A 70,913-nucleotide genomic window follows, 5' to 3' on the forward strand; every position below is an offset into this window, starting at 1 on the left:
TACTACCGCATAAGGCAGCGGTACTACCGCTGAGACCAGCGGTACTACCGTGGAGATTGGAGGGCAGGGGAGATACGGACATGGGCGGTACTGCCGCGGTGGTAGGGCGGTACTACCGCTTAAGAGCGGTACTGCCGCTGTGAAGTACCGCACAATCCGACACGAAAAAAGACCCCTCGAGTCGACGCGGTAGGGGCCTGGTACCGTAGTGGTACTACTGCTGAGGACCCACCAGCGGTACTACCGCTGCGGAGCGGTACTGCCGCTTGTGACCCCTAAGCGGTACTACCGCTGGGTACCGCGGTACTACCGCTGGGACCAGACTCAGCCCAAAGAGAGAGGAAAGAAAACTCCAATGAAGCAGAAAGGCTCTGAGGGTGTAAAGAGGATGTGTACGTGTTGATTCCACCCTAGCCTTACCAAAGCGGACCCCCTCTTGATAGTACGGTGACTCCTACGAAACTAATCCACCAAAAGAAGCGAAAGAGCTACACCGTCTTGAATGACACTCCGAGGGGAAAGAAATCGTCTCGTGCCAAATGATGAATCTCTGAAATGCTCAAAGCACACGATTAGTCCGCAAGCATGTTGCCATCAGTCACCAAAACTACATGTAGAGAGATATGCCTTAACATTAGCTTCCTCACTAATTGGTGTAGGAATCACTGGAACTGATTTCTGTGATGAACTACTTTCCAATAAGGGAGCAGGTACAGTTACCTCATCAAGTTCTACTTTCCTCCCACTCACTTCTTTCGAGAGAAACTCCTTCTATAGAAAGGATCCATTCTTAGCAATAAAGATCTTGCCTTCGGATCTGTGATAGAAGGTGTACCCAACATTTTGGGTATCCTATGAAGATGCACTTCTCTGATTTGGGTTCGAGCTTATCAGGGTGAAACTTTTTCACATAAGCATCGCAACCCCAAACTTTAAGAAACGACAGCTTAGGTTTCTTGCCAAACCATAGTTCATACGGTGTCGTCTCAACAGATTTAGATGGTGCCCTTTTTAACGTGAATGCAGCTGTCTCTAATGCATAACCCCAAAACGATAGTGGTAAATCGGTAAGAGACATCATAGATCACACCATATCTACTAAAGTGCGGTTACGACATTCGGACGCACCATTATGCTGTGGTGTTCCAGGTGGCGTGAGTTGCGAAACTATTCCGCATTGTTTCAAATGAATACCAAACTCGTAACTCAAATATTCGTCTCCGCAATCAGATCGTAGAAACTCTATTTTCTTGTTACGATGATTTTCTACTTCACTCTGAAATTCTTTGAACTTTTTCAAATGTTTCAGACTTATGTTTCATCAAATAGATATACCCATATCTGCTCAAATCATCTGTGAAGGTCAGAAAATAACGATACCCGCCACGAGCCTCAACACTTATCGGACCGCATACATCAGTATGTATTATTTCCAATAAGTCAGTTGCTCGCTCCATTGTTCCGAAGAACGGAGTCTTAGTCATCTTGCCCACGAGGCATGGTTCGCATGCATCAAGTAATTCATAATCAAGTGATTCCAAAAGCCCATCAGCATGGAGTTTCTTCATGTGCTTTGCACCAATATGACCTAAACGGTAGTGCCACAAATAAGGTGCACTATCATTATTAACTTTGCATCTTTTGGCTTCAATATTATGAATATGTGTATCACTACGATCGAGATTCAATAAACTATTTATATTGAGTGTATGACCATAGAAGGTTTTATTCATGTAAATAGAACAACAATTATTCTTTGACTTAAATAAATAACCGTATTGCAATACACATGATCCAATCATATTCATGCTCAAAGCAAACACCAAATAACATTTATTTTAGGTTCAATACTAATCCCGAAGGTAAAGGGAGTGTGCGATGGTGATCTTATCAACCTTGGAATCACTTCCAACACCCATCATCACCTTGCCCTTAACTAGTCTTTGTTTATTTTGCAACTCCCGTTTCAAGTTACCACTCTTAGCAACTGAACCAGTATCAAATACCGAGGGGTTGCTATAAACACTAGTAAAGTACGAATCAATAACATGCATATCAAATATACCTTTGTTCACTTTGCCATCCTTCTTATCCGCCAAGTATCTACGGCAGTTCCACTTCCAGTGACCATTTCCTTTGCAGTAGAAGCACTCAGTTTCAGGCTTTGGGCTTCTTCATGGGAGTGGCAACTTGCTTGCCATTCTTCTTGAAGTTCCCTTTCTTTCCCTTGCCCTTTTACTTGAAACTAGTGGTCTTGTCAACCATCAACATTTGATGCTTTTCTTGATTTCTACCTTCGTCGATTTCAGCATCACGAAGAGCTCGGAAATCATTTCCGTCATCCCTTGCATATTATAGTTCATCACGAAGTTCCAGTAACTTGGTGATAGTGACTAGAGAACTCTGTCAATCACTATTTTATCTGGAAGATTAACTCCCACTTGATTCAAGTGATTGTAGTACCCAGACAATCTGAGCACATGCTCACTGGTTGAGCTATTCTCCTCCATCTTGTAGGCAAAGTACTGTCAGAGGTCTCATACCTCTCGACACGGGCATGAGTATGAAATACCAATTTCAACTCCTGGAACATCTTATATGCTCTATGGCGTTCAAAACATTTTTGAAGTCCCGGTTCTAAGCCGTAAAGCATGGTGCACTAAACTATCAAGTAGTCATCATACCGAGCTTTGTCAAACGTTCATAACGTCTGCATCTGCTCCTGCAATAGGTCTGTCACCTAGCAGTGGATCAAGGACATAATTCTTCTGTGCAGCACTGAGGATAATCCTCAGATCACGGACCAAGTCCGCATCATTGCTACTATCATCTTTCAAATATTTTTCTCTAGGAACATATAAAAAATAAACGGGGAGCTACATCGCGAGCTATTGATCTACAACATAGTTATGCAAATACTATCAGGACTAAGTTCATGATAAATTAAAGTTCAATTAATCATATTACTTAACAACTCCCACTTAGATAGACATCCCTCGAGTCATCTAAATGATCATGTGATCTAAATCAACTAAACCATGTCCGATCATCACGTGAGATGGAGTAGTTTTCAATGGTGAACATCACTATGTTGATCATATCTACTATATGATTCAGGTTCGACCTTTCGGTCTCCAGTGTTCGGAGGCCATATCTGCATATGCTAGGCTCGTCAAGTTTAACCCGAGTATTCTGCGTGTGCAAAACTGGCTTGCACCCGTTATATGTGAACGTAGAGCTTATCACACCTGATCATCACGTGGTGTCTCAGCACGAAGAACTGTCGCAATGGTGCATACTCAGGGAGAACACTTATACCTTGAAATTTTAGTAAGCGATCATCTTATAAAGCTACCGCCGAACTAAGCAAAATAAGATGCATAAAAGATAAACATCACATGCAATCAAAATATGTGACATGATATGGCCATCATCATCTTGTGCCTTTGATCTCCATCTCCAAAGTACTGTCATGATTTCTATCGTCGCCAGCATGACACCATGATCTCTGTCATCTTGATCTCTATCAACGTGTTGTCATATGGTCGTCTCGCCAACTATTGCTTTTGCAACTATTTCTATCGCATAACGATAAAGTAAAGCAATTGCATGGCGCTTGCATCTTATGCAATAAAGAGACAACCATAAGGCTCCTGCCAGTTGCCGATAACTTCAACAAAACATGATCATCTCATACAACAATTTATATATCATCACGTCTTGACCATATCACATCACAGCAAGCCCTACAAAAACAAGTTAGATGTCCTCTACTTTGTTGTTGTAAGTTTTACGTGGCTGCTACGGGCTTAGCAAGAACCGTTCTTACCTACGCATCAAAACCACAACGATTTTTTGTCAAGTGTGCTGTTTTAACCTTCAATAAGGACCGGGCGTAATCATACTCGATTCAACTAAAGTTGGAGAAACTGACACCCGCCAGCCACCTGTGTGCGAAGCACGTCGGTAGAACCAGTCTCGCGTAAGCGTACGCATAATGTCGGTCCGGGCCGCTTCATCCAGCAATACCGCTGAATCAAAGTATGACATGCTGGTAAGTAGTATGACTATTATCGCCCACAACTCATTTGTGTTCTACTCGTGCATATAACATCTACGTATAGACCTGACTCTGATACCACTGTTGGGGAATGCAGTAATTTCAAAAATTTCCTACGCACACGCAAGATCCATCTAGGTGATGCATAGCAACGAGAGGGGAGAGTGTTGTCCACGTACCCTCGTAGACCAAAAGTGGAAGCGTTTAATCAATGCGGTTGATGTAGTCGTACGTCTTCATGATCCGACCGATCCAAGTACCGAACGTACCGCACCTTCGTGTTCAGCACATGTTCAGCTCGATGACGTCCCACGAACTCTTGATCCAGTTGAGGTCGAGGGAGAGTTCCGTCAGCACGACGGCGTGGCGACGGTGATGATGAAGTTACCGGCGCAGGGCTTCGCCCAAGCACTACAACGATATGACCGAGGTGTGTAACTGTGGAGGGGGGCACCGCACACGGCTAAGATAAATCTTGGAGTGCCTCCTGCCCATGTATATAAAGGAGGGAGGAAGAGGAGGCCGGCCCTAGAGGGGGCGCGCCAAGGTGTGGGGAATCCTACTAGGACTCCCTAGTCCAAGTAGGATTCCCCTCCTCTTTCCTATTCGGAGTAGGAGAGAAGGAAAGAGAGGGAGAGGGAGAAGGAAAGGGGGGTCGCGCCCCCGCCCCTTGTCCAATTCGGTTTGGGCAGGGGGAGGCGCGCGCCACCTCTTGGCCCTTCTCCCCTCTCTCCACTAAAGCCCAATAAGGCCCATTACTTCTCCCGGGGAATTCCCGTAACTCCCCAGTACTCCGAAAAATACCCGAATCACTCGGAACCTTTCTGATGTCTGAATATAGCCTTCCAATATATCGATCTTTATGTCTCGACCATTTCGAGACTCCTCGTCATGTCCGTGATCTCATCCGGGACTCCGAATAGCCTTTGGTTCATCACATCACATAACTCATAATACAAATAGTCATCGAACGTTAAGCGTGCGGACCCTACGGGTTCGAGAACTATGTAGACATGACCGAGACACATCTCCGGTCAATAACCAATAGCGGAACCTGGATGCTCATATTGCCTCCTACATATTCTACGAAGATCTTTATCGGTCAAACCGCATAACAACATACGTTGTTCCCTTTGTCATCGGTATGTTACTTGCCCGAGATTCGATCGTCGGTATCCTCATACCTAGTTCAATCTTGTTCTCAGCAAGTCTCTTTACTCGTTCTGTAATGCATCATCCCGCAACTAACTCATTAGTCACAATGCTTGCAAGGCTTATAGTGATGTGCATTACCGAGATGGCCCAGAGATACCTCTCCAACAATCGGAGTGACAAATCCTAATCTTGATCTATGCCAACTCAACAAACACCATCGGAGACACCTGCAGAGCATCTTTATAATCACCCAGTTACGTTGTGATGTTTGATAGCACACTAAGTGTTCATCTAGTATTCGGGAGTTGCATAATCTCATAGTCATAGGAACATGTATAAGTCATGAAGAAAGCAATAACAATAAACAAAACGATCATAGTGCTAAGCTAACGGATGGGTCTTGTCCATCACATCATTCTCTAATGATGTGATCCCGTTCATAAAATGACAACACATGTCTATGGCTAGGAAACTTAACCATCTTTGATTAACGAGCTAGTCAAGTAGAGGCATACTAGGGACACTATGTTTTGTCTATGTATTCACACATGTATCAAGTTTCCTGTTAATACAATTCTAGCATGGATAATAAACATTTATCATGATATAAGGAAATATAAATAACAACTTTATTATTGCCTCTAGGGCATATTTCCTTCAAGACATGTGTTGTCATTTGATGAACGGGATCACATCATTAGAGAACAATGTGATGGACAAGACCCATCCGTTAGCTTAGCACTATGATCGTTTAGTTTGTTGCTATTGATTTCATCATGACTTATACATGTTCCTCTGACTATGAGATTATGCAACTCCCGAATACCGGAGGAACACTTAGTGTGCTATCAAACGTCACAACGTAACTGGGTGATTATAAAGATGCTCTACAGGTGTCTCCGATGGTGTTTGTTGAGTTGGCATAGATCGATATTAGGATTTGTCACTCCAATTGTCGGAGAGGTATCTCTGGGCCCTCACGGTAATGCACATCACTATAAGCCTTGCAAGCAATGTGACTAATGAGTTAGTTGCGGGATGATGCACTACGGAACGAGTAAAGAGACTTGCCGGTAACGAGATTGAACTAGGTATAGTGATACCGACGATCGAATCTCAGGCAAGTAACATACCGATGACAAAGGGAACAATGTATGTTGTTATGCGGTTTGACCGATAAAGATCTTCGTAGAATATGTGGGAGCCAATATGAGCATCCAGGTTCCGCTATTGGTTATTGATCGGAGATGAGTCTCGATCATGTATACATAGTTCTCGAACCCGTAGGGTCCGCACGCTTAACGTTCAATGAAGATCGGTATATGAGTTTATGTGTTCTGATGAACCGAAGGTTGTTCGGAGTCCCGGATGTGATCACAGACATGACGAGGAGTCTCGAAATGGTAGAGACATAAAGATTGATATATTGGAAGGTTATGTTTGGACACCGAAAAGGTTTCGGATAGGTTCGGGCATTTTCCGGAGTACCGGGGGTTACCGGAACCCCCCAGGGGGTTAATGGGCCTTTATGGGCTTTAGTGGAATAGAGGAGGAGGCGGCCAGGTGGAGGCGCACGCCCCCCAAGCCCAATCCGAATTGGGGGGGCTTCCTTCTCTCCCTCTTCCTCTTTCCTTCCCCTCCTAGTTGGACTAGGAAAGGGAGGAACCTACTCCTAGTAGGAGTAGGATTCCCCCCCTTGGAGCGCGCCCCTTGAGGCCGGCCAGCCTCCTCCTCCACTCCTTTATATACGGGGGAGGGGGGCGCCCCATAGACACACAAGTTGATTTCTTAGCCGTGTGTGGTGCCCCCCTCCACAGATTTCCACCTCGGTCATATTGTCGTAGTGCTTAGGCGAAGCCCTGCGTTGGTAACTTCATCATCACCTTCACCACGCCGTCGTGCTGACGAAACTCTCCCTCGGCCTCAGCTGGATCTAGAGTTCGAGGGACGTCACCGAGCTGAACGTGTGCAAATCACGAAGGTGCCGTGCGTTCGGTACTTGATCGGTTGGATCGCGAAGACGTTCGACTACATCAACCGCGTTACTAAACGCTTCCGCTTTCGGTCTACGAGGGTACATGGACACACTCTCCCCGCTCGTTGCTATGCTTCTCCTAGATATATATTGCGTGATCGTAGGATTTTTTTGGAAATACTATTGAAAGTGCAAGTATCACTTAGATTATATTTTGGTGTGATGACAATGTGGTTAGTGGAACTAATGTTGGTTGCTAAAGTTTATCTCAGGACTTTGGTTCCAAGGTGTCCATTGATGGAGGTGTGCGACCCCCCAGTCCAAAAAGATCAAAGGCGTGGTTACCGGCGACTCGAAGGTTTTTCGTTTTGGTTTGATTTGAGTCGTAGGTAAAACCGCACTATCAAGAGGGGTCTTCGTGGATTTAGTGTCGTGTGGGAATGCCTCCAAGACAGATACACCAGCCCTCCTACACCTCCTCAGATATTCCACTTATTGTGTGCTTTGCCGTGGTGTCCTGTGATGTTTCATCAGAAATCTTCTGGACACCCCGTGTGCACGGGGTCTCTGACCCCCGTGCGCACGGGGTAGTCAGAATATTTCGGGACACCCCGTGCGCACGGGGGTACCTCGAAACTCACTGGACACCCCGTGCGCACGGGGCTGACTTGGCCCGTGCGCACGGGGTCCAACGGGCAGAAATCCCCTCCCGGCCAAGAACACTATATAAGCCCCCTTCTTCCTCCTCCATCCCTCAACCCTAATGTCTTGTTGAGCTCCTCCATTGCTACACCCCATTTTGCTCACTACTCTCAATCCCTCCACCCAATCTTGTTGAAACTTTGGGGATTGGGAGAGCAAGACCCGATCTACACTTTGACCAAACCAAATCGCGTTCCCCGCAACATTCATCCACCATGACTTGTTACTCTTGGAGCTTGGGCTCCTAGGCGGTTAGAGGTTCCTCCGGAAGCTTCCTTGCTTGTGGTGTGCTCCGGAGAAGTTTGTAAAGGTGTGGTGGTCGCCTTCAAGACCAACCCCGAGTGATTCGAGGCTCATCCGTTGGGGGTGACTCGAAGGAGATTACGGTGAGCCTTCGGTGGCGTTCCGCAAGCTTTGGCTCCGGCACCGCTCCAAACGGAGAGTAGCTCTTCCCCAAGGAAGAGTGAACTTCGGGATAAAATCCGCGTCCTCGTCTCACTTGTGGTTAATCCTTTCCCGCACTTTACTTAGCCTTGTATGCTTGTTGGCTTGCTAATTAGTTTGTTGCCTAGCATATTTAGCTTAGAGCTTGCTTGTCATATAGGTTGTGTTCACCTAGTTGCATATCTAGTGAACCCTTTTTATCCGCTAAGCCTTAAAATTGACAAGAAAGAGTAAAATTTGTAGTCTCCTATTCACCCCCCCTCTAGTCGACCGTATCGATCCTTTCAATTGGTATCAGAGCCTCGTGCTCTAATATAAGGTTTTACAACCTTAGAGGATATGGTCGATCTAGGGAATGAGGGAGGTGACGCACCACTTGCGGAGGATGGTCAAAACCTACCCCCCGCCGCGGCCGACGCACTTGTTGCTCCGGCCGTTGCTCCCGTCGCCCCCATTAACCCGGGGGCCCCGTTGACCGCGGCCGATATTCTTTCAATGTTTGCGGACCTCAAAACTGCTATGTTGAAAGAAGTTCGCTCCTCGGTCAAGGAGGAAATTGATGCTCGCTTAAAGCCCTCGACATCCGCCTCAAACTCATTTGATCCAAATGCGGTTCATGATGCGGATGATTCGAGAGAACCTCTTGCATCCCCGGCTCGCACTCAAGTTCCCAAGTACAATGCCGTGGAACCCTTTTACTCACCACAACCCTTGCAGCACCCTCGCATTAATCCTGTGGGGCCTCCGCCCCCTTTGAAAGCTAACGCGTTTGCTAAGTGGAAGCTAGATATGGAGTCTCATATTCGCAGTGCATCTACACAACTATGGTGGATTGTGGTCAACGGTTTCAACCCCAAGGATCCCATGAATCTCACTCCAAGAGAAGCGGTTGATGATCAACTCAATGCTACCGCCCACAACATGTTGCGCACCGCGGTGACCGATGACTATAGTGACTCCATTGCTCTACTCAAGACCGCCAAGGAAATTTGGGATTGCCTTGAGGAGGCCCTCGAAGGTGATGAAGCAATTCGAAGATCTCGGTTGGCTTTGCTCAAGCAAGAAGTCAACCTATTTGTGAGAAATGAGGGTGAGTCCGCGGAAGAGGTATATCGAAGGTTGAAGTCTCTTGTGCTCAATTTGAGAACCTTTGGGTGCACTTGGGCAAATGATGATTTCATTAAGGACAAGTTCATTGATGCTATGGTTCTCACGGAACATACCATGGTGATGATGATACATCAACGCCCGGACTATCAAAAGTTGACCGCGGCACAAGTTGTATCCACTTTCTCAACTCATGTTCTTTTGGAGACCAAGTCCAAGAAGACCTTTGCCATAGCTCAAGCCACCAAGAACTCAAATCTTGCATTGAAGGCCAAGAAAGTAGTTGCCCAACCCTCAAGGGATGAAGAAGTTGTTGAAGAGACTTGTGAGGAAGATGTTGACACCTCATGCCCGGCAAATGACTTTGCGGAAGACTTGGCTCTCTTGGTCAAGAAATATTCCGGGACCATGGCAAACAAAGGGAAGAATCTGCAAGGAAGATCGTTTGGACGAAGAAAATGCTACAATTGTGATAGCCCAAGACATTTTGTGCACGATTGTCCTTATGAGAGACGTGAAGACAAGTCCGAGAAGCTTGTGCTCAAGAAGAAGAAGTTCACCAAGTTTTCCAAGAGGAAAGATGACAAGGCTCTTGTTCATGAGGAGTACATGTCCGGAGATGAAGATGACGGTGATGATGATCATGTGGGCACGGCCGCCATTGCCATGCATGCCACTACCTCCTCCTCCACCACCGGCCTCTTCGACTCTCCCAACGAGGACAAGCCGTTCACTCATCATTGCCTCATGGCCAAAGAGGTAAAAACAAAGTCCAAATCTCTAAAACCCTTCATCCACACTCCCAATGTTTCATGTGAGATAGTGGAGGATGAGTGTGATGATGGTGTGGATAATGATGAGGAATCCTTGATGGCTTTCATGAAAACTCTTCATGGTGAAGCTCGTGCTCGTTTTAGCGATCTCCTTAAATCACTCGCCGAACGCGATGATTTTATTGAGAACGTTGAAAACCTCCTCATAGAGGAAAAAGAGAGAGTCGAACTCCTTGAGCACGAGCTACATGAAGAGAGTGTCATGAGAGCATCACTTGAGGAAGCCTTGTCTTCTCATAAAATTGACTTCGTTAAAACCGATGATGCGTTGCAACTTGCTCTTGAGAACAAAGATGCCCTTAAAGTAAGGGTTGAAAAGCTTCTAGTTGATCACACGAGACTTGTTGAGGAACATGAGCTCCTTGTGACTAGTTCCAAGGTTGTCAAAGGTGACCTCATTGCCCTCACCGAGTCTTATGCTCAACTTAAAGCTACAACCATTAAGGCTCTTACTTCCGTCCCTCATATTGATTTAAATGATGAATCTTGTACGGCTAACTTTGCTCATGATTGCACCTCTCTCCAAGAGGAGAATAAGAAGTTAAAAGCCCAAATTGAGAAAGGGCTTGTGTCGTGCATTCAAGGGGAGAAAAACCTCAATGACCTCTTGAGCAACCAAAAGGAGTGTGTTGCCAAGGAGGGAATTGGGTTTGACCCCTCTTCTAAGAAGAAGAAGACCAAGAAGAAGAGCCACAAGAAGAAGATCGGTCCTACTCCTCCTCCCCAACAAAAGATAGCATTTGTTCATGAAGGACACAAGGAGAAGGAGAAGGAAAAAGGGAATGTTGGGGATGGCAAGGTCACTAGGGACAAGGCCATTCCCAAAGAGTTTGCCGGCAAGAACAACCCATCTTATGTCCTCATGAGAGGAGATGATGGTTATACCTTTGCTAAATTTGTTGGCACTAACTATGATGATTATGCTTGGACTATTTGGGTTCCTAAGACCCTTGTTGCTAACTCTCTAGGACCCATTGCAAAATGGGGACCTAAAATCAAAGCTTGATTCTTGTAGGACTATACCTCCGGTGGAACACAATGGGTGATCGATAGTGGTTGCACCAATCATATGACCGGAGAGAGGGAGATGCTTGTGGAGTTCATTGATTCGCTCAAGGCCACTTCAAACATCTCTTTTGGTGACAATAGCAAGGGCAAGGTATTGGGTTTGGGCAAGGTGGTAATCTCTAGTGATGCATCACTTAAGAATGTCATGCTTGTTCAATCCCTTCACTACAATTTACTTTCTACGATTCAATTGGCACGTGCCGGTTATGATTCTCATTTCGGTGAATTTCATGTGACCGTCTTTAAGAGAAGCAATCTCAAAGTGGTCTTTGTTGGGCATGTTGAAGACAACCTTTACGTGGTTGATTTCTCAAATGAGAAAACTTATCTTGCAACATGTCTAATGGCCAAGGCCGACGTGGGGTGGCTTTGGCACCGTCGGCTAGCACACGTTGGCATGAGAAATTTACAAGCTCTCTTAAAGGGGGAGCACATCCTTGGACTAACCAATGTGTCTTTTGCCAAAGATCGTCCTTGTAGTGCTTGCATTGCCGGAAAACTTCATGAAAAAGCTCATAAGGTGACGACTATCATTACCACTTTGAGGCCTCTCGAGCTCATTCACTTGGATCTCTTTGGGCCTCCATCTTATGATAGTTTGGGAGGGAGGAGGTATTGCCTTGTCATTGTCGATGACTATACAAGATATACATGGGTGTTCTTTCTCAAGACTAAAGATGAAACTCAAGACACCTTCATCAACTTTGCCAAAGAAGCTCAACGTCAACATAATTGTGAGATCAAGGCAATTCGAAGTGACAACGGCACCGAGTTCAAAAATTACACTATGAACGAGTTCTTGAGCGATGAGGGGATCAAGCATCAATATGCCGCGCCATACACTCCCGAACAAAATGGTGTTGCGGAAAGGAAGAACCGGACTCTCATTGAGATGGCAAGGACCATGCTTGACGAGTACAAGTCTCCATACAAGCTTTGGGCCGAAGCCATCAACACCGCGTGCCATGCTACAAACCGGCTTTATCTTCGTAAGCTCAAGAACAAGACTCCCTACGAACTCCTAATCGGGAGAAAGCCTAACGTCAAATACTTTCGAGTATTCGGTTGTAAGTGTTTCATTCTAAATAAGAAATCCCGTTTAGCTAAGTTTGCGCCTAAAACTTATGAGGGCATATTTGTTGGATATGCATCAAACTCTCATGCTTACCGTGTTCTCAACAAATCCACCGGATGTATTGAGGAAACGGTAAATGTGGAGTTTGATGAAGATAACGGTTCCCGTGCGGAGCAAATTGTTCCTAGTGTTGTAGGTGATGAGGCTCCTTCACAAGCTATAAGGACTATGGGGATAGGCCACATTCGTCCACAAGAAACACCCCAAGTCCAAGTAGAAGAAGAAGGAGTAAGAGCCCCTCTTGTGGATTCTCCACAAGGGAAGTCATCACCGCCACCACAAGGTCAAGATGCTATGGGAAATCATGAACCTATCCAAGAACAAGATCAAGTCCCTCATGTTCCCGAGCAAGATCAAGGGCAAGCTCAACCAAATGGCGAAGAACCAATCCGTGAGGCCCAAGGTCAAGCTCTTGATCAAGATCAAGATCAATCCCAACCTCAAGTGTCTTCCACATCATCACATCCAAGTGATCAAGAACTAGAGGTTGTGAAGAGAAGGGTGTCTCCAAGGCTAAAGCATTCCCAAGGCCAAGCTTCTTCCACAAGTTCAAAACCAAGTGAAGAAGAGCTTACCCTCAAAGTGCAAAAAGCGGCCGCCAAGTTAAAGCATCTTCAACATCTCACCGACAACATTTATGGAAGCATCAACAAAGGGGTAACTACTCGTAGACGTTTGGCAAACTTTTGTGAACATCACTCGTTTGTCTCTTGTGTTGAGCCCCTTAAGGTTGAAGATGCACTTGACGACCCGGATTGGGTAAATGCCATGCATGAAGAACTCAACAACTTCACCCGCAACAAAGTATGGACTCTTGTGAAGAGACCCAAAGAACATCATAATGTCATTGGAACAAAGTGGATCTTTAAGAACAAACAAGATGAGCATGGACAAGTCACTAGAAACAAGGCAAGGTTAGTGGCACAAGGGTTCACCCAAGTTGAAGGTTTGGACTTCGGTGAAACCTTTGCCCCCGTTGCCCGTCTTGAGTCCATTCGTATCTTGCTTGCATATGCTTCACATCATGATTTTAAATTGTATCAAATGGATGTGAAGAGTGCATTTCTTAATGGTCCTCTTAAGGAGTTGGTGTATGTCAAACAACCTCCCGGTTTCGAAGATCCCGATCACCCCTCTCACGTTTATGAACTCCATAAGGCGCTCTATGGACTTAAACAAGCACCTCGTGCTTGGTATGATCACCTTACGGCGTTCTTAAGCGAGAAGGGGTTCCAGATCGGGTTAATAGATTCCACTCTCTTCACGAAGAGGGTAAAAGGAGAATTGTTTGTGTGCCAAATATATGTTGATGATATTATTTTTGGTTCCACTAACCATGCTATTAACGTTGAGTTTGAGAATCTTATGACCAAGGAATTTGCTATGAGCATGATGGGAGAGTTGAAGTTTTTCCTCGGATTTCAAGTGAAGCAATTGAGAGGAGGAACCTTCATCAACCAAGCACTTTATATTCAAGACATGCTCAAGAGGTTCAAAATGCAAGATGTCAAGCCCATGAAGACGCCCATGCCCACAAATGGCCAACTTAATCTTGATCCCAATGGTAAAGATGTGGATCAAAAGGTATATCGCTCTATGATCGGTTCTTTGCTTTACCTTTGTGCATCTAGGCCGGATATTATGTTGAGTGTGTGTATGTGTGCAAGATTTCAATCCGCTCCCAAGGAGAGCCATTTTTCGGCAGTGAAAAGAATCCTTCGATATTTGGTTCATACCCCAAACTTGGGCCTTTGGTATCCCAAAGGAGCAACTTTCAAGTTATTGGGATATTCGGATTCGGATTGGGCCGGAGACAAGGTAGACCGCAAGTCCACTTCCGGGTCATGTCAATTCCTAGGGAGGTCATTGGTAAGTTGGTCTTCAAAGAAGCAGAATTGTGTGTCCCTTTCAACCGCCGAGGCCGAGTACATTGCCGCAGGAAGTTGTTGTGCACAATTATTATGGATGAGGCAAACTTTGATGGATTATGGTGTCAAATGTGACAAAGTGCCTCTATTTTGTGACAATGAAAGTGCAATCAAGATCGCCGACAATCCAGTGCAACATAGCCGAACCAAACATATTGAGATTCGTCATCACTTCATTCGAGATCATGTGGCCAAGGGAGACATTGATTTATTCCATGTCAACACCGAGAAGCAACTTGCCGACATTTTCACCAAGCCACTTGATGAAGCAAGATTCCGCGAGTTAAGGCATGAGCTGAATATCGTGGATATAAGTAACTTGGATTGAGGTTCTTGCATACACACACATACTCTACTAGTATCTTGTTTTAGATGTAGGCACCTAAGTAGGGGGAGCTAGCTCAACTAATGAGCTATCTTATCCTACTAGTGCATAAATTGAACAAAATCTTTCACATTAGCCATTTGAAGATGGCATTTGTGCTTCAAAGATGAGTATTGGTCTTGGGCCCAAGGTTCATATCTTCGCGGTGCCATACCAAACAAACTCAAACATGGTGGCTTCGGCCACCGCCCTCCGTTGGAGGTTGGATCTTTTTTTTCTTTTTTGTGTGGTTCTTCTTGTCCTTGTGTTCGTGTTTCGGTGTGTGTGTGTTTCTCGATTCTCTTCCAGTGCAAGTGCTACACATACTCCTTTCTAGTAGTGTTGGATTTCTTCTGCGACGTGTTCAGAAGTGAGGCGGAAATGCTCTTTGGGGTCTTGGTAAGAATTTGCATTCAGCCATAACCCAACAAGCTTCTTCCTGTCAAAATCCTCTGGATACCCCGTGCCCACGGCCCTTGTACCGTGCGCACGGGCCCCGTGCCACGGGCCTTTAGCCGTGCGCACGGGGTCTGCGGTTTCTGGCCCTGAAGAGGTGGGACGTGGGGGGGGGTTTGGGTTCTTTCCCACCCAGTCGCCCCCTCCACGCCCCAGATCGCCTCCAGGCCGCCGCCGTCGCCTCCTTGTCGCCGGTGCTCCTCCGTGCGCCGTGGGACTTCGCTGCTCCGTGGAGATCTCCCGGGATGGGGTCCTCCTCTGGTATCCCCCTCCCCTTGTCCTTCTTTTTCCTCCTTGGATCCTTATTAGTCTAGGGTTTCCTCCTCTACTAGTCTAGGCCAGTCGTTCCCTTGTGATAGACTAGAATCGGATGGGCATTACTGTGGCGGTTCTCCCTGCCGCACTCACTCCCGGATCTCGATCTGGAAGTGGTTGCCGCTGGGCGAACCCCGTGTCCACGGGCCTTGTACCGTGCGCACGGGACCCCCGTGTCCACGGTGGTCAGACCCCCGTGTGCACGGGGTACACAGTGGTGCCAGTCCTGTTTCTTCTCTGTCTTCCATTCCTCGCCAGCTTCTCGAGCACTTGTACTTATTTGTGTCTCTCGTGTTTGTTGTGTTTTGTTGCTGTTGTGTTTCAGACTCTGCTGACAAGAGGTCCGAGCTCCGTCGCAAGCGCACCAAGGCAGGTTCCAGGGAATTCACTTTGGCTCTTCGTCAGCCGTCCGAAAGAATTGGTCAGGGCTCTGAGCTGGGCCGTGTTCGCCGTGCCGCCTCCAAGCAGCCAGTGATTGAAGCCTCCGAGGATTCAGAAGAGGAGTATGATTCGCAGGAAGATGCTCACTATGAGAACCCCGCAGATGCAGAGATAGAAGATGAGGATGATTCTGCTGATGATGTTGATGAGGAGGAAGGAGAGGAACATGTGCTCCCAGGAGGTCGGAATGTCAAGAATCTACCTCTCTCTAAGTGGACCAAGCCAGAGCTTTGGGCTCGCAGGCAGGATTTCCCCTATGTGCCAAACACTGATGCAGGGGTTGACCCAAGATTCAAGAGTGATTTTCAACACCGTGTGTTCTCTGAGCTGATCATGACCAAGAAAAACAAGTTTGCCCCCCACAAGCAAATCAATGTGGAGGCTCTTCGGGACAATGATCATATCTATCCCGGTGTGTATAATGCTCTTGGGAGGCTTGGCTTGATCCCGTTCGTCGCCTTCCACCATCCGTACAGTGAAGATCTTGTGATGCAGTTCTTTGCCACCGTATACTTCCACAGTGATGAGGCTCGCACTATGACTTGGATGTCTGGCACATATGAGTGTGAGGCCTCCATGGCCAAGTTCTCTGACATCATTCCGTATCGGTTCTTTGCTGAGGAGCATCCTGAGTATGGCCGTGCTCGGGAGACAGGTAGAGACAAGGATGAGATTGCTTTTGCTTACAAGCCAGACAAGGCCTTCACCACCGGTTCTATCAAACATTTGAAGCCAACCTATGATACTATGCGTCACATTCTTAGGTACACGCTTAATCCTAAGACCGGGGACTCTCACAATCTGAGGAGCTCCATGTTGGACATCTTTGTCTACCTTCATGACAAGAAGAAAGTGGATGTTCTGGACTTCATGTTCTTTGAGATCAGGCAGTGTGTTCAGGAGAACAAGTCATGCATCTATGCTCCGTTCATCCAAGCTTTGATTGAGTCTGTCTGTCCCGCCAGGTACATTGCCAAGTACCGCACCTCCTTTCCGAAGCGTGATGCCAACTGGCTTCCGGCTGCTCCTCCACCATATGTGCCTCCCAAGAAGGGGCGCAACCCCAGGCCTGAGGATCGTGCTACCTACACTGAGGGATGTTCATCCTATGTGCGGATTCCGCGTAGCAAAGGGAAGCAGGTTGCTACTGATGCCAGTTTCACCAGAGAGGAGAAGAAGTCTCTTCTGAAGACCGTGAGCAACATGTTCAAAATGTGTCAGTCCATTCAGCGCCGTCAGGTCAAGGAGATCAACAAGGGCAAGCTGGTGAGGCGTCAGAAGAAGGCTGAGCGTGCTGCAGCTGGTGAGGAGGTTGGTCCAGGGTCCGAGGACAACGACAGTGTGGCCACAGCTCGTTCTTTTCCCTTGGAGGGATGGCACTTTGATGATGATGATGATGCTTCGAGCGCACCTCCTCTTGTCTAGAGTCTCGTTAGCATCGCCTTTTCCCTTTTTGTTGTCTTGATGACAAAGGGGGAGAAGTGTTCTATTAGGGGCGTTTGCAGTTGGTTTCAGTTGGGTGAGATCTCAAGGCCTCGTTTGTTTTGGTTGTGTTTATTTGGCTTGAGATACTCTTATTTACTTGCTTTCGCGGTGTGGTCGTGAGCTACCTAGTCTATGTGAGAGACTATCTACTTTATGGAATTTATCTATGCTTATGTTGATATATCTTGTGGAGTATGATCAAGCTTCTATAGGTTAGTCTCACGTTTTCTGCTCACCACACTTGCATGTGATCTAGGCACCGTGTTGGGTATTATTATGTTGATCGCATGCCTTGACAATGTGGATCTAGGGGGAGCCTCATATGTGTGTGCTTGATGCATAATCAAGCATTTTTTTCCTTGCACATATATAGGGGGAGCTCCTTTGATCAACTATTGTCGCATGGCTGTTTACTTAAGTTGTATCCTGTATGCCATGTCCTAACCATATTGTCATCAATGCACCAAAAAGGGGGAGATTGAAAGTGCAAGTATCACTTAGATTATATTTTGGTGTGATGACAATGTGGTTAGTGGAACTAATGTTGGTTGCTAAAGTTTATCTCAGGACTTTGGTTCCAAGGTGTCCATTGATGGAGGTGTGCGACCCCCCAGTCCAAAAAGATCAAAGGCGTGGTTACCGGCGACTCGAAGGTTTTTCGTTTTGGTTCGATTTGAGTCGTAGGTAAAACCGCACTATCAAGAGGGGTCTTCGTGGATTTAGTGTCGTGTGGGAATGCCTCCAAGACAGATACACCAGCCCTCCTACACCTCCTCAGATATTCCACTTATTGTGTGCTTTGCCGTGGTGTCCTGTGATGTTTCATCAGAAATCTTCTGGACACCCCGTGTGCACGGGGTCTCTGACCCCCGTGCGCACGGGGTAGTCAGAATATTTCGGGACACCCCGTGCGCACGGGGTCTCTGACCCCCGTGCGCACGGGGTACCTCGAAACTCACTGGACACCCCGTGCGCACGGGGCTGACTTGGCCCGTGCGCACGGGGTCCAACGGGCAGAAATCCCCTCCCGGCCAAGAACACTATATAAGCCCCCTTCTTCCTCCTCCATCCCTCAACCCTAATGTCTTGTTGAGCTCCTCCATTGCTACACCCCATTTTGCTCACTACTCTCAATCCCTCCACCCAATCTTGTTGAAACTTTGGGGATTGGGAGAGCAAGACCCGATCTACACTTTGACCAAACCAAATCGCGTTCCCCGCAACATTCATCCACCATGACTTGTTACTCTTGGAGCTTGGGCTCCTAGGCGGTTAGAGGTTCCTCCGGAAGCTTCCTTGCTTGTGGTGTGCTCCGGAGAAGTTTGTAAAGGTGTGGTGGTCGCCTTCAAGACCAACCCCGAGTGATTCGAGGCTCATCCGTTGGGGGTGACTCGAAGGAGATTACGGTGAGCCTTCGGTGGCGTTCCGCAAGCTTTGGCTCCGGCACCGCTCCAAACGGAGAGTAGCTCTTCCCCAAGGAAGAGTGAACTTCGGGATAAAATCCGCGTCCTCGTCTCACTTGTGGTTAATCCTTTCCCGCACTTTACTTAGCCTTGTATGCTTGTTGGCTTGCTAATTAGTTTGTTGCCTAGCATATTTAGCTTAGAGCTTGCTTGTCATATAGGTTGTGTTCACCTAGTTGCATATCTAGTGAACCCTTTTTATCCGCTAAGCCTTAAAATTGACAAGAAAGAGTAAAATTTGTAGTCTCCTATTCACCCCCCCCCCCTCTAGTCGACCGTATCGATCCTTTCAACTACGTTCCCCAACAGCCGTCATAGACTGATGCGGGCTCCGGCGTTGAGTCGTCGTTGGAGCCCGCCTTCATCGTGGGGTCGTCGCCGGAGACCTCTAGGGAGCTGGCGGGCATGTCGGCCTCTATCCGCCTGGCACGACGGCTCTATCAGGCGGCCGCAAAGGCAGCCACCTCGAGCTCCTGTTTTGCTGACAGGCTCCCCTACAATGCATTCCCGCTCGTAGTCATGTCGGATATGGTGCACCAGAGAAGGGTGTGGATCGAGCATAGAGTGGTGTGGTTTGAGCCAGGAGTGGCCACCTTTAAATAGTGGATGTCGGTGAGCCCAATTGTCCGGATGTGTCAATGCGCGGGGGGCGGAGTTAGTTTCTTGGCATGTGTGTCTATTTAATGGCGACCGGCGGACAGACGGGCATCCCGTTTGAATGCGGTACATACCCGTCTCGTCCCGTCCCGTCCAATAACGCATCTCCGGCATTGAATATGTGCGGACACCGGGGACGCGACGTGGGCGGCGCTCTTGGCCGGCAAGCCGCTTCAATACCAGCACCAATGAAAAGGTCACATCTGCTTTGGGTCGGCGTCAATGCAGAGTTTCCGCTCTAGAGCAGCATAAATGCGGGCAACTGCTTCAAGTGAAAAATAGCGTGAATGAGGAAGAGGGTTTTTCATGTGCCATGGTTGTAGACACATGCGTGGCATCGGTCCGGACACGAGCAAAACGTCTCTCCCCCGGTTTGCGGGAAAAAAGACGCCGGACCGGCCATCCGCGACGGATGTGGGCGAATTATCACTGGGTGGGTTACCATCTACTACCGTGCATGAACAAATCCACTGACATATCATAAAAGAACAAAGTACAAGTCACGTAAAAACCGACATGACAAAACTGAAAAGATATCAGAACATCTCTGAGCTTGACACCAACGCCCGTCACCTGCCTCCGGCACCACCACAGTAGCCACCGAAGAAAAGAATGACGAATCACCTTCTCACCCGAGCTCGACGCGGCTCCATCGCTGATATGCAGCTTTGCGGACCTCCAAGGTGGCTCACCAAAAGTGAAGCCCTTACTGTTGAACGAATCAGACCGGGGCAACACCCCGGACACGCCATCGAACTCCAGATCTAGCACCCCACCACGACTAAAACGCCGAAGGAGGAAACCATATCTGCCATCCATGAACCACGAGCCCAGCACATGCTCCGTCTTCCAGATGTCGTCGATACAGACCACAATCTGCATCGCTCCTGGACTATCTCCCAAGCTCCGCGCCGACTCTAGAGCAAACATCGTCGCAACGGCGGAGCCCGAGGACACAGGTCCACCACGAGGATGCCGTCGCCGCCACGCCATTCTTGCTTGAACAGACTGGTTTCCAAATCCACCCCCAACCATAGGACCGATGGCCTCGTCAAGAAAGGATCCGAAGAATCTTTATTCAGCGTTGTCATCGTCGCCGCCGAAGCAAAGACGATGAACAACCTAAAAACCTAGACTACGAGAGTAAAAACGATCCACACGCGTGGATCCGGCGCCCCCCCCCCCCCCCCCTCCCCACCACCGACGACCGAGGTCGCCGGCGGAGGGGAGCCGCCGGAGAGCGGCGTTGGAAGATCGGCCTTCCCTGGCGGCGGCTAGGGTTCCAGCCGCCAGGGACGAGAGGAAAACGATCTACCCGTCGACTTCATAACACTTTATCACAGTACCAAGTCAGAAGACATACGGTTCAATGTGCAGAGGGTGCGGTCTGCCTAATCTAACCGGTTTTTTTAGTGGCCCGGGTTATTTATTATTCTGAGAAGAATATGCTGCGAGCGCGTGGAAGGAAAAGACGACTCCTCCCTAAAGTACAACAGTTGTTGGCACTTGGCAGCGGCACCAAAAGCCCCCTAAAAGCCGAAGGAGACCTCGACTGGAAGGCACCGGCGGGCGCAAGAACTCCAACGAACAAACCACGCGGGGCGGCCGGTCAAATCTACGCCACCACGCGTGCGAGGCCCTCGCCGCAGTTCGATTCGACTCCCCCCTCCCCCGATTCTCACCGCGGAAGGTATCGTCTCGGCCCCAAACCCTCGATCGTTCCTCCGCTTTCCCCCAATTTCGGTCCGGCGGTTGGTTGCGCCCTCCCTTTCAGTTTCGATCCTCTGGTCCACTAACAATTCAACTAGATTAGATTAGATCAGAAAGAAATTGCTCGTTCCTTCGTTCGGATTGAACTTCCGCGCCGACGCGTTAATCTAACGGTGCCGTGCGATTTTTCTTTGCGTTTCGGTAGCGAAAATGAGCGACAATCTGATGGAGAAAGTGAACGCCCTCGGCGAGCGCCTCAAGATCACCGGGTCGGAGGTGGGCAAGCAGATGCAGGCCGGCATGAGCTCCATGAGCTTCAAGATGAAGGAGCTCTTCCAGGCGCAGACCCCGGCGGACAAGATCGTCGAGGACGCCACCGCCGAGAACCTCGAGGGGCCCGACTGGGCCGCCAACCTCGAAATCTGCGACCTGATCAACACCGAGAAGGTGAACAGCGTCGACCTGATCCGCGGGATCAAGAAGCGGATCATGCTCAAGGAGGCCAGGGTTCAGTTCCTCGCCCTCTTCCTCCTCGAGACCATCGTCAAGAACTGCGAGAAGGCCTTCTCCGAGGTTGCGGCCGAGAGGATTCTCGATGAGATGGTCAGGCTGATTGATGACCCCCAGACGGTGGTCAATAACAGGAACAAGGCCCTTACGCTCATTGAGGCATGGGGAGAGTCTGGTGATGAGCTCCGCTACTTGCCGGTCTATGAGCAAACCTACAAGGTAAAATTGATGTCCCCTTTATTTCGTTCCTCCATCACTAGAGAAGTCAGCAGTACAAATTGGTGTATTATGTTTAGATTTGTTAATTTTGTCCCGTGGCAGTGAGGTTAATTTTCCAACCTGTTCATAAAAAAATCAGCCATGATAATCTCCTTGAAATAGGCTTTCGCCCCGATTTATAAATAAAGCCACGATAATCTCTGCTGCCCCATTATGTAAGCAAGGAAGGGAATCCAATTTAGGACCAACCTGCTGAAGGTTATTTTAGCCGTTAGCAAAGGGGTACGTCGCTTCATGGAACCACTCAGGCCTCTCTTTAGTAATTTCATACTTCTGTGATTAGGAGCTGGTGGTTAGTACTAGCGGTCATTGCTTTATTCATCAGCCTGTAAATCACTAAGGCCGTGTTTGGAATGTCGTTTCGCTTAGCAATACACCTGTAAACAATACACCTCTCCGTCCGTCGTTTCGTTTCCAGCCGGAAATCGCTACTGGCCCAGTAAATTACACCTGTAAATTAAATATCGGTGTATTCAAATACACCCAATCCAAGCGCGCCCTAAGTATCTTCAGTACCAGCATTGCTGTTTATTCAGTTTTGCTAAATAATATAATAATTCAAAAGTTGTTTCAGTGTCCAGTTTGATGGTAATATAATAAACCCATATGATTTATCCTTGCAGTACGAATTTGTCATGCTTTGGTAACCAAGGCAATGGTTAGTGCCTTGGTGGTTGCAAGTACATTGTGCTAATCTATTTTTTTTACAGAGCCTGAAATCAAGAGGAATTCGGTTTCCTGGACGTGACAATGAGAGCCTGGCTCCCATATTTACTCCACCACGCTCTGTTGCTGAAGCTGAAGTTGCTGCAAATTTCTCCCAGCAGATATTCGAAGATGTACATGTGCATACATATACTGCTGAAGAAACAAAGGAAGCTTTCGATGTGGCCCGTAACAGCATGGAACTTCTTTCAACTGTTCTTTCATCCTCCCCTCAGCAGGATGCTTTGCAGGTAACTGGCTTTTGTATAACTTTATCCCAAGCTCGATAGATTCTTTTGACTGTACTATACTGTACACTCAGATTTAGTTTGTCTGCCTATTATGACATAGATAACTGTTTCTATGTGTGAGATCGGTTTCCTCAAGCAGCTTTTGCAGTGAACAATTTCTTTCTGTACTTGTTGCTGTTTTGTGCTGCTGATAGAGATCAGGCTAGTACTGTCACTTGGTTTGTCTCAACGTACAGCTTTTTCGGACAGAGGGAGTATGATATTTTGGATAAGATATGATTGTGTACTTTAGTAATCATGAGGTGATGTGCATGTGCAGTTCATTGTTATTCTTAAAATCTGTTCCAGGTGTTTTGCTCATTTTACTACAACAGGTGCTCATTTTACTCTGTTGTCCTGATGGAGTGGGTCTGTAACATACTCTCTCCATTTCTAAATATAAGTCTTTTTAGAGATTCCAATATGGACTACATTTTGCTCCGTATGTAGTCCATATTGGAATCTCTAAAAAGAGTTATTTAGGAACGGAGGGAGTACTACCTAAACTGGATTGCTTATTTGCCAGTCACTTAGAAAATCTAATTATTGTTGGTTACTGCTTTATTGAGCACGAATGATGCCCTGATACTGATGACATTAACAGCAAGAAACAGTCAAAGCCAGGCATCATTAAAAATACTCACTCTTTGTATTTTGTGCAAATGGAAGTAGTTACTAATCTAACATGCTTTGTCATTGTAACATTTCAAACTTTAAAGTACATTTTATTGGACATGGTTTTAAACTGATGAGAAGCTAGTGATGATTGATTCTCTTATCTGGAAGTTGAAAGTGATATTCATGAACTGTGAATGTTATCTGCTATTGTGTTTTGACTGGTTCTGCTACTTCCACAGGATGACTTGACAACCACTCTTGTGCAACAATGCTACCAATCTCAACATACTATCCAGAGATTCATCGAGACGGCTGGAGACAATGAGGCCTTGCTCTTTGAGGCCTTGAGTGTGAACGATGAGGTCCTGAAAGTGCTATCCAAATACGAAGAGATGAAGAAGCCCATGGCGTCGGCGCGTGCAGAACAGCCAGTGGTCATACCAATTGCCACAGAGCATGAAGATTCCGTGACTGTTGGCAATGAGGATGCCCTGGTAAGAAAACCAGCTGCTGCTCGAGCAATGTCGGGCGGCGATGATGATATCCTCGATGATCTTGATGAGATGATATTTGGCAAGAAGGGAGGAAGCAGTTCCCAGGACGTGTCCAAAAGGCAGGACCCAAAGAAGGATGACCTAATCAACTTCTAAATACCGTCCCAGCAAGTTCCAGAGTTCCTCTAGGGATACACAGCATGTCTGCTGCTTTTATACTGCTGAACGATGTCTGTATTCATCCAGTAGAAGACTGCACTGCACGTACATTCAGTTAGGGATTTGGGTCGCTTGTTTATTTGCATACGATGATACCTTGTCCTCCAGAGTTTGTTCAGTTGATAAGTTGCTGCATACTTCTCGTCTTCTGGTTTCATGGTTATATGCGTCAGATGCTGAATTTTACTCCCTCCATCCCAAAATAAGTGTCTCAACTTTAGGACAACTTTGTACTAAAAGTTAGTACAAAGTTGAGACACTTATTGGGACGGAGGGAGTATTATTTCTTACAGAATGCTTCATATTCTGTCATTGTCCGTAGTTATTCGTCACATGTTGAATGCTGCTTCAATTTAAGCTTTTGGCGCAAACAAGTTGATATCAAAATGAACCAATTCTGATACATCTACTCAATGGAGAGAGTATATAGCATACAAAAACATGGTACAGGCAAAAAACAATCTTTCAAATGACAAAGGCGGCCAAACATATACTCCCTCCGTTCCAAAATTGAATCAAAACCACGGCACTTACTTTGGAACGAAGGGAGTATATCTTGGAGTTGCCGGCCGTCAAAAAATGACATCTTGGATGTAGTCTAGTAGTAGTTGTTCAGGCAGTGACAGGGGAGGCGAGTTTGGCTCTGAGCTCTTTCCTCAGTATCTTCCCTGACGCCGACTTGGGGATCGCGTGGGTGAAGTACACCTTGTGCAGCCTCTTGTAAAACACCACCTGAAAATGGGCAAACTAACTGTGTTCAGAGATGGCCGATCGATTCAGCAACCAAGGTTCTGTAGCTGCTCTCGTGTGTGACTACCTGCTTGGATACGAACTCCTTGATGGCCTCCTCGGCGATGTCGGAATCGGCGGCGCGCACCACGAACGCCACCGGGACCTCACCGGCGGCGTCATCCTTTTGCCTGCCATTCATTTACAAGCTTCCGGTTAATTACCCCGACCAGGTCGATCTTGTTCCTGATGCTGAACAAGTGATGTTGCACTAGAAGATATTCAAGGAGTGAGATGAGACGATGGTTTTCTTACGGTACGACGGCCGCGTCGGCGATGGAGGGATGCGCGATGAGCAGAGCCTCCAGCTCGGCCGGCGGCACCTGGAAGCCCTTGAACTTGATGAGCTCCTTGACGCGGTCGACGATGAAGACCTCGTCGTCGTCGTCGACGTAGCCGACGTCGCCGGTGTGGAGCCACCCCTCGACGTCGATCGTCGCGGCCGTGGCCACGGGGTCATTCAGGTAGCCTGCACGGACCATACACATATGCCCGCATCTGTCAGACGTGTCCGTTCCCTGGCTACGACTTGACAGACGTAACGACCGCACTAAAAACGTTGTGTAGTACCTTTCATGATCTGCGGGCCGCGGATGCAGATCTCGCCGGGGAGGTTGCGGCCGAGGGAGAGGCCCGTGTCGGGGTCCACCACCTTGAGCTCCGCGTTGCGCACCACCGTGCCGCACGACCCGGACTTGGCCGGCGTCGGCTCCCTCGCGAACGCCGGGCACATGGACAGCACCGGTCCGGCCTCCGTCATCCCGTACCCCTGCGACAGCCTCACGTGTCAACTTTCCATCCGGTGGGACGCGCACCACGCGACGCACGCGCCGGGACCATGGAGGTAGGTGCGGCGAGCGGCTCGCGGCTCACGTAGGTTAGCTGAGCAACCAACTTTCCATCGACGCGACATGAGATTGTGTGAACCGTACGGCAGTGCCATTTTTTACATGGTAATCATAAAAATTAAAGATTAAAGTACAAGTCACGTGAAGGCCGACATGATAAAACTGAAAAGACAGCAGAACGTTTTTGCGCTTGACACCAACACCCGCCATCTGCCTCCGGCACCACCAAAGCAGCCCCCGAAAAAAACTGACGGATCACCTTCTCACTCGAGCTCGACGCGGCTCCATCGCTGATATGCAGCTTTGCGGACATCCAAAGTGGCTCGCCAAAGAAGAAACCATTACCGTTAAACAAATCAGACCGGGGCAACACGCCATCGAACTTCAGATCTGGTATCCCCCACATGACTAAGATGTCGGAGGAGGAAACCATACCCGCCATCCACGAACCACGAGCCCAGCACACGCTCCGTCTTTCAGATGTCGTCGATGCAGACCACGATCCGCATCAGCTCCTCGACTACCTCCCGAGCTCCACGCTGACGTCGGAGCAGACACCGTCGCAACGGCGGAGCCCGAGGACACATGTCCACCACAAGGATGCCGCCGCCGCCACGACACCCCCACTTGAACAGACTGGTTCCCAGATCCTTCACCGATAATAGAGACGATCGCCTCGCCGGAGAAGAATTCGAAGGTTCTTTATTTAGCATCGCCGCCGTCGCCGCCGAACCCTAGAAGTCAAACGATCCAAAACCCTAAGCTTCTTGGGCCCTAAAACCTAAAGCTAAAACGATCCACATGCGCGGGATCCGGCGACCCCCTCACCACCGACGAGCAAAAGGTCGCGGGGGAAGGAGAGCCGCCGGAAGACGGCGCGGGAAGGAGCGGCTGTCCTAATGGCGGCGGCTAGGTTTCGCTAGAGGAGGAAAACGATCGCAGCGGGGTCCTTTCAAGTTTGTTACGGCAGTGCCATTTTGCCAACACGGCAGGCAACTTCTATATCTGTATGAACGTACGCTTACCGTTGATGATCGGTATCCCTAAAAGCAATAACGACTTGCTGCGTGCGTACGTGGAGCCTGAAGCTGTTGCTGCATGTGCATGTCTCGCACACGCGCCTCGATCGAGCAAGCGGGCAGTGGCGCTGCACGTACACGCGCTAGTTTGGTGGAGTGTGTGGCGTTGGGTTGGCTGACACAAAACGAGCAAAATGGCCTGGTGGACGGGCTAGTACACGTTGCTCTACGGCTGCAAGACGACAGCCATTTTTGGCTACCTGTTCAGGAACGCTCTGCTGACCCTTGTTAGCGATGCTCGAGCAGTAACAGACTTTAGTACAAAGTTAAGTCATCTATTTTAAAATGGATAAAGTGAATTATTAAAATAGAAAATCACGTAAATGATGGCCGAGCGTGTCGTGGGTCGTGGCACAGGGGCCTGGAGTGGAATAACTGACCGTCTTCTCCTCGATCAAATGCGCTTCAGTTAGATTCAGTTCAATGTGGTGAGATGTTCCTATGTTCTATCGCAAGCTAATTCAAGATCGTCTACAATGAAAACTCCTGATTCATGGTGATTCAAGCTCCTATGCTCTAATGCTGGAGTGATCTCCGTTTCAAAAAAAAAAATTGCTGGAGTAGTCGAAGTCTTCTTGCTGGCCCAACCCAACATGCATAAAAACAGCGGATCACGCGGGCGGCAGATATATACACACGCACCTGTCCGAAGATGGCCTGCGGGAGGCGGCCACGGAGCGCGTCCTCGAGCTCCTTGCCGAGCGGCGCGGCGCCGGAGAGCACGATCCGGATGGAGCTCAGGTCGTGCTGCTCCACCACCGGGTTCTTGGCCAGCGCCAGCACCAGCGGCGGCACCACGGCGGCCACCGTCACCCGCCACCGCTCGATGCCCGCCAGCATGGCGCCCATCTCGAACTTGGGCATCAGCATCACCGCCGCGCCGGCGCGCACGGCGCACAGCAGCACCGAGTTGAGCGAGAAGATGTGGAACAGGGGCAGCACGCAGAGCGCCACGTCCCCCTCCCGCATGTACAGGTTCGGGTTCTCGCCGTCTACCTGCTGCGCCACGCTCGACACCAGGCCCCCGTGCGTCAGCACCACGCCCTTGGGCAGCCCCGTCGTGCCCGACGAGTAGGGCAGCGCCACGGCGTCGTCCGGCGAGATGGACACCTCCGGGAGCGAGCCCTCGTCGGCGGACCCGACGATCCCCCAGAAGGGCAGGCATCCGTCGGGGGTGGTCGCCTCGTCGTCGACGGTGATCACGGTGAGCGTGTCCTCGCCACCGCTTGTACTGATTCTCCGGAAGCTCTCGTGCCGGAGCTTGTCGACGTAGGCGGACTGGGTGACGATCACCTTGGCGCCGGAGGCGACGAACTGCTTGTGGATCTCCTGCGGGGTGCAGAACGGGTTGGCCGCCGTGCTGACGGCGCCGAGGAAGGACGCGCCGAAGAAGGCGACGGCGAATTCCACGCAGTTCTGGAGCAGGATCATGACGCGGTCCCCGTGGCCGACGCCGAGGCGGTGCAGCGCCGCGGCGGCCTTGCGGCAGAGCGCATGCGTCTCGGCGAACGTGTAGGTCCTCCCCGTGGCCGCGGCGATGAGGCACGGCGCGTCCGGGAGCTCGGCCGCCCTGGCGAAGCAGTACTCGTGCAGGGGCAGGTGGCTCGGGATGTCGATGTCCGGAAGCTTGGACCGGAAGATCGTCGCCTCCGGCAGCGCCGACGAGACCGCCTCGGCTGCGGCGACAGCCTCCGGTGCCGCGACCTTGATCATGATCCTCTGCTATACAAGAGGCAGAGAGCTTCCCGGAATGGCCAAGGAGCAGAGCCTGCCTGCACTAGACAAGCAAACGGCTCGCGAGTTGGTACTGGTGCACGCAGTACGTCGTGAGAGTTGGAGGAGAGAGAGTGAGAGGTGGAGAGAATAAATACAGTGGCGACGAAGGGAGGGAGGGAGGGGCGGGAGGTGGGTAGGTAGGAGGAGGAAGGTGTGGAAGAGGCGCGAACACGCTGGCCGCCACGCAGTCTCTCAGCCAACCCACCTCACCTTTCAAAAATGCGTGCGCGTTTCGTTTTTCTTTCAGAAACGCAAATGAAATGCAGTTTCCTGATACTCTTGCTTTCTCTTCAGATCAGTACATGTTGATTCCACATACCATCAGTTGTGCTTATGCTTTCTTCTAGTTGACTGCAAAACTGGAGGATGAGAACAAAATGATCTACTCGTATTTTGTCGCTGCGATGGAGTGATGAACTGATGATGATGTGGAGCACTGGCCACTTGAGGCCGCTTGAGCTTGGGAAAAGGCTAGACTGAACGCACGTGGCGCCGACGATGAAATTAGCAGGCGATTGGGCTGCTACGATCAGCAGAACATCCACGTAATTGATCGGTATTCACTATTCAGTCCACTGCTCCAATGCAGCAATTTGATATGTGGTCTTCTCGACGGCCCGTGAGTTCTCCGGTGCAGTTTGCTCGACTGAATATCTCAAAATTGCTGAACAGGTCAGGGACATGGTCATGCACTCATGCATCCTGGTACTTGCTGAGCCAGAGAAGAGGGATCGCAGTTTCGAGGCATGCTCTTCTCAAGTTGATGCTCTTCCATCTATGTGGCCACAAACAAGAAGCCTCATTTACAGATTCAGCGTGGTAATTCGGGATGGCTACTACATACAATACAAACTGAAATACAGCAGAAACGTTTGAGTTCGACGGAGTGGTTTACGACCAAGTGCCTTGCCCTGAAATCAGTCGTGGGAGTATCATATTTGGTCGGAGGGAGTATTATATTTGAGGTCTGGCGCCTCACCAACCAAATGGCTCTGGATTTTCTGTTGGATTCTGAAGAATTACAGCGCATGCTCCCAAATGGTTCGGATCATCGACAGAGAGGCAGGACGTTAAGGTGCTCCATTTGGGGTTGGGTAGGTGTCGCTGACGCTTGGCAAACACTAGCATGTGGGGCTTCAGCTACTATGTATGTATGCATGGGAACTCACCACCAAACATGCCTAGCAGGGCTCATGTTTGTTGGTTTTCCTTTGATCCAACAAACAATCACCTTTGATTCATTACTACCATTGTTTCTAAATGTAAGACGGTCATTTTATGAACATCTTAGATTTAGAAACAGAGAGAGTATTTGTTTAGTGAAGTTACGTAACACAGAGTATACCCACTGCACTCACTAAAATTTATGTAGCAGGTGTGAAAGATCGAGGATGTCGCCCGGGGGGGGGGGGGGGGGTGAATAGGCGCTTTAAAATAATTATGGTTTAGACTTGAACAAATACGGCATAAAACTAGCGTTTAATTTGTCAAGCACAAAACGTAAAACAGTTAGGCTCACCTATGTGCACCAGCTAAGAAAGATAAACAACTAAGTGATAGCAAGATATGTAACATGAAACACTATGACCATCACAAAGTAAAGGGCTCAGGTAAGAGATAACCAAGGCACACGAAGACGACGATGTATCCTGAAATTCACACCCTTGCAGATGCTAATCTCCGTTTGAAGCGGTGTGGAGGCACAATGCTCCCCAAGAAGCCACTAGGGCTACCATAATCTCCTCACGCCCTCGCATAATGCAAGATGCCGTGATTCCACTAAGTGACCCTTGAAGGCGGTCACCGAACCCGCACAAATGGCAACCCTTGGGGGTGGTTACCGAACCCGTACGCCTTGGCAACCCTTGGGGGCGGTCACCGGAACCCGTACAAATTGCTCGGGGCAATCTCCACAACCTAATTGGAGACCCCGACGCAAGCCCAGAGTTGTACATAATAATGATTGAGCTCAGGAGCACCACCAACCGTTTAGGGCGCCCAAACACCCAAGAGAAACAAGCTCTAGGGTACCAAGCACCCAAGAGAAATAAACTTATCAACTTTTCACTTCCACGTATCACCATGGAGAACTTAAACCGATGCAACTAATGCAATGGTAAGGGCACACAGAGTGCCCAAGTCCCTCACTCTCAAATCCCACCAAAGCAACGAAAGCTATGGAGGAATATGAGAGGAAGAACAAGAAGAAGAACACCAAGAACTCCAAGATCTAAATTCAAGAGGTTTCCCTCACAAAGAGGAGAAAGTGATTGGTGAAAATGTGGATCTAGATCTTCTCTCTCTTTTCCCCCAAGAACTAGCAAGAATCCTTGGAGGGATTGAGAGATAGCAAGCACGAAGAAGGTCAACAATGAGGGAAGAACAGGAGCTAAGAGGTGAAATACAATGGGGAAGAAGACCCCCTTTTATAGGCACCCCCAAATCCAACCGTTATGCACTCAGTCCGTGCACAAGCGGTAGTACCGCTCGAACGAGCAGTACTTCCGCTCGCACGGTTGATTCAGCCATAACGTGCAACTGAGAAACTCAAGGAGGCGATAGTGCCGTCGAAGCGGTACTACCGCTACCACCAACGGTACTACCGCCCACTGCTGCTGCTCTACATCCGTGCAGAGGAAACCCGAGTCCAGAAGCTAAAATATAAGCGGAGGTTCCTGCGGTAGTAGAGGGCCGGAAGTACCGCGCAAGCGGTACTACCGCGCTCTACTACCGCTTGACTACCGCTGAGAGGAAAATGAAACCAGAAGCCCAAGAATAAGCGGAAGAGCCCGCGGCATCGGAATCGCGGAAGTATCGCGCAAGCGGTACTACCGCAGACCAGAGCGGTACTACTGCTAGAGAGCAACAAAAAAGCCTAAGAAAAACAGCTGGAAGCAGTAAAGCCTGAACTGCCATAACTTCTGCAAATGAACTCCGAATTGAGCAAACTCAAACTTGTCGGATAGATAATGACTAGTACTATCCAAGAAGAGGCAGGGGAGATATGCCTAAGATATAGAGATGTGAAACCTCTATGAATGAATAACGAGCATAAACTCCAACATCGAAAACATCATAGAAGATGCATATATGAACTCCGTTTTTGATGAACTCGAGCTTGTCATGAAGATGACCAAAAGCTCTAAAACTCGCAAAGAGAAACACCAAATAAGAACCAAGAAAGATGATTCAAGGATGAATGGTTTGAGCTCTCTATGAACGATACGATCAAGCTACTCAGTTGAGAGCCCTCCTTGATAGTACGACAATCGATCCTATAACTCGGTCTCCCAACTACCACCATGAGACCCGTAAAATAGAAAACTTATCAAGGGCAAACATTTGCCTTGCACATAGTCCACTTGAGCTACATGATGACAATATTGACTCCCTCAATTGGACCACCTTTCTTGATTGTGTTGGCTCGATGAAGACAAGTAGATTGCTCCCCCATAATCCACTATGGGTGAGTCACTCTTTGGCACATCTTAACAAGTCCATTGTCACAACAATGGACAACAAGCTTCAAGCATGATCTCTTCGTGATGCTCCACTTGAACTTGCACACCGCAATCTTGATGACGATCACCACTTGATGTCATCCTCCATGAGATGTATGAGATCTTCCTCTTGATGCAAACCCATGGAAACATGCCTAAATCCACATAGAACTCTCACGTAGACCATGGGTTGGTACACAAAGCATAATGACAATGCTTACCATACCATGTGATCACTTGGTCCCTTTCGGTACATCTTCTACGCTTTGCGTGTTGATCAACTAGATTCACACTTTAACTTAGTCTTGATCAACCTTGTATCATGACTTCTACATGACCAATCTTTGGATAATTCCTTGAATAGCACTTTGGTCATCACATAAACTCTTGAAATCAACACATGGACTTCAAGAAAATCCTATGGACAAACCCTTCAAATATAACTCAAGGTAACCATTAGTCCATAGAGATTGCCATCAATTACCAAAACCAAACATGGGGGCACCACATGTTCTTTCAAGGCGGTACATGTGTTTCATGTAAGACACAGAAAATGGGCTTCTATGTATAAACCACGAAGTAAACATCAAGACCATTTTGTGGTCTAAGTTTCTCCATTGCCGCCACCCCTGACCATCCATCTATCCCCTAGCACGAGTCGACCATCAGCTCGCCTCTGCCTGTAACGTTGTGGCCTCGGTGCATAAGCGAGGCATCGAAATATAGAGAAATTGTGCATATAGAAAACTCTAAAGAAAGAGGGGGAAAAGACCATGCCATGATTTTATTTTATTTTCTACCGGAATCACTATAAATCTGACGTCAATTTTTTAGGATTTTAGATCGTAACGTCCATGTAGCCGTTGGACCGAGAGCACGCGGCTTGCCATGTCATCACCACGACACGTTCAATCCATAAAACTGACCGAGGGAACGAGGCATACATAGATGCTAGTGAGATTTCTACTAGATTCCTCCCTCGTAACGGTTTTCCATTCTGCTAAAAATGCAGTGAACAGTGCATTGCAGCCATGGCAAATTATGTAGTGGATTTTCCATGAAAATGCAGTTGGCATTGGCTGATGGAAATGTAGTGAACGCCAATTATACATGACATGAACTTTTTGCTGAAAATGTTTTGTATTTGTTGCTACATAGCAATTTTAAGGCAAAACAGTTATGTATCACGACCATTTTGCCATGTAGCATTGTTGCATCTTATAAGTATTCAGGGGAAATCATTAGATTGAAATGCCAGCAATTTTTTTCTTACAAATGAAACATGGTCTCATGATCATGACAAGTTTGTCTTGAGGGTGGCATTTTTTAGAGTACACTCATGGCAACTTTATTAGGACCCAAAGCCTTTTCTCATCCACCTCGAAGGCAAATCCTAAACAAACTAGCATGTCACCATGACGTGTTATCTCAACATCACAACAAGTAGTTGTCATGCCACCGGTACATTAAAACTCTAGAGTTGCCATGATTCATAATCAATTGTTTTTTAGTATTTGCCATGATATGTGAAGATGCCACGATCTAGATCACAAAATATCATAAACTTTTGCCATGTGACTAGTACAATCTTTTTTTGCCATGCGTTAGAAAGCCATCATTTTATGGGCAAATTTTAAAATCCTTTTCCACATGGCAAATATCATTGCAACTCATAACTTGTGAAATCTTTTACCATGGCAGATATCTTAAAACTCTTGCAATGTCTCGAATCCAGTTTTTGCCATGTTACCAATACACATTTTGCCATGGCAATATATCATTACAATACACATTAAAAAAAACTTTTTGCATGTCAACAATATTTAAACTCTTGCAATGTCTGAAATCCAATTTTCGCCATCTCACCAATACACATTTTTCCATGGCAAAAATCGTCATAACTTTTGCCATGTCAGCACACAAATTTTGAGATGTTACCAATACAAATTTTGAATGGAAAAAATCTTACAACTTTTGCCATGTCAACAATACAAAATTTGCCATGTTTCGAGGACAAATTTTGTCATGGAAAAAATCTTACAACTTTTGCCATGTTTACATTTTTTAGTTTATGTATCATGTCAACTTTTGTTTTGGGATCATGGAAAAAAATTATTGTATGCATCATGGCAAAATTAGTGTATGAACCATGGCAATTTTAGTGACCATGGAAATATATATATTTTTGGACCAAATTCACAATTTAATTTAAACCATGGCAAACTTATTATTGGGAACATGGCAATTTTAATTTTTGTAGCGTGGCATGTTTTTAGACCATGGTAATTTTATGTTTGAGATCATGGAGATTTTATTAATTGGATCATGGTGATTTTTATTTTTAGCCATGACTTTTTTTTGGGGTTAATAGTCATCATACAATTTGCAATCCAACATAGGTTTTGCCATGGAAATTATCTGTTGCCATGATAGTTGGATTTTGCCATGTAAACTTGTATACGGGTTGCCTTGATTTTTCATAGTCTTTTTTGAAATATACCATGCTAAATTTATAAATCCAAGCTTGGCATTTGTAATTCGTATTTTCTGTGCCTTTTTTGTATTATATGAGAGAGCGATTTTCGTTCGATCGATCATTCCTCCATCGGCAAACCTTTCGTTCGATCTAGGAGCCTTCCAGACGGAACATCAGGTGTATATTGGGTCCTTTTTCTATTTATTAGTAGTGTACGTTTATCCGTGTTGCCGTCACCCCCGACCATCATGCCCTGGTACGGAGTCGACCTCCGGCTCAGCCTCCACTTGCAACACTGTGACCAGCCATGTCATGACCTCGGGGGGTGAAATCGACTGACATGAAAACATTTTTTTAAATGAGTAAAAAATCAAATGCCCGAGGAATAGCAATTGACATGAAAAGAGATTTTCAAGTACAGCACATTACATTACACACGTTGCTGCACTGATCTACACCATATAATCCTGGCTTCAAAAAATCACCATATAATCCATTCACAACAAATAAATCAATCGCATACGCTTGGATGAAAATTCAGTTGCCCATATTTACACCATCACATATGAATCTGATACAGTTCACAGCTAATGCCTGGCGCTACCAATAGTTCCCGCAGCTGCAGGTGCCACGCCGGAACCGGTGGAAACGGTTCCGGTCCCTGACGACGACCTCCCTCCCGAAGATCTCCGATATCAGCGCGCTGTAGGCGTGGCACTCCTTGCTCATCCGAAGGTTGGTGACGACCCTCACCGGAGTGCCTTCCGGCGTGCTGAGCAGCCCGAACGCCAAGGCCAGCTTCTGGCTGTGGGCGGCGACGGCGCTCCGCTTCTCCTCGTCGTCCGCGTCCAGCGCCACCTCCGACGTGTCTGGCTTGTAGCCCTCGAACCGGAGCTGCCACTCCATCTGGTGGAGCATCTCGTAGATGTCGGCCGTCCGGCGGTGCGACCGGTCCTGCGACGTGAACCGGTGCATCTCGCCGTGCACCTCCACGGCGCTGAACCCCGGCGCCTGCGCTAGGCCCCTTTCCACCGCCTCCGTCCGGAGCGCGGCCGCCTCGTCCCAGTTCTCGGCCCTGGCGTGCATATCCGCGAGGATTATGTAGTCGCCGGCGTTGACGGCGCCGCCGAGGCGCGCCAGCTCCCGCAGCGCGCGCTCGGCGAGCTCGATGTCGCCGTGGATCCGGCAGGCGTTGAGCAGGCTCCGCCAGGCCGTGTCCGTGGGACCCGTGGGCATGCTCCCGATGAGCGCGCGCGCCTCGTCCAGCCTCCCGGCGCGGGCCATGAGGTCCACCATGCAGCCGTAGTGCTGCGCGTTGGGAGCCACCTTGCGCTCAAGCCGCATCCGGTCGAAGCACCGCAGGCCTTCCTCGAGCAGCCCCGAGCGGCTGCACGCGTTGAGCACGCCGACGTACACGGCCTCGTCGGGCTGGTGTCCCTCCCTGATCATCGCGTCGAACACCTGCAGCGCCTTACGCCCGTCCCCGTGCAACGCCAAGCCGGACACCATGGCGCTGTACGTCCACTCGTTCTTCTTGCCGTCCATGCTGTCGAACACCGCCGTCGCCTTCTCGATGCAGCCGCACTTGGCGTACATGTCCACCAGGGACGTCTCCATGAACGTGTTCAGCGTCATGGTATTCCTCAGCAGCGCGCAGTGGACGCTCCGGCCGACGTCGTAGGCGCCCAGGTGCGCGCACGCCGAGAGCGCGCTCACCATGGAGCTCTCGTCGGGCCTCCACCCGTTCCGCGCCATCGCGCCGAACGACTCGAGGCAATCAGCCCACCGCCCGGCCTTCGTGTACGCCGCGAGCAGCGCGCTCCAGGACGCCGCCGTTCTCTCCCCGGCCTCCATCTGCTCGAACGCCCGGCGCGCCAACTCCGGCTCGCCGCACTTGCCGTAGAAGCTGATGAGGCTGTTCTGCGCGTGCTCGTCGTGCTCGAGGAACCCGAGCTTCACGGCGTGTCCCTGCAGCTGCCTCCCTTGCCGCAACGCCGCGAGCTGCGCGCACGCCTTGAGGACGAACGGGAACGTGTAGCCGTCGGGCTCGACGCCGTCGTTCAGCATGTCGACGTACAGCCGCAGAGCGGCCGCGGGGTCGCGGCCGCCGACGACGTGGCCGCGCATCAGTGTGTTGTAGTCGAACGCCTCCGGCTCGTCGAGCGTGGCGAAGATGGCCGCCGCGTACTCCATGCTGCCCGGCCACTCCCCGAGCGCGCACGCCGCGAGGAGCGGCCGCAGGTGCGGCGGAGAGCGGTCGAGGCCGAGCTTGACGTTCCTCGCGTGCGCCTTCCTGACCTCGTCCAGGCCCCGCACGGGCCGCGCCGAGACCGTGGCGCAGCACGGCGCCTGCTCCAGCGCCGGCGCCGGGGCGGCGGTTCTTGGCGTGGCGGCCTGGTGCTGCGGCTGGGGGAGCACTAGACCTCCCACCATGGCGCTACCATCGGCGTGCGGGACAACAGGGGCGATGAGAGTGAGACCGTACCATCGTCGAACTGCGAACGAGTGGCTAACATGGAGCTGGGGCGTCCACACGAATTGGTTACCGCGAGGAGTGAAAATCCCACGTCCCTCTGCTAGCTTCCTCGTTGTTCACTCGATGCGGAGATGGAACTGCGCGGGGGTAGGATTTCGTGGCTGGGAAGCGGTGGTGGGATTTTCATGGGCTGTGGAATGTCATCCAGGGGTATGGAGCGGACAAATGGCAGATGGGCGGAATGGATGCTGTCACGGCGTCATTAGGCTGGGGATAAGATCCATTGCCCGGCCAACTGGGCAAGCAGCGACACTGCGACAGGATGGCAGCCGGGGCCATACTCTGAAGGTCTAATTAATCGCTCGTGTTACTTAGGACTTGGATCTACCCTAGAAATGGATTTAGGATCGGATCTTTCATGGTTATCTCCGTTTTTCAGTACCGTGTCATTGATAGCAATTTTTTAGTAGCTTACCAAGCAGGCCGCTTGGTCTTCAGTACCATATCATGTGGTGGTGCAAATGTGTGATGGGTTTTGCTATGGCCGCTGCTAGGCGTAAGCCGGCTGATCTTACGAAAAGATCAGCCGCCTGGCTAGCCGTTCATTTGCATCGATTTGATCTGCTTGATCCCTGGACCAGCCATCACTTCCACCACGATACGCCCATGTATCTTACGCAGCCACTCCAGCCAGCCATCGAATGCAATGCAACGTCCTTTCCCACGCGACGGGCGGCAGTTGGCCCCGAACTTCTACTTGCACCACGAACTTCTACTTGCACGAGATGCAACGTACGTCCACGTTGCATCAGCTGTGTCACCGGTCATCTGAAAGCAAAACGCCGGCGAGCTCGTCAGCACTGGCCACGGCTGCAGCACCGACGCAATTGCGACCATCTCCTGAAGCATTAGCGATGCTCCGGCGACCCGTCGATGCTTCGTAACAGCACCGGCTAGGCTTCGGCGACCCGTTGATGTTCCATCAAAGCAATGGTGATGCTCCGGCAGACTGGCAAATGCTCCGTTGCAGCACTGGCGATGCTGCGCCGACCCGTCGATGCTCCATTGCAGCATAGGTGATGCTGCGCCGACCCGTCGATGCTCCGTTGCAGCACTGGCGATGCTGCGCCGACCCGTCGATGCTCCATTGTAGCACAGGTGATGCTCCGGCGACCCACCATGCTCCATCGTGTCACCGGTGATGCTCCGGCGACCCGTCGAGGCTCCATTGCAGCACCCGCGAGGTTCAACATCCCGACGGCCCGACGATGCTCCATGGCAGCACCGGTGATGCTCCAGCAACCCATCGATGCTCCATAACAACACCGGTGATGCTCCGTAAAGCTCATTGAAGCATGCCCCGTTGCACGGCCGCGGACTTCGAAGCTGTGATGGCACGCCTCATCGTCATGGTCGTCGAAGCATTTCGGCGGTCGTCTACGTCGTCGTGGTTATCAAAGCATTGGCATGACCTTGAAGCATGCCTCGTTGCATGGCCACGGACATCGACGTTGTGATGGCATGCCTCATCGTCATGGTTGTCGAAGCATTTTTGCGGTCGTCTACGTCATCGTAGTTATCGAAGCATTGGCATGACCTTGAAGCATGCCTCGTTGCATGGTCTGTGCTCGTCAAACGACGTCATGGCATGTCCCGCCGCCCTAGTCATTGAAGAATTGTCGTGGCTGTCGAAGTTGTCGGTCATGGAAGCATTGCCACGGTCATTGAAGCATGCCTGTCATCGTGGTCATCAAAGAATCTCCACAAACGTGGATGTCGTCGTGGTCGCCGAAGCATCGCCGCGACCATTGGAGCATCCTCATTGCATGGCCGCGGTCATCAATGCCATCATGGCACGCCTCGTCGCCCTAGTTGTTGAAGCATTGTTGTGGCCGTCGAAGTCATCATGGTCATGGAAGCATTGGCACGACCATTGAAGCACGCCCGTCGTTGTGGCTGTCGAAGCATTTCTGCAGTCTGATGGCGTTGTGGTTGTCGAAGCATCACCATGACTATTGGAGCATGCCTCGTCGCATGGCCGCGGTCGTCAACGCTGTCATGCCATGTCTCGTCGCTCTAGTCATTTAAGCATTCTCGTGGCCATCAAAGTCATCATGGTCATGGAAGCATTGCCACGGCCATCGAAGCACGCTTGTCGTCGTGGTCATCGAAGCATTCCGCGGTCATCGATGTCGTCATGGTCGTCGAAGCATCTCCGTGACCATTTGGAGCATGCGTCGTTGCATGGCCGCGGTCGTCAACGTTGTCATGCCATGTCTCGTCGCTCTAGTCATTAAAGCATTGCGTGGCCATTGAAGTCGTCATGGACATGGAAGCATTGCCACGGCCATCGAAGCACGCTTGTCGTCGTGGTCATCGATGTCGTCATGGTCGTCGAAGCATCTCCGTGGCCATTTGGAGCATACGTCGTTGCATGGCCGCGGTCGTCAATGCTGTCATGCCATGTCTCGTCGCTCTAGTCATTAAAGCATTGCGTGGCCATTGAAGTCGTCATGGACATGGAAGCATTGCCACGGCCATCGAAGCACGCTTGTCGTCGTGGCCATCGAAGCATTCCGCGGTCATCGATGTCGTCATGGTCGTCGAAGCATCTCCGTGACCATTTGGAGCATGCGTCGTTGCATGGCTGCGGTCGTCAATGCCTTCATCGCATGCCTCGTCGCCCTAGTCGTTGAAGCATTGCGTGGTTGTCGAAGTCGTCATGGACATGGAAGCATTGCCATGGCCATTGAAGCACACCCATTGCCGTGGTCATCGAAGCATCGTAGCGGCCGTCGACGCATTGCCACGACAAATTGAAGCACGTCTCATAGCATGGTCGTGACTGTCGATGCTGTCGCGGCACTCCTTGTGGCCATTGAAGGTATGTATGGCGCATAAGAGCATCTCCAGCCGTTGGAACCCACAAGAACATCACCGAACCAAAAAATTGATGTCTTGGGGATCATCCGGCGAAATAAAGAGGGCATCTTCCCAGTCACACCCCACCCCAAGCAAAAGTTTGTGAGGAGAATGATTAAGTGGGCCAAGAAAAAGGACATGTGGTGAGACACGATTCGCCGAAACTCCCGCCGGCGCCCCCAAGAGACCCCCAGCGCGCCGGGTTTCGCCTGGGTTTGCCGGCGCTATTTTGACGTCCTGGGGGGCGTTGGGGGCGTGGCTGGGCCGTTTTTCGGCGAAAAGTGTCGTCCGAGCCTAAAAAGGTGTCCTGGGGAGGCTAGTGAAGATGCTCTAACACCCACGCTCCCATGGTGAGCAGCCTCGCAACATCCACCCAATGCATGTCGGTGAGCGGCTTAGCAGCACCGGCGAGGGATGCGTCACCCCCGTCTTTACAGCACCTTGATGCAGTAGCAGCTCTACCACTCCCCTTCCAGCATCACCTCCAAGAACGCCGGCAACCGCCGCTCCCATCGCAACGTCGCCTCACAAATATCACCGCGCATCATCCCGAGGGCCGTCGTATCATCAGCTCCATCATCGCACAGCCGTCGAAGCAACGGCGCCGACCGCCCCTTCACCACGCCGGTCGCAACACCGACGGCCGCCATCCATGCAGCCCCGTGGCTTTGCAGAATCGGCAGCGTCAATTGTAGCACAGTGTTCTCGCAGATTGAGAGAGCATCCATCGGTGGTGCCGTGGTGAAGATTGAGAATGGGGGGGAGTGGTGGGCCAGGCTACGCGGTTCGTGCGGGATGTTTCAGAGGGAGGCGTCGTTTGTTAACAATATCACTACGCGCGCATGATTGGATTTGATCGAACGGCTACGCACCCGGCTGATTTGAGGGAGCTACCTGCCCGCTGGAAGGGAGTGTTTTCCTTTTGCTATTTCTCAAAGGAGTGACCATATTTCACTCGGACACCAAGAATCACGTGGTCTTAAATTTAAAGATTCCGTGCGAAATTAAAGTGACAAGAAAGTAGTACTACCTCTGCATACAGAGCATCTTATATTTGTTTACAGAGGAAACATATATTTTTAGGTGAGGAGAGGAGAGAAAAATCTATCTATCTAACGGCTATGAACATCAACCAAAATAATTATTTCCAAATCAAACATACATCTACTCCCTTTTTGCAAATATCTTACTGCACCACACAATGAAAGGTTGTTCCTTCGTGTTTTATTTAGGTGCGACATAGTTATGTCACATCTAGATGAGTCTTAGACACACTCTTTTTTTTATTTGTTTTTAATATTTGTTTTTTGTTACCTTTTGGAAGGATATATATAAACATTCTAAAATTATATAAACACGTATTCTAACATGGGCGAACAACTCATTTTTCATATTATGAATTTAGAAAAAATGAACATTCTCATTGTATGTAGGAATATGTTTTATCCATTATTAAACTTAAATTTGGGAATATTTTCAGATTTGTTTTTTACCTTTTCATAAAATGTAGAAAGATTTGTATAAATGGGCCACATCAATGGCTGGCCCGTTAAGCTTTTCCTTTCAACGACACTTTTCCTGTTGCGGGAGGTGCACCGTCATTTTGTACTTTTGTGCTAAAGACACGCAGTGGTTGGTGGGACTAGAAAACCATGGTGTTTCCTATTTGTCACCTATTGTGATCTAATGTCCACAAATCGCGCATAGCCGAGTAAGTTAAGCGTCTAATCTGGGCTGGCCTATCATTTAGCTAGGTTTTGATTCCTGATTTCTTAGTTTTAGGTACCTACTAGAAGGCTTTTGTCTTTTCTTTACTGGTTTCTAATGGTTTTGTTTTCAAATAAAAATATGCCGACCAAAAGTGAATCACACAACCCAATTTAACGCATATGTTGCCCATATCCACATAGCCATAGAATCAACATTGTTTTCTGGAAATACCACTTTCTTATTGACAAAAGATATCTTCTTGCTTTATAAATAAAACTTTTTTCATGTGTATAGAAGATGAAATACCCCCTTTTGCTGTGAGAGCACATCCATCCCCGCGGGGACGCTTGTGCATGTGTAGTTTACACATCTAGCAATTCCCTGGAAATTTAAAGATGAAATACTCCCTTTGTCCAAAATATATGGCATACTATGGTTGCCTGACCTGAACATCGATCATCTATCGTAAAAGAATTATACAATTTTTTATAGTTACGAATCACAATCACATGTAGTTTCTTCTGGATGAGAATCGTTGAAACCCAAGTTTATATATCAGTACATATATGTTATTGAATTAATCATTAGTCAAGTCATAAATTTAGCCCATTAAGTTATAAGCTACATTTAGCAAAGGTGCTCATAAAAACATGAAAATGGTTACGTTATCATGGGTGCACCATCATCCTCAATTGTTCCCTTATTGGGTAGATACTTGCATGCTTTGACCTTTCTTTCACATTCCAGAAATAAGAAGGGACACATACATGAACAAACGCACACACCCAACACATTTCTAAATTACACTATGTCGATTTTGTGAATCCAAATTTCTGTTTACTCACTATTGTATGTATGACAAGCACCAGAGGCATTCCTTGTAGCACCATGGGGCATGAGTGTGATGCAAAGCTTGATGCTCGCTGGAGGTGGGAGACATAGCACACATCGATGGAGATTGCGAATGGGGCTGAGCGATGGGTGACCGAGATAAGGTTGGAGTTGGTTCGTGCGAGGTGCTTTCAGAGAGGCAACGATCACACATCGTATGATGACCTTTTGATCCAACAGGTACACACCCGGATGACACGATCAAGCGATCAAGCGGCTGAAAACTGGTGTTTTCCTAAATCATATCCACATCATCAATGGGCTCATCATGATGTCGGGATCACATTAAATCCACAAGAACAAGCGGCATGGGTTGCATCGCACTTTGGCCCATGAGGCTGAACTATTCGGGTCATATAATATTTGTTCCATTAAATAGCAATATATTCTTTTTCGGTAAAAGAATAATATATTACCGAAAATAGCGAGGACTAGAGGAACCAACATATGTCATGGTTGAGCAAATCGAGCTTATATAAAAAACATCAATTTTGTAAATGGAAAAAGTCCAAAACAAACGTTGAACTTGTAGACCAAAGCTAAATCGAACCCCGAACTTCAAATCACTGAAATCAGCACACCGAACTATCTAATCCCGGTCTATATTAAATCTTGGACGCTTTTTCGAAGGGATTGTCGACGTGGCAGCTGGTCGAACTGGGATCGCTGGCGACTGGGCCGGCCCACCAAGCGCGAAACATGTTTTTTCTTTTGACTTATAAAAATACCAAAAAGAAAAATACTCATGGGGAATCGAACTTAAGATCTGCCGCTACTAAACTCATCATGTAGCGACTCCACCTAATAACTGTTAGTGATAAATAAAAGGAGCGAAAATATTTAACCAGACTAATTAGCATCCAGATTCGAAAACATTTTAGAGTTTTTTAAACATTTTCTTGAAAATAATCAACAATTTTAAAATCCGGATATCCTTAAAAGCAAAAACAGTTTTTTAAAATTGTGAACATGTTTGCAAAAGTGTAAAGAAATTTTGGAAATACGGTTTTTTTAAAACACAAACAAAGTTTCAAACATGACCATTTTGAAATCCCTGAATATATTTTATACCTGAACCATTTTTAAACGTGATTTTTCAGTAACAATTTTTAAACCTGAACAAAATTTTGAATTGAGATTTTTTTTCGAAAAGATGACATTTTTAAACATAATCATATTTTGAAAAATAGGAACAAATTTTGAATCCTGAACAATATTTTAGAATGTGAACATTTTCTAAAAAACTTAATAATGGGGAAAGAATCGTACTTTAATTAATTTTTTCCAGGTTTCAAAATTGTTTGTGTTTTCAACAATTTGTCCTTTTTTGCCAAAAGGTTTCACACTCTAAAGAATGTTCTGGGCTTTAAAAAATGGTTCATGTTTAAAAAGTCATGTTTCTCAAAAACTGTTCGTAAAACAAAAAAAAATGTGCAAATTTTTAAAAAATGTTTGGAATTTTAAAAATTGATTTTTTCTTCGAGAATATTCGGATTTGGAAATTGTTGACAAATTTCAAGAAAATGTTTCAAACAATTGTAGAAAATGTTTTCAAATCTCGACGCTGTGTTGGTTTAAATAATTTCGCGCTTTTCTTATCTGAGCAACGGCAATCAGTTAGAGTGGCTAGCAGGATGTGCGTACTAGCGTTAGGTTGGAAGTTCGATTCACAAGCCTCTATTTTTTCTACGTTTTCATGTAGCGTGGTTCGGAAAAAATATTGCAAAAAAAAGATGGGCCGGCCCAGTCTGGCCGCAGCCACCATCCCGGGTTCCATCCGCAACGTCGACGATCCCTGTTTAGTTTAAAATAGACCGGGATTAGATAGTTCGGCGTGCTAATTTCAGGGATTTGAAGTTCAGGGTTCAATTTAAGTTTGGTCTACAAGTTCAAGGTTTGTTTTGGACTTTTTCCTATGTAAAAGAATATGCTACACTTTGTTTAGTTTATATAAGTGAGATGGAGAAGTAACATAGTTTTGCATTATCACTCCCAAGTTTTGTACACAAAATTTTCCAAGTTCTCCACTAGAGGGCACGATCGGATGGCGGGGAGTGCGCTAGGCAGACAACAGCGTGAGGCGCGGATCAGATGGTGCGGAGCGTGGATGCCCCTAGGAGGCGGGCAATTCACCATCCTTTAAAGGAGTAATTGCTGCCAAAGTAAAGATACTTAATGTATTTGACCCAACTTTACATATCTTCATGGCCTACTAAACCAACCAACGAAATGGTGAACCGCTGGTTCGACTGTTTGAAAACCTTAACCGACAACATCACCAGTTCGGTTTTTTTAAACCACAAAATTAGGGCACCACCGGCGATGGATTTGGAGGAGCCATGACGACCAAGATGGCGAGCCAGCGTCCTCTGATGACCTGTTGCATCCTCGGGCCTAAAAGGGCGACCAAGATCATTTCTCATGGCAATGATGTCGTGTGGTAGGTAGTGCTGCTTCAAGATGGTATCTGCGGCGAGCAGCTATAGAAGTTTCGTGGACCAAGGGGTCCCGTCCCCATCATCAGCGGGATTGGAGTCGTCGGGAAGTAGCTTTTGACCTGAACGCGTTTTCACGTTCTGTCCAGGGTCTTCTTTGTTAGTTCTAGGGACCCCTTTGTTATTTCTTTTTCTCGTAGGGTCCTGTGTGTAAGATGTAGATGTTGTATGCCACGACTTCAAGTTTTTCAATAAAAAAACACAAAAAAGTAATGAAGCATCTGGGGCCTTGGTTCCCCGCAACTCAGCAACGGATGGATGACGCAGTAAATATAAAGACAGAAATATCCGAGGCGAAGCCCGTCTTCCGCATCAAGAAAACGGAGAAGCGCCTTCAGGAAGAAAAGGGAAAAGGAAAACGAGAAGAGCAGTCCATCTTCTTGGGCCGCAAGCCGAACTGAGAGGCGCCGTCCAAGCACGCACAAATACGCACGCATCTCCCACCAAGTTCTCGATCGAACCGGCGGACCCCGTTAAACCCTACACCCGCAAACCCCCCACCGAAACCATGGCCGCCGCCGCCGCGAAGGTCGGGGCCGCCGTCCTCTCCGCCGGGGCGGCCTTCGCCGCGTCCTCCCAGAGGGTGAACGCGGAGGGCGGCTCGGGGTTCCGCTTCCCCGGCTTCTCCTCCCCCGCGCCCGCCCCCGCCCCCGCCCCCGCCTCAGGCGCGCCGCCGCCCGCCGCGCCGGCTGCGGAGGAGGCGCCGCCCAAGCCCCGGAACGACAACCCGCGGACCACCGCCGCGGGGTTCGACCCCGACGCGCTGGAGCGCGCGGTCGAGCTGCTGCGCGAATTCGAAAAGAGAGATGACGCTGATGTCAAAAAGGTAGGTGTTCCGAGGGCCGGGGGGAGCCTCAGTTATGTCTGTGCTTTGGTTCTGACGTTGGCACATGGTTGTGCAGTCGTTCGCCCATGCTAACAAGCGGGAGGAGACGCGGCAAGCGGAGTTCGCTGCAAGGAAGGCCGATTACCTGAAGGAGGCCGCGCAGATCGAGCTCGTGAGATAACTTTCTGTCATCTCGTTGTTTGTCATAATCCTTTGAACGAATTGGCATTAGACTCGCACTGTTGCAAGAGTTGGCAAATATCTTCAGATCGTTTTCAGGCATTTCAATATCACGAGCTGTCGGATTTCGGTGTACATTACTGCTAGTACTTTCCGTTCCATTTTACTCGTTGGTTGTATAGCGATAGTCTAGACCAAGCAAGGGGCATATGCAATTTACTAGGTGTTATCCAAGAATGGAAGAAAAGGAGAAGAAAACTCAGGTCCAATGGTGTACTCTTCAATGAGTTAGGGGATGCCACACACAATAATCGCCGATCTTTCAGTGGCACACACACGAAAAAGAAACTGCTATTTATGTACTATTCTCTTGCGTCCCGGTAGTTCGCATGGAGTTTTTGGTACTTAGTTGCGATGCACATATATGTTTGCTACTTATAATCCTGTAGATACCAACTGCTTGACTGAAACCAAGTTCTACTGCATCCTATTTCATTACATGTCGTAAATGTTTCAGATCATGCCCATTTATATGTATTTTACTAAACATATATCTTCACTGCTAAATTTATTTCTTGTATATTTGTGTGTTTATGTGGATGTTGCATTTTGTCACATTTGCAGGAGAGGACACGTGTAGAGTATGAAGAGAAGAAAAAACTTGCGCAAAGTCAAGCTGAAATAAAGGCACAAGTAGCTCGATATGAGGATGAGCTACGAAGGAAGAGAGCGCAGCATGAGCATGAGGCACAGAGGGCAAGAAACCAGGAGCTCGTGAAGATGCAAGAAGAATCTGCAATTAAGCTAGAGCAGCTGAGACGCCAGAGTGAAGAGGAAATCAATGAAATACGGAGACGGACAGAGAAGGAAAAGGCACGTATAGAGCAGGAGACTATGAGACTGCAAAAAATGGCAGATGCGGAGGCGAAAGCACTTGAACTGCAACTGTCTGAAGATGTGAAACGGCGATTGCTTATTGAGCGGGCAAATGCTGAGCGGGAGAAGTGGGTCCAAGCAATAAATACAACTTTTGAGCATATAGGAGGTATACCTTAGCAAGTTGCTATTTCCACATGCTTATTGAATATAAACATGTGAATTTCTTGGATGTTTTCTACTATAAGCTATTTCTACATGTTTGGATCGCATATGTTGAATGGGTAAACCATTCCAAAATTATGGCCTTAAGTTTAAACCTAGGGCAAATTACCCCAGGTGAATCTTTAGCACTTACTCTGTCTAGAAATAGATATGTTTCAGTGCAATTAGTAAGGAGTTAATTGCAGAGATCACATGTTTTTAGACGAAAAGAGATCACATGTTCCCTTCTCTTATTCCCTCAAGTGTGCACGAATTAATCTCTAAGCTCACATGTTCTCTTTCTCTCTAATGAATCACATGCACGCTGCTCATTTCCCATGCATGCTCTGTTGGAGTGCAGCTTCAACTTATCCAATGTGATTAAGATATCCCTGAGAAGTAGTTCTGGCATTATAGGAGAAGTGGAGTTAGAAGTGCGTATAATTGTAAAACTACCTACATATTTGGATAATATGAGATGGTAAACACCAGATATGGAGCCAGTAATTTGGACACGCGGGAGCCAAAGAGATAGCAATCCCGGAAGAAATGCATTATATCAAGTGTCAATTGACATAGTGCCGCAACATATGTTTGGCAATAATGTTGAGCCGTTGTGAGCATCACCAAATCAAGACTGGTAGCAGACTAGTTGACAAAACAATCATAGTGGTGGCAGGCTGCCTTTCTTCACTTACCCTAGTGCCGAATGACAAACCATTTATCTAGTCTTTTGTTGTCTGAGCACTCGGGCCTGCACGGACTGGATCTGAGTGTCTAATAGTGCTGCAGTGCTATAGGAAATTCCGGTCTAACATTTTTATTTTGACATTTTAGGTGGTCTCCGGACGATATTAACTGATCAGAATAAGCTAGTAGTAGCAGTTGGAGGCGCAACTGCACTTGCAGCTGGGATTTACACAACAAGGTAAAATTCATAATTGTACTCTCTATGTTTGAACTTCAGACATAGCGATTGGTAAATGACCATAAATTGAAAGGTATGCTCCAAGTGTATCTTGACCTTGTAAACTAAGGAATTAATTGCTTGAAACTGCTGTTGTGCATCCACTACCATAAATTGAAAGGTATGCTCCAAGTGTATCTTGACCTTGTAAACTAAGGAATTAATTGCTTGAAACTGTTGTTGTGCATCCACTTGATTGCAAGTTGCAACTTCTAAAATGTACTCTGTAATTCACAATTTAAGTCCTTCTAGAATTTTTACCAATTCAGTCATTTCTAGGTTTGACCATCTGTAAAGAAGGAATTACTGTCATTCATGATATCAAATTGATATTACTAGATTCATCATGAGATATTTATGTGAGGCAACCTAGTTGCGTACATTGAAGACAAAATGACTCACATTGTGAATCTATGAGACCATTTTGTGCCACAATAATACTGGAAGCTATTATATTTCGTTGGATTCTTGTAAAAATTATAAAGCAGTATTACTGAATACTGATTGCTCTGCTACCGTCAATCCACTGTTCTTCATTTCATGTGCCTTGGCCCTTCTGGTGAAGCTGTTTTGTGTCAAAATAAACATAGTTCTTGACCTTCTTATCCTTTATTGCTGAATCCAATCTTGCTTTCTTTAGCCCCAACAACACAAATTACATTTTGTAGTTATATTTATATTTTTCATTTGTGCATGTGATGTTCTTATACAATTAACGCATTTGCCTCCAGGGAAGGTGCAAGAGTAGTCTGGGGTTATGTTGACCGTATTCTGGGTCAGCCATCACTGATCAGAGAGTCATCGCGAGGGAAGTATCCTTGGTCCGGTGTCCCTTCACGTGCTATGAGTACTGTGACTAGCAAACTGAAAAATGGGAGCAATCTGGGGAAGGATGGGAAAGGTTTTGGTGATGTTATTCTAAATCCATCTCTTCAGAAGAGAGTGAACCAACTAGCTAATGCCACCGCAAACACGAAGCTTCACCAAGCCCCCTTTAGGAACATGCTTTTCTATGGGCCTCCTGGCACTGGGAAAACAATGGCAGCAAGAGAACTTGCTCGCGAATCTGTAAGTTACACAAGCCAATTCCCTGTGAGCACTAATGCAATAATTTGAAATATTATTAGTTCACTAACATTATAACCATTTACAGGGACTAGATTATGCACTGATGACTGGTGGAGATGTTGCACCATTAGGATCGCAAGCAGTAACCAAGATTCATCAGTTATTTGACTGGGCAAAGAAATCTAATAGAGGTTTACTCCTCTTCATTGATGAAGCTGACGCTTTCCTGTGCGAGTAAGTGATAGTCAAATCTTCAGACTACTGTTTGTTAACTAGATTCCATGATATCATGTGATTTTGCAGCATTTGATATTTCATAAAGTATTTGAAATTGTCGTGTAATTGCTAAACATCAGCAGTAGAAGGGGTAGCAATGTGGTGGGCTATTTCTATCCTCTATAATTGTCATGTCGCTTCTTCCTATGTCCGATACCACTGAGATATAGCTGCTCTCAAGTCCTGTACTTCTTGTTGGTAATATGTTTTGCCTTTACTCAACTGTGCAGCATTTGACATTTCTTTAATTCTGCAGACGGAACAAGACATACATGAGCGAAGCTCAAAGGAGTGCTCTGAATGCTCTCCTTTTCCGGACAGGTGACCAGTCCAAGGACATTGTGCTTGCACTAGCAACCAACAGGCCTGGTGACCTTGACTCCGCTGTTGCTGACCGTATCGATGAGGTTCTCGAATTCCCTCTGCCTGGGGAGGAAGAGAGGTCCAAGCTTGTCAAGCTATACCTTGACAAGTACATAGTGAAGGCTGGCGAAAAGCGAAAGGGCTTGTTCAGCTTCTTCCGCCGCCAGCCTCAGAAGATAGCGGTGAAGGGCATCACCGACGAGTTGATCCGGGAGGCTGCCGCCAAGACCGACGGCTTCTCCGGAAGAGAGATCGCGAAGCTGATGGCGAGCGTGCAGGCCGCCGTGTACGGGAGCACGGAGTGCGAGCTGACCCCGGGCCTGTTCCGCGAGGTTGTAGATTATAAGGTCGCCGAGCACCAGCAGAGGAGAAAGATAGCTGGTCATGCCTAGGAGTAGATTGCTACAATGTTCAGTTCGGGAGAGAGTGCCTGGACGGGGGGGCCGGTGATTCACCTGCCTCGTCTTCGCTGATTCTTTTTGCTTTGCTATATCCTGACACCTGGGCGGAATTTTGGAGGCTTACATGTATCAACAACGTGAACATGATGCACTTCACTTCAACAAGCTCGGCATTTTCTGTTCTATTTGTTCGCATATACAGCCTTTGGTGGCATGATTTGATTTACTAATAATATAGTCATCGGCAGTCGCTGTAACTTTGATTGGGCTCTTTGCACCTGTCGAGAAACTCGACCAATATTTAGAGCCTCCCCTTGCGAAATTAAACATAGGGGCATGTTTGTATCAGCAAAATCATTTTTTCTCCTTTTTCTTTTGTGAAGGGAAAGATCCCGGCTTTTGCATCTATGCCGATGCACACAGCCGATCGGCAACATCTCCCTCTTTTAAACATCATTAGACATTTTATTAACACATCGTATTTTATGCAGCGGGTTTAGTAGAAGATTTCTGTGTTACGCAAAGCATATTCTTCTTGGTTGGGTATAAGAAATGATACTCAGAGAACTAAATTACTCCCTCTGTAAACTAATATAATGGTGATCTAAATGCTCATATACTTCCTCCATCTCAAAATAAGTGACTCAACTTTGTACTAACTTTAGTACAAAGTTAATACAAACTCGAGTCACTTATTTTAGGACGGAGGAAGTATTAGATTACTCCCTATGTAAACTACTCCCTCTGTTCCTAAATATAAGTCCTTTTAGAGATTGCACTATAAACTATAGACATATTTTAAAGTGTAGATTCACTCATTTTGCTTCTAAATATAAGTCCTTTTAGAGATTGCACTATAAACTATAGACATATTTTAAAGTGTAGATTCACTCATTTTGCTTCGTATGTAATCTATTGTGGAATCTCTAAAAAGACTTATATTTAGGAACGAAGGGAGTATAATATAATAGTGACCTAAACTACAGAGGGAGTAGTAAACTATAAGGAAGGATCATAGCAGCAGTGCTGCTCAAAATGAATCCAACCAACCCAATTTCGTCTTAAACAAGTAAATGTGATGATGCAAGTGCAGATTTCTTTTCACTTCGTATGCAAAGTGTGTACATATATATAGAAACAATCCACACAAAAGGCTGTTGCTAGTTGCAACCGGAGATTCAACACGGCTGTATCCACAGCTCGTAGCGACGGCGGTGATGGAAGATACAGCAATGTACAGATACAGTGGAGACGGCATCCAGGCTCATTCAGCAGGGCGCTGGCTCTCAGGCACGTCGCACTCGTCAAGCAGCGCCAGGATGTTATGCTCAGGGGCGCTCACGGAGGGCAGTATGGCGCGCCTCCGGACCGCAGACCTCGACCTTGTGGTGCTGCTGTCGGGCTCGAGCTGCAATCCTTCCTTCACGACCGGCAGGTCCGTCCTCGGCCTCCCGCCCGCTGTAGACATCCTCTCTTGCCATATCCTCCCATCCTAGCAACAATCAATGAGTAAAGCCAGTAAGGGACCAATATGCTTGTACTATCTGGTGCTGGGAATATATATATGTAGAGGAAGGTTCAAACTTTCAAGTATATATAAAAGCCGGCATGTCGTCGCAGCTGTATTTCCGCTACACAAGTTCGCTACCATGTTTGTCTTTGTGGTAGTGATATAATATTCTCTCGTAGTTCTTGCTACTTGTAGTGGACTACATGCGTAACACAATACAAACATGCAATCATTCAAAAACAAGACAGAGCATGGCTTACATGCAGTATAGATGGCTCAGGAAGCGGGCATTTCACTGGTTGGTCAAGGTTGACAGGCTCCACAGGGTGCTCCACCGGCTTGAACTCGATGCCGACCTCAATGCCGTGCGGGCTATCTCCAGGATCAGCTGCCGGGTCAGACTCCCCGGTCTCCATGTTGGGCGCCAATGTCTCCACAACCTCCTGCACCATCAGAGCGAAATTCCCCAAATTAGTACTACCAATTTCAGTTCCCAAAACTGTTAACTCACTGGAGCAGTTGGGCACGACAGCCAAGAGGTAACAACTGCTCTTGGATTTACAAAATCAATCAAGAACACTAACTGAGTAGTACAAAATTTAGGATACTAACCTAAAAGGGTTGGATTACATTTAGGATACTAACCTAAAAAGATCAAACTTTCCCCAATATAGCAAAGAATACTCCTTTTTTTCCTGACGAATCAGCAAAGAATGTTATGCTATGATGTTCTCGAATACCTACTCTTCTCCTATACTGCTCACATCATGGATTCATGCTGAGATTGTGAAATCCAAACCTGAGATCGGTTCTGATTAATCCATGTAGACAAGCGCAGCAAGCATATAGTAGGTTCAACTCTATCTTGAACCGTACCGAACAAAATCAGCTAAAGCAGAAATCCTCCCTAAAAGAATCCTAATTTGAAGAACAGGATGAGGAAAGGGGAGGAGCTACCCTGTGTTGGAGACCGCACCATCCACTCATCATGAGACGAATACGAGATCAATCGAAATAGCTCAAATCTGAAACTTCCAGGACCTCGTAGAGCTAAAACAACGCAGCCTTTACATATCGTATCTACAGGCAGATCTCTCCTCTGGGCAAGTAAACTAGGGAGCAAGTAGGAATAGAGTACGGACGGGCACGATAGATAGGAGACAAGAAAGCAGGAGAAGGGGGAGCTCACCACGGCACTCTTGGCGCGGCGGTGGCCGGCGCCGGAAGAGAACCTGGAGAAGATCCCGACCATCGTCCCCGCGGCTGCCGCCAACCGCCCTGGCTCGAAGCTTCGGAAAACTGTTTTTCTTGTGCAGGGGAGCGCTGATCGATCGAGTGATTGACTTGTCGGAGTAGCTTTATCTCCCTCCTTTTTTCCCCATCTGGCCTAAATCGCTAAAACTACACACGAATGTGACGGATTGGTGATATTGGGAAAGTGGGGTATCTCGTTCCTCTATCTATTTATTTTGAGTAAACAATCAGACTTCACTAATTAATACTCTCTCTCTGTAAACTTTTAAACATCGTTAGGAGTAATTAATTAGACATAGTATATCAAATCAAAGAACCCAAATACTCAGTAATGGGACTATCCTAACTAGTACCGCCTCCGTCCCAAAATAAGTGTTTCAACTTTGTACTAATCTCTACTATCTACTCCTGCCGTTGGACCTGTTCCTACCTCCCCTTCGTCCGCCATCGTCCCACTACACATCGCAAGCCTCCTCCCCCGGTTTCCCCCCGACCAAACGAAACCGCATTGCAAACAACGCACACAACACAACAGAAGAACCAGCGAAAACAAACAATTCCAAAGGAAACGCACGCACGTAGCGACCCCTGTCGCCTCTCGTCTCCCTCCTTACTCGGATCACTCTGATCCCGCCTGACATGATCATTAACGCTGCATCCACTGGTTCCACCAACGCCTTGGCATTGTGGTCTTCCCAGCCACCTCTTCACACGCCCCATGATGCCCCAATCCTCATCTCCACGTGCCATGGCCTCTCCCGCTACGTCGCCGTCGCACAATCTCCATCGGCATCCCCTTCTTTTTGGATCCAGGTGCCTGGGTATGCTCGTCCGTAGCACGATGGGCGTTGGAGGGCACCGGCAGGACACAGTGATGTCCTCACAAAATCTCCCCATCTCACATCGAGGGCTCCACATCTCTGGCACACCATGGTCATCGGAGATTTGTCATCTGGGCTCCCAGCGTGGACGCCCCGGGCGGGTCAGCAGAGGTGTGGGCACGACAGAGAGGCTCAAGGTAACAGCGTGGACGGAGGAGTTTGGGGCCGTTGTCCACGGGTTCACCTCCAACACGACGCACAACAACTGCACTTAAGGAGAGGGGTGGCGGCCACAACAGCCTGGAGGTACCAGTAGGGAGATGGCTTATGTGGAGATTCAATTTGACCAACCGCTTCACGCCCTTTCTGCACCATGGCATGATCATCCTCGGCTAGCTCCTAGGTCCGTCATCCCTCCATGCCCGTTAATTCCTCTTTGCTAAAAATTAGTAGACCGCTTTGCTAACATTTAGCGCTAAAACTGAAACATACACACATGTATCTCTACTATCTAAAAAATAGGTAAGGTTCCTTTTCCTGCCGTTGGACCATGTTCCGCCCTCCCTTTCGTCCGCACATCGTCCCACTACACATCGTAGGCCGCCTCCCCCGGTTTTCCCTAACCAAACGAAACCGGACTACAAACAACGCACACACCACAACAGAAGAATCAGCGAAAAAAACCATTCCAAAGGAAACGCACGCACGTAGAGACCCCCGCCGCCTCTCATCTCCCTCCTTACTCGGATCGCTCAGATCCCGCCTGACATGACCATTAACGCCGCCATCCACTGGTTCCCACCAACGCCTTGGCATTGTGGCCTCCCCAGGCACCTCTTCACACGCCCCATGATGCCCCAATCCTCATCTCCACGTGCCATGGCCTCCCCTGCTACGTCACCGCCGCACAGTCTCCATCGGCATCCCCTTCTTTTTGGATCCAGGTGCCTGGGTATGCTCGTCCGTAGCACGATGGGCGTTGGAGGGCACAGACGGGACACAGTGATGTCCTCACAAAATCTCTCCATCCCACATCGAGGGCTCCACATCTCTAGCACACTAGAGGAAGATGAGCGCGGATGAACATCGAAGATTTTTCATCTGGGCTCCCAGCGTGGGTGCCCCGGGCGGGTCAACAGAGGTGTGGGCACGACAGAGAGGCTCAAGGTAACAACGTCGACGGAGGAGTTTGGGGCCGTTGTCCACCGGTTCACCTCCAACACGACGCACAATAGCTGCCCTTGAGGAGAGGGGTGGCGGCCACAACAACATGAGGTACCGGTAGGGAGATGGCTCATGTGGAGATTCAATTTGACCAACCGCTTCACGCCCTTCCTACACCATGGCATGATTATCCTCGGCTAGCTCCTAGGTCTGTCATCCCTCCATGCCCGTTAATTCCTCTTTGCTACAAATTAGTAGAACACTTTGCTAACTTTTAGCGCTAAAACTAAAACATACACACATGTACTAAATGAAAAATTACTTTTCTGCTGATTATTGCAGAAAATTTCTTTCTAGTACTGAAGAAATTAAAATCTCAATCCATTTTCGTGTTTGATTGGAGGCTTCGTTTTGTTGTACTTCTCGCAACAGTAAGAAAAGTGCATAGAGTGGAAGATACATTGAATTGCACTTGTAAGACTATTCATGACGAAATACAACTGCCTAATAAATATATTATCCCCGTAGCAACGCACAGGCAATTGCCAAGTTTAGTATAAATTTTTCTGAAGCTAGTTTAGTATAAAGTTATACTAAGGTTAAGACACTTATTTTGGGACGGAGGGAGTATCATACATGCCAATTAGGCAATTTGTTGAGGTGACATATAGTTAAATGAAGAAAGAGAGAATTGAGTATCATGTTATGACACCATATCATAATAAATTTTATATTACTATGTGTCATGCATGACAATAAATGAGACCACATATGATACTAGTCTATGATACTATACACTGGTATCATATGCATGATATTAGGATATGATACTCCCCACTACAACCAACCTAATGAATACCTTTGATAAAAACTACAAGTCATCCATCTGATTTCGAGAAAGGGGCCTAAGATTTTCTAACATTTTTGCGTGGAACTAAGGCGCTAGAACCAGAACCAATGTTTAGGTTTACCAAGTTTGTGTTGAGTAAATAGGCAGTTTTTGATTAATTTAATCCAGGAAATAATCATGAACATGGCATTGACAGAATTAAAGACATACTGATTACGATCTAGATAAGCACGTACTACATAAACAGTAGACACATCTACACATAATGCTAGTATGGCTAACCCAGAAATAAGCATGAGCGGATAAACGAGTTATGCCCTCTAGTAGGCCAGGCAGAAGTCACGGTGGTGGCAGCAGCGGCGTCCTCGGCAGCCTTCTTGTCGGCTTCGAGTTTCTCGGCGGTGACTCCCTCGGCGTCAGTGGACATGATGACGATGAAGACGATGCAGACGTAGATGACGCAACGGACGTGGACGAACAGTGGCGAGCAGTCACGTAGGAGACATTCCCCAAAATTCTAATCGCCCCTCTCCTGTATAGGATCCGGAGAGGCGGGGTTTCATAGGCCTGCTCTCTCGTCAACCGTGTACGCGATGAACGGCATGGGATCAGCAGCGGCAGCAGCAACAATGGAACGATAGTGGGCATGGAGGCAGATATGTGATCTATTTCGCGTGACGGCTAGGGGTTTGGCCGACGCCTCACATATATAAGCGCGTTAGGGTGGAGAGACATGGGCTGGACCCACGTCCGAGTTGGTAACAACCCACGGTCTGAGACGATGTCTCAGATCGTGGTCCACCTGTCAAAGACTCTCTGTTCCTGACCGACAAAAATAAACGCATAGGTGTGAGCTCAGCTCGACACATTCCTGCAACCAGTGGTGCGTCGTGACGAGGTGTGGCGAGGCGGGCAGCGGAGGGGGAGCGCGCGGGAACCACTTCTCTTCTCAAGCTCCAATAGCATGTGGAAGAGAATCCCTTATAAGGAGGTCCAACTCCTCTCCAACTAGCGGTATGGAACTAAACTTCCCATCACATCCATTGCCATTTAACCCACATGTGCCCTTAAAGATTTTTCTGAAATTGTTAGATGGGCCCTAGGCCCACCCTAATATTTCAACAATGCCCCACCAGATCTCAGAGGCCCATATTGCCCTTTGTTCCAAACACTGCTTTGATATAGCAGTATTTTAGTGGAGACCTATTAAGGTTGAGCTTCACCTAGAGCAAGTAGCAACACTCCTTCACAACTGAACAATGGACTATACCTTGAATTGTCAGTTTGGCATAAAGAAGTTTACCACATGTCTTACTAGTACTAGACTGCCGAAGGCTGACCCCTCGGGTGGAGAATATTAGTCACACTCCTAGCCTATTAATGAGCTTGCTAGAGATCACCCCAATCTCGTAGGCTGTGATCGGCAGTCGGGCTCATATATGTGTGTTCCTCCAAAGATCGCTATGTAGGATATCATCTTACTTGTATAAGCTTTGGAACACATTAAGACAGTAATCAACCTACCATACAATTTCGGAGAGTATTGCATCTTCAACGGAGTGGGTTAGCATAGTTACTCTCCTTAGTTCACCACCACTTGTTTTCCCAAGTCCTACTTCATGGGATCTCCGATAACATAGGTTGGGTTACCACCATGGCAACTCACGTGGGTCTCATACCCATATCCCTCGATGCATTATCTATCACAACACGCGATAGCCCTTTAGTAAAGGGATCTGCCAGATTCTTAGCCATTTGGATATAATCCAACGCTATCACTGCAGAGTTTCTTAATTTTCTGATAGCTTTTAATCTCACTCTTATGTGTTTGTTGGACTTCATGTTGTCCTTTGAACTCTTTACTTTGACAATAACGGTCTGATTGTGACGGTTCATAAGGATAGCCAAAACCGGCTTCTCAACCAATGGCAAGTCCATCAAAAGATCTCGAAGCCATCCAGCTTCGACACTAGACATGTCTAATGTTGTTAATTCTGCTTCCATTGTTGATCTCGTTAAGATCATTTTCTTGCAAGACTTCCAGGAAACAACACCACCTCCAAGATTAAACATATACCCAGTTGTGGCCTTCATCTCATCAGCATCAGAGATCCAATTCGCATCACTATACCCTTCATGTACCGACGAGTATCCAGTACAGTGAAGTCCATAGTTCATAGTAACTTTCAGATAGTGCATAACTCTTTCAATAGCATGCCAATGTACATCACCCAGTTTGGAAACAAAGCGGCTCAGTTTGCTCAAAGAAAACGTGGTGTCACGCCTTGTTGCGCTCGCTAGATACATGAGTGAACCAATAATTTGTGAGTATCTCAATTGATCTTTAGCTGTGCCTTCCAACTTTCTAATCAGCACACTAGGATCATATGGCGTTTGAGATGTTTTTTTTGAGCAAACACAGTGGGGAAAGGCTCCCCACTGTAACTCTATTTTCTATTAATAATGGGTGGTGTTACATGGGTCTGTACAGAAAAGGTACATGATACAAAAGAATTAACAGATTACAATGTATCCAACCAGGATTGCATCCCATCCTTTAAACTAGGTCTTGCTTTCTTGATAATGGTGCTAAAATGCTCTTTGAAACTTGATAAGCAGTGAGTCAAACTTCTATCATTATTGTCAAAGATAATGCCATTCCTGTGCTTCCGTATGCTCCAACACCCTGCTATCATCTTCTCCTTAAAACCCTGGCTTTGTTCTCTGCTTTTTCCCTCCATCAGCATTTCTATAGTATTAAGATCTGTATTCCATTCCATTCCTATTGCAGCCCAGAAATTTCTGCTGAAGTCACATTCAAAGAAGAGGTGTTGTAGGTATTCATTGGGTTCATCATCACATAGGATACACCTCCTGTTTTCTATTTGAAAATTCTTCCTGATTAGTAGATCTCTGGTATTTAATCTATCAAGCAAAAGCAACCAGAAAAAGAATTTTTGTTTGGGCAAGTTGCATGATTTCCAAATCCACTAAAATGGTGGTGCTGCCTTTGGTGGGTTTCCAATAAGATGCAGATAAATCTTTCTGTTGGAGTATTTGTTTCCTTTCCAGAGAAATTGCCAGCAATCTTTATTGTCATTGTCTTGGTGGATGTTGCTTATGATTTCCAACATCTCATTGCTTTGTTGAACAGCCATAGATGACATGGGTAAATGAAACATCTCATAAAAGTTGCTGGTTGAGGAAACGATAGCCGAGGCAACTATACACTCAGTATCTTTAGCAAATGAGTATACATGAGGAAATATGTTCTCTAGAGTGTCTTCATTCCACTTACATTGCCATAGTGAGATGGTGCTGCCAGTAGAGGGGATACATGTAGTCATGCTTTTAAAATCCTGCAAGATAGAACATCAATCTCTCCACCAAAAAGATCCCATCCTTGTAGGATATGAGGGTATAGATCCATGAGAATAATAGTTATTCCATATTAGTTCCACCCAAGGAATATCATGTTTATTAAAAAACTTGAAGAGAAATTTGATTAGAAGAGCTCTGTTTTGAGTTCTCAGATCAAGGACTCCCAGTCCTCCTGCTTTTTTGGGGAGGCAGATAGTATCCCATTTGACCAGACAATCACCCTGATTATTGATCTTGTTACCATACCAAAGAAAACTTCTGCCAGATTTTTCAAAGTGATCTAGGATAGTGAAAGGCACTCTGATGCAACACATTGCATAAATTGGTAGAGCAGAAACCACTGCTTTCCAATGTGTTAATCTACCAGAATATGTCATCAGATTCGCAATACCAGATAATCTTCTATCTAGCCTTGATACCATAGGCATGAGGTCATCAACTTTAGGTCTGGTGGATCCCATAGGGAGGCCCAGGTATGTCAAAGGCATACCTTCTTTTTTACAGCCTAGAATGTTGGCTAATTCAAGTGCTCTGCTGTCAGAAATATTGATTGGTACTAGGGAGGATTTACTGTAATTTACCTTTAGACCTGTAAATTCAGTGAATATAGAAAGAATGTTCATGATCTTTCTCAATTGGGTAGTTTCAGCAGGCAAGATGATCAGAGTATCATCAGCATATTGGATAATAGGGTATCTTCTATTGTTGTTACTTTGTATTGGCAGAGATAATTCACCTTGGGACCATGCTTCATTTACTAAAAGTTGTAACAATTCTGCTACAATAACATATAGGAGTGGTGAGAAAGGATCTCCTTGTCTCACTCCTCTTTTGCATTTGATCTTCTTCCCAGGTACACCATTCATTATGACAGATGCAGATGCAGTAGTTAGGATCTTTTTCACCCATCTAATCCATTTGGTTGAGAACCCCAAGTGATCCATCATGTAATATATAGCATTGTAGTCTACCTTATCGAAAGCCTTTTCAAAATCAACTTTGAAGATCACAATTGGTTTTTTGGACTTGTGACACATATGAATGTACTCAAAACTCCAAGCTAAGCAGTCCTGAATGTTCCTGGATTTTATAAAACCATATTGGTTTTTGCTAATCCTTTTCACTACTTCTTGTTGTGCTCTATTGACCAGTAGCTTGGTAGTTATCTTTATAGGCATGCTGACAAGTGAAATGGGCCTGAAATCATTGGGGTTATCAGGGTTTTCCTTTTTTGGAAGGAGAGCTATGAAAGCAGAGTTCACAGGTTCCAGGGAAATTTTCTCATTGTAGAAATCATCAACAAACTTGTATATATATTCTTTGATAATGTGCCAACACTTTTTCATGAAGAGACCATTAAAACCATCAGGCCCAGGAGCTTTGTCATTAGGCATATATTTAATGATGTTATCAATTTCCTCCTTAGTGAAGATGTTGTCCATAGATTCATCAATCTGTGTCAAAGCAAGATGATCAACATTGAAGAGTTTATTTGTGTTCTCAGTTATACCAATCCTCTCCTTAAAAGATTGCCAAATAATAGCTGCCTTTTGATCATGATCATATACTTCAATGTTGTCAGTGTTTTTGAGGAAAGTGATGTAATTGTGTCTAAAAACCTGAGTAGCAATAGCATGGAAGAATTTGGTGTTTTCATCTCCAAGATTTGCCCATCTTATGTTTGCTCTAATCCTCCAATATTTCCTTTTTGTCTCCAACAGTTTGTTGGTGTGAGTGATAAGTGCTTTCCTGAAATTCCTCTCAGTTCTTGAAAGTTGTCTCTGGTCCTCAATCCCATCAATCAGCTTAACATAGAAGCAGCAATTTTCAATAGTTTTCTTTAGCTGTGAAATTCTTTTGCTCCATGATTTCAGTCCTTTTCTAACAGCTTTAAATTTTGCCACTAGGTTTTTAGCAGAATCAGCATAGTGCATGCTATTGTGCCAGTACTTCTCCACAGTTTCAATAAAACCCTCAAACTTTGTCCAAAATTCTTCAAACCTGAAGATATTGCTTTTAGGGATGTTGCTGTCAATTTGTACTTTGATGGGAACATGATCTGAGGAGATTTTTGCCATAAGGACGTTTGAGATGGTTTACAGTCAGAATATCCAAAATGAATCAAAACCTTCTCAACATAATGGGATTGCAGAAGCGTAATCGCACCCTCATCATCTCTCAGTAGCTTGATGTTCAGCATAACATCAGCCACCCCAAGGTCCTTCATCTCAAAGTTCTGAGGTAAAAATGACTTGACCTCCTCAATGACTTCGAGGTTGGTTCCAAATATCAGTATGTCATCAACATACAAGCACAGTATAACTCCTTCGCCCCCACCATGGCGATAGTATACACATTTGTCAGCTTCATTAACAACAAAGCCAACAGATGTCAGAGTTGTATTAAACTTCTCATGCCATTGATTAGGTGCCTATCTGAAGCCATATAAAGATTTCAGCAACCTACACACCTTTCCTTCCTGGCCATCTATCACAAAGCCATCTGGCTGTTGCATGTAGATTTCCTTGTGTAGCTCCCTGTTCAGGAAAGCCGTCTTAACATCCATCTGGTGGATGAGAAGACCATGCGAGACCGCCAACGAGAGTAATACTCGAATGGTGGTCAGTCTGGCCACAGGTGAAATAAGTATTGAAGAAATTTTCCTCTTCTTTCTGGGCATAGCCCTTGGCCACAAGCCTAGCCTTGTACTTTTAAATCGTGCCATCGGGCCTAAGCTTCTTTTTGAACACCCACTTACAACCCAATGGTCTGCAACCATAGGGACGTTCAATGATCTCCCATGTCCCATTAGCCATGATGGAATCCATCTCGCTACGGGCCGCATCTTTCCATTAGTCATCATCTGGAGATGCATACGCTTCTGAAATAGATGTAGGAGTATCATCCATGAGGCACACAAGGAAGTCATCACCAAAGGTCTTTGCAGTCCTTTATCTCTTACCCCTACCAAGGGTTTCCTCATCATCATCCTCGGGATTTTCATCATGTGATTGTTCATAATATTCCATAGGAATGGCAGGCTCCGGAGTCTCCTCTGATTCACACTAGTCGGATGTGAACCGAGCTGGACTTGGATCATGACTGAGTAGACTTGTGGGCTTTAGTATCCATGTGAGGCCCAAGTGTTGAGCCTGCAACAGATGCCTATTGAAAGAGCATGGTGCCTCCATGTGTGGTTTTTGTAATTGATGATATTCTCTATGGACTAATGGTTGCCTTGAGTTATATTCGTAGGATTTGTCCATAGACATTTCTTGAAGTCCATTTGTTGGTTTCAGGGAGTTTATGTGATGACCAAGGTGCTACTCAATGAATTATTCAAGGATTTGTCGTAGAGAAGACATGATACAAGGTTGATCACGACTAAGTCAAAGAATGAATCAAGTTGATCAACACACAAAACGTACAAGATGTACCATGAGGGATCAAGTGATCCCATGGTAATGGTAGGCATTGTCCATTACGCTTTGTGTACTAACCCATGCTCTACATGAGAGTTCAATGTGGGTTTAGATTGCGGTGTGCAAGTCCAAGTGGAGCATCATGAATAGATCATGCTTGAAGCTTGCCGTCCATTGTGGTGACAATGGACTTATGAAAAGATGTGCCGAAGAGTGGCTCACCCATAGTGGAGTATGGGGGAGCAATCTACTTGTCTTCGTCAAGCCAACGCAATCAAGAAAGGTGGTGAGGAAGTCAAGAATGTCATCATCTAGCTCAAGTGGACTATGTGCAAGGCAAAGGTTTTCCCTTGATAGGTTTTCTATTTTACCGGTTTCATGGTGCTAGTTGGGAGACCGGCTTATAGGATCGATTGCCGTACTATCAAGGGGGAGGGGGCTCTCAAGTGAGTAGCTTGATCGTATCGTTCATAGATAGCTCAAACCATTGCATCCTTGCATCATCTTTCTTGGTTCTTGGTTGGTGTTTCTCTTGTGAGTTTTAGAGCTTATGGTCATGTTCATGAAAAGACCAACACTGGTACAGCGAGGCGCTATACAAACGGTTTTTAACCCCTTTCCGCGACGACATTTGGAACCGTCGCCTAGTGAGTGACTGCGATAGGGGGGTCCTTCCCACACGACGCAGAAACCGTCAGGGATATGCCCTCCTGGCACACACGCTCGGCAAAATGAGGTCGTGTGCGACCGGCGAGCGATCAAATACGGTTATACGTACAGTAGTGCTAAAAAATACAATTATACAGGTGAAATCGTTTCTGGTCGTAAGTACATCCACACAGTCAGTCCCCACTAAACGTTTCCATTCGTATGTACATTCCACACAGTCAATCCAAGGAATACGTTTCCGTTAGTATGTACATCCCACACAGTTAATCCAAGAAGTACGTTTCCGTTTGTATATACATCCCACACAGTCACTCCAAGGAAAACATTTCCGTTCACAGGTACATCACACACAATTTTCTCCATTAAATAGTTTGTGATAGCGTTGCCATTGCACACGATATTAACAATTTTATTGTTTGCGTTATTGAATGCATCACACACGGTGCATAGAAGAAACTATGTGGCAAAGGCTGTCCATCACACACACTTTTTATGTGGTAATCGTTTGCACAAGGTGGCCTAACACAAAAAGTTTTCAAGAGGATGTTGTGTGTGATTGTTCATTGATCCAACACCGTTTATTCCTAGAAACTGTGTGTGTTGCCTGAGGTCATCGCCCACGGTGTTTTCTCAATAACCGTTTGCAATAGAAAAACCCAATTAGCAGGCTAATTGGCCATTAGCAGGATAATTGGCCTATTATTAATAATCAATTTATTAATCTAATTGACATTTCATATTAAGCACGCAATATATTTCATTTCCATATTAAGGAAGTATGATTTCATAATTGTAATACATCAGAGTACAACATCATATAGCTTCAGCACTCAGCTACCCCATTACACAACTGCACCAGCACCAAGTTTCACATGCAACATCTACAACCTTTCGAAATTAGCATCATAGACGGAACATAGACAGATGAATCTCATATGGAAAACTGCTGAAGCGGAAGGCGAAAATTGAGCCTTCATTGATGTTGAAAGTCTTTGCAACTTTAGGCCAGTGCCTGTGGATGATTGACCGTCCATCCTTCGTCCTCTTCAGGAACACTTCAATATTGAACCGTGGGTGTTGTATGAAAACCTTCCTCGCCTCTTGACCATACATGTGGTTTGAGAGGTAATCATCAGTGAACTGCTTTTGAAAGGCCTGAAAACAAGGATATGCATAAATATCTTCTCCAGATTTGAAATGGTGCAAAGGAATTAAAAAGACAAGGTATAACAGTTAGTACCATCCCGTAGTGAACTGATGTCTTCTTCATTGTGCAAACAAAGATCTTGTTGTTTTTTGTCGCTAATTTCTTTATCGTAACAATCTTTCTAAGTGTCTTGACTTGACTGATATTAATGGACAACTCATTTCCACATATGCAAAAAGGGTCAAACAGTGTGTCAAAACCTCTGATAGTAGGACCTACATGTGCAAGACCAAATTTTAAAAAACCTAATATTTAAAAACAAGAAGTGGAAAGGTGTGTTATTAACAATAGGCCTAATATTTAAAAAAAATCAAACATAGTCATTCAAACTGTATTGTGCAGGTCTAAGTACACTAGTTATTGGCCCTGTTTGGATCCATGGGTTAGAGTTAGTTTGAGCTAGTTTGGGCTCAAATAGCCCTAAAGTATCCAAACATGAGAGCTAGTTTGAGCTAGTTGAGTCAAACCCACCCAAAACAACTATCCCACCCAAGACGTGTTGATTGGGGCTAGTTCTCCTAGTGCATTTATTATCAATCTAACACTATCATCCAAACACCTCTTTGGCTAGAGTTAGTTCAGGGTTAGTCATTATTGAGTATCATTGTTATTTAGGAAACGTAGGATAGCGTAGGATTTATTCTACCTTGACTTGTACTCCAAGATGACCATGTACTCCTATATATATATGCCAACGGGGCTTAAGCAATACAATCAACTATTTCACCAATCTCTCTCTCTCTCCCTTTTAATTGTCATGAGCTAGAAACTAACTCCTAGCTAAGTTAGAGTATCCAAACAGTGCAAGTGTTAAATCAAATGGAAAGGCGTGTTCAATACTCCCTCCGGTCATTTTTACTCTGCATATAACAATTGTCTGAAGTCAAACTTCATAAAGTTTGACCTTATTTATATGAAAAAATATCAACATCTAGCATGCTAAAGCTATACAATATGAAAATTTAAGTCATGACACATGTACTGATATTTATTTCATATTGTGAATGTTGGTATTTTGTTCTATAAAGTTGGTCAAACTTTAAGAGGCCTGACTTTAGACAAATCTCATATGCGAACTAAAAAGATTCAGAGGGAGTACAACATGCTTAACAGCAACCAAATATAGTCATTCATAGAGCTATTGTCTTGGTATTGACGAAATTGAACTGCAAAGTTCATACTAGCACATATAGAACATCACACTATTAATAGCTAAAATAAACAAGGCATACTACGAACAACCAAAGATGGTAATTGAAACTGGACATATGCTAACTACAAACAACCGAACAACCATAAACCCTAGAAATAAACAAGGCGTAATGCAAACAACCTAATATAGCAATAAATATTGGACAGGTTCTCACTACAAAAGGGGTTTGGGAAAACAAATCATGGGTTTCCTCACTTGTCACAGATTGGCTCCTCCTCGTGGTCGCCATCGATGAGGCCTGACTTGCCAGCTGAGGATCCTAGGCCAGCGTCACAGAACATGTCCTTCAGAAATGAAAAAGGGGCTCCATGGCGATGAAGGATGGCAAATTGTTCATAACGAGCCACAGGAGATCAGCGGCAGGGCCATCGATGAGATCGACGGCTGTCGAACCCGAAGGGTTGGTGATGGGCAACTTAACCTTTGACATAACCCACGTCAAGCCGTTGGTGTCGGCGACCTCGATGTCGTGGCCGGCGTCCGCGACATGCAAGAATACTCCAGCCCGCTGATCGAAAGGCTCAATCCAGGTCCAGTCATCGTCGTCAGCTTCCTCGTCGGCCACCTCACCGACGTCGGGCGAAGAGGCCGCGGTAAAGCTCTTTTGGGCCATTCGCTCCTCGAGCTCCCCAGGAAGTGTAGCCGGGCTTAGGCTGCGACGCTCTGGAGTGGGGGAGGGGGTGGGGATGGGGATCTCTGGGAATGGGGGTGTTTCGCAGGCATCATCTAAGAAACTCAGGGCGGCGAGGGTATGTATATCGGTGGGTAAACTGCACGGGCAGACCGGCAGAGGTTGATGATGGAGGCAGCGCGGCGGCGACGACGACCTAGCTAGGTTTGGAGCGAGGGAGGAGTGGTGTGTATGTGTGTGAGCGGGGGATTTGGGGTGTGTGTGTGGAGGGGTCCAAGGTGGTGTTTGAGGAAATGCCGCGGGTACTGAAAATTTTACTAGTCGGGAGTAAAATGGCGGGGCTACCAAAAATTTGGATCAAGAGATTGAAGTAGAGCGGGGCGGGAGTAAAATGCCAGGGGGAGTAGATATTTTCGAGAGGGGGAGGGAAGCCTCGTGGAGCCCAATCTACTATGATCATGTGGGTGACAGGGGCAGGGGCGCGGCACACGGGTTGTCCTAGGGAACCATGTCTGTTTCGTACCCGATCGCAGACGGTTGCTGCGTCCGACTCGTCTGCTGTTTATAAATTTGGCCAAAAAAATGCGGGAAAGGGTCAGAACACGAACACACTTGCATGTGGACCAAATATATGTATGAAAATGGTGGTTTGATGTTCAAATACCCAATGCACAACTCACCTGTCGCACAAAGCGCACGTTATTATTGCTAGCCCCCCCCCCAAACACACACACTTCGTGTTGCCGGGAGGGGAATCCTAGCTATGAACACATGCCCCCCAAATAGCTAGGTCTGACATCTCACCGTACCGTAACACAAAACCAAAAGGAGTATATCAAACCCCCTCCCCCCTTTGCTTCCGGTTAAATGTGGACCGTGTGCGAGCCCACAGATGTGTTCTTCTGGCATTACCAAATCACAAATTTGATGTGGCACATGTGCATCGGAAATTAACCGGGCATCCCTGACCCCACGTAGGTTCATCTAGTACGAAGTAGTACTGTGCCCCCTTTGCTTCCGATCAAATGTGGATCGTGTGCGGGCCCATAGATGTGTTCTTCTAGCGTTACCAAATCACAAATTCGATGTGGCACATGTGCATGGCAAAATTAATCAGGCATCCCCGACCCCACGAAGGTTCATCTAGTACGAAGTAGTACTGTCCCCCCCCCCCGCACACACACTTTGAGTCGGTGGGAGGGGGCATCTCACCAAGGTGTATTGTAAGACTGACCAAGAAGAATCACCACCTTGGTCGTATAACCTCTCTTGTTTGTTGGGTCAAAGTCATGCATTGACGTTCCACACGCGGCACCACAATATAGGCTAGTTTGTCGCCGATAACCACTTGAGGGAGTGCCTGAAGACAACCACTGTGTGCATGTGGCCCAAACATATGTATGAAGTGTCATGTGGTGTTTGAATATACCCAATGCACAACTTTGATGTGGCCGCGTGCTTTTGGAACCGGAAAGTCCCCACATGGAGCGAGGGTTCACGACGCATAGTATACTATATACATATAGGGATTCATGTGTATGCAAGCCCTCGAACTTAGGTCTCGAATCTCACCATGATTGACGTACGACTATACAGTAACGCGAACCAAGAGAAGAAGAATCCACCCTAGTAACCTCTCTAGCGTTGTTGGTCGAAGTGATGGACGTCCATGCGGGCCCACGAATATATAGGCCGTCGATGATAACCAAGCGAGGGAGAGTGTCCAAAGACAACCACTGCATGTATATATGTGCCCCAAACATATGTATGGACATGCGTGATGCATGCATATATGTTTGAATACCAAAAGCACAACATTTTGATGTGGCGCATGCATGCGTCGGAAAACGCACAGTCCCCACACAGATCTGGTTCATGATGTGTCGCGTGCTCACCCCCCACTTCGACCCGGTGGGAGGGATTCGTGCGTACACATGCGCGTGAAGTATATAGTTGCATGTACCGAACCGTATAAGACAAACCAAAATTTAATCCCCTCCTAATTATAAGTCAAATTAACCTCTATCGATGTCGGTCGAAGTGATTGACCAAGCAGGCACACAGAGATGGACGAAGCATCTCGCTGATAGCCCCGTGAATGAGTGCTAGATGACAACCGCCATTGCTTGCTTGTGGGCCAAACACATATATGGAGATGTGTGGTTGTGATGTTTGAATACCTAATATATATGCAGAACTTTGATGTGGCACCTGCCTCGGAAACCTTTAAGTCCCCCACACGAGCCGAGGTTCATGACACATAGTATATATATGTTGCCCCCTCCCCTCTTCGACGCGTAATATATACTCCTACATACCGTTACACAATCCAAAAATAATCCTCCTTGTTCGTCAAATTACCTTTCTCGTTGTGTCATATATTAGATGGACGACGACCTTGCGGGTCCATGGAGGGAAGAGTCGCAGGCGAATGAGTGACAACCATCATTTGCACGTGGCCCAATGTCTTGGTGATGTTTTTAATACCCAATATGCAAAACTTCTTTGCGGCACTTGCCTCGGAAACTGAAAAGTCCCCTCACGGAGCTCGATCGATTCATGACGTGTGTGTACGTAGTATATATGTGTTGCCCCGGCCCCCTCCTCCCCTCTTCGACGCGTACTATATACTCCTACCGCAACACAACCCAAAAATAAACCTCCTTGCTGGGTCAAAGTGAAGGAGGACAACCTCGTGGGCCCACAGATGGAAGCATCGCACGCGAGTGAGTGTCCTATGACGCGTAGTATTGCCCCCGGCCACCCTCTTCAACGTGTACTATATATATATACTCCTACCGTACGTATAACAAAAACCAAAAAATGACCATCCTTCTTGGCCAAATTAACCACTCTCATCGCATGTCATAGTGCTAGACGACGACTTCGCGGGCCCACGCGAGTGAGTGTCCTAGGATCACCGCGTGCATGTGGCCCAAAGATGCATGTCAAACTTTTTCTGCAGCAAACATGCGACCAAAGGAGTTTAGTGTTGAAAAATGAGAAAAATAGATAACATCTATCCGTTTTTTATACATTGATTGATTTCCCAGGGATTTAAATGTGCAAAAATCAAATTTGATCTACATGAGACCCGTGATAGTGCACGAAAATGGATTGCAAAATCATATGTGTACGTGTCCCTGGGTGCATGTTTAGTCCCCATGCAAGAAATTTCTAACATCTAGAATCTTGATTTTAAAATCCAATAAATCCAAAACTAAGTTGAAATTCATGAAACTTATCGTGGTGTCATATGGACACCAATAGACTGTGATATTTTTCTTCAAATTTGAGACAAGTTTTGATATAATCTTCTTACATACAAGAAATTATAAATAATCAACCAATATCGCAAACGAACTCTTTATTCAAACCGTGTGCTTTAGACCAACAAAATGTAAGTGCAGTGCTTCGGTTAAGCAATAAAGTGGCAAAATTAATCATCAAAAAGGAAAAACCAATATAATATGTGCCGCACACGCGCCCCGTGTGCCGTACGGGCACGCGTGAGTTGACAAGACGCATGCTAGCAGGCCGACCGGGAGGCCGAGGCATGCGCGTGTTCGCCACACTCTCACCGTGGGGCGTGCTAGTAGCTGTGTGAAATGACGGTAGGCGTGCCAGCAGTCTTCTGCGCAGGCTCATCGGGAGGCGAGCCAGTTCTTTGACCGCCGCCCACCTCGCTCCCACTACTCCATATTAATGGCGCGCCCGATCCGCGGCCGCACACCCACAGTTGTCACCGCTGCATGGAGTGTATTAGGATTTTGCCGAAGCGCACCATCGGCTGGTGAAGCACCTGCGCAATGCATGAAGGTGGGCACAGAGGTTGCTGACACCGCCGACGAGGTCTCACGCGGGCAACAGCGCGACCTTGACTTCGTCGCCGTCGTCGTGCCTCCCCAGCCAGAGCCGGAGGTCCACAGCTACTCCGGCAATGACTCCGACTCCGACGGAAAATCGGTTAGTCCCTCCCTTTTGTTGGGAACATAAACCCTTGGTTATGTTCACCTAGTCCGTGAAATCAGAGTAAGATTCGTGTAGTGTATTGATTGTTTGAATGGTATCTATGGTTAGTGATTAATTTTTTGTTCTGTACAAATGATTTTTTTGCTAATAATCCGACTAGGGTTAGCGTGCGTGCTAATAATTCTTAGCCAGAACTTGAGAATTGATTTTGAATGTCCTACATATATGTTTGTGCCCTTTTTTTCTTCCAGATCTTGAGAATTGATTTTGAGTGTCCTACGTG

The 70,913-nt window shown here is 47.0% G+C and overlaps 5 protein-coding genes across 5 annotated transcripts; 2 read left to right on the forward strand and 3 right to left on the reverse strand.

Moving 5' to 3' along the window:
• The first annotated feature begins 21,056 nt into the window (after positions 1–21,056).
• Positions 21,057–24,570, forward strand: LOC123145166 (TOM1-like protein 1). The gene is made up of 4 exons (XM_044564504.1): positions 21,057–21,278; positions 21,504–22,027; positions 22,798–23,043; positions 23,940–24,570. Exons 2-4 carry the CDS (start codon positions 21,509–21,511, stop codon positions 24,348–24,350), a joined length of 1,176 nt encoding a protein of 391 aa, XP_044420439.1. The 5' UTR covers positions 21,057–21,278; positions 21,504–21,508; the 3' UTR covers positions 24,351–24,570.
• Positions 24,571–24,772: 202 nt separating this feature from the next.
• LOC123145165 (4-coumarate--CoA ligase 2) lies at positions 24,773–28,980 on the reverse strand. The gene is made up of 5 exons (XM_044564503.1): positions 27,772–28,980; positions 25,773–25,971; positions 25,458–25,671; positions 25,231–25,333; positions 24,773–25,145 (listed from the first exon to the last, which is right to left on the reverse strand). The coding sequence occupies exons 1-5, from the start codon at positions 28,840–28,842 to the stop codon at positions 25,026–25,028; spliced, it is 1,707 nt and encodes a 568-aa protein (XP_044420438.1). The 5' UTR covers positions 28,843–28,980; the 3' UTR covers positions 24,773–25,025.
• A 6,336-nt stretch (positions 28,981–35,316) lies between these two features.
• On the reverse strand, positions 35,317–37,593 carry LOC123145167 (pentatricopeptide repeat-containing protein At1g31920). Its single transcript, XM_044564505.1, has one exon. It carries the CDS (start codon positions 37,312–37,314, stop codon positions 35,482–35,484), a length of 1,833 nt encoding a protein of 610 aa, XP_044420440.1. The 5' UTR covers positions 37,315–37,593; the 3' UTR covers positions 35,317–35,481.
• An 8,205-nt stretch (positions 37,594–45,798) lies between these two features.
• On the forward strand, positions 45,799–50,766 carry LOC123145169 (ATPase family AAA domain-containing protein 3C). The gene is made up of 7 exons (XM_044564506.1): positions 45,799–46,201; positions 46,278–46,373; positions 47,006–47,426; positions 48,299–48,389; positions 49,160–49,496; positions 49,582–49,730; positions 50,029–50,766. Exons 1-7 carry the CDS (start codon positions 45,884–45,886, stop codon positions 50,525–50,527), a joined length of 1,911 nt encoding a protein of 636 aa, XP_044420441.1. The 5' UTR covers positions 45,799–45,883; the 3' UTR covers positions 50,528–50,766.
• Positions 50,767–51,612: 846 nt separating this feature from the next.
• On the reverse strand, positions 51,613–53,492 carry LOC123145170 (uncharacterized). The gene is made up of 3 exons (XM_044564507.1): positions 53,236–53,492; positions 52,307–52,489; positions 51,613–52,028 (listed from the first exon to the last, which is right to left on the reverse strand). Exons 1-3 carry the CDS (start codon positions 53,296–53,298, stop codon positions 51,801–51,803), a joined length of 474 nt encoding a protein of 157 aa, XP_044420442.1. The 5' UTR covers positions 53,299–53,492; the 3' UTR covers positions 51,613–51,800.
• Between the last annotated feature and the right edge of the window lie 17,421 nt (positions 53,493–70,913).

The sequence above is a fragment of the Triticum aestivum genome, chromosome 6D (genome assembly GCF_018294505.1).
Source record: "Triticum aestivum cultivar Chinese Spring chromosome 6D, IWGSC CS RefSeq v2.1, whole genome shotgun sequence".
Lineage (NCBI taxonomy): Eukaryota > Viridiplantae > Streptophyta > Magnoliopsida > Poales > Poaceae > Triticum > Triticum aestivum.

What these genes read in the sequence shown, in the direction of transcription:
- LOC123145166 (XM_044564504.1), top strand. Translation starts at nt 21,509, where the DNA reads ATGAGCGACAATCTGATGGAGAAAGTGAACGCCCTCGGCGAGCGCCTC. An exon ending in TCTATGAGCAAACCTACAAG is followed by an intron (nt 22,028 to 22,797) that starts GTAAAATTGATG and finishes TTTTTTTTACAG; the next exon opens with AGCCTGAAATCAAGAGGAAT. An exon ending in CTCAGCAGGATGCTTTGCAG is followed by an intron (nt 23,044 to 23,939) that starts GTAACTGGCTTT and finishes CTACTTCCACAG; the next exon opens with GATGACTTGACAACCACTCT.
- LOC123145165 (XM_044564503.1), bottom strand. Translation starts at nt 28,842, where the DNA reads ATGATCAAGGTCGCGGCACCGGAGGCTGTCGCCGCAGCCGAGGCGGTC. An exon ending in GCCGACGCGGCCGTCGTACC is followed by an intron (nt 25,334 to 25,457) that starts GTAAGAAAACCA and finishes AATGAATGGCAG; the next exon opens with GCAAAAGGATGACGCCGCCG. An exon ending in AGGAGTTCGTATCCAAGCAG is followed by an intron (nt 25,146 to 25,230) that starts GTAGTCACACAC and finishes GCCCATTTTCAG; the next exon opens with GTGGTGTTTTACAAGAGGCT.
- LOC123145167 (XM_044564505.1), bottom strand. Translation starts at nt 37,314, where the DNA reads ATGGTGGGAGGTCTAGTGCTCCCCCAGCCGCAGCACCAGGCCGCCACG.
- LOC123145169 (XM_044564506.1), top strand. Translation starts at nt 45,884, where the DNA reads ATGGCCGCCGCCGCCGCGAAGGTCGGGGCCGCCGTCCTCTCCGCCGGG. An exon ending in ATGACGCTGATGTCAAAAAG is followed by an intron (nt 46,202 to 46,277) that starts GTAGGTGTTCCG and finishes ATGGTTGTGCAG; the next exon opens with TCGTTCGCCCATGCTAACAA. An exon ending in GCTGACGCTTTCCTGTGCGA is followed by an intron (nt 49,731 to 50,028) that starts GTAAGTGATAGT and finishes TTAATTCTGCAG; the next exon opens with ACGGAACAAGACATACATGA.
- LOC123145170 (XM_044564507.1), bottom strand. Translation starts at nt 53,298, where the DNA reads ATGGTCGGGATCTTCTCCAGGTTCTCTTCCGGCGCCGGCCACCGCCGC. An exon ending in GCCGCGCCAAGAGTGCCGTG is followed by an intron (nt 52,490 to 53,235) that starts GTGAGCTCCCCC and finishes CTGATGGTGCAG; the next exon opens with GAGGTTGTGGAGACATTGGC. An exon ending in CTGAGCCATCTATACTGCAT is followed by an intron (nt 52,029 to 52,306) that starts GTAAGCCATGCT and finishes GATTGTTGCTAG; the next exon opens with GATGGGAGGATATGGCAAGA.